The sequence below is a fragment of the Podarcis filfolensis genome (genome assembly GCF_964270895.1).
Source record: "Podarcis filfolensis genome assembly, chromosome: 15".
Lineage (NCBI taxonomy): Eukaryota > Metazoa > Chordata > Lepidosauria > Squamata > Lacertidae > Podarcis > Podarcis filfolensis.
Genome location: NC_139618.1, coordinates 14,062,768 through 14,134,856, shown reverse-complemented (window position 1 = coordinate 14,134,856; position 72,089 = coordinate 14,062,768). Strand labels below are relative to the sequence as shown.

The 72,089-nt window shown below is 46.7% G+C and overlaps 1 protein-coding gene across 1 annotated transcript; it reads left to right on the top strand.

Annotated features, from left to right (window-relative positions):
* The first annotated feature begins 27,293 nt into the window (after nt 1–27,293).
* LOC310750853 (uncharacterized protein) lies at nt 27,294–29,905 on the top strand. The gene is made up of 2 exons (XM_083589268.1): nt 27,294–27,407; nt 29,249–29,905. The coding sequence occupies exons 1-2, from the start codon at nt 27,402–27,404 to the stop codon at nt 29,858–29,860; spliced, it is 618 nt and encodes a 205-aa protein (XP_083445394.1). The 5' UTR covers nt 27,294–27,401; the 3' UTR covers nt 29,861–29,905.
* Nucleotides 29,906–72,089: the final 42,184 nt, after the last annotated feature.

Sequence of the window (72,089 nt, the reverse complement as noted above, 5' to 3'; positions counted from 1 at the left end):
AACAGAACTACAGTGTCCCGATCAAGGGAAGTCATTTTGTTGTTGTTGTTTAGTCGTTTAGTCGTGTCCGACTCTGACCCCATGGACCAGAGCACGCCAGGCACTCCTGTCTTCCACTGCCTCCCACAGTTTGGTCAAACTCATGCTGGTAGCTTCGAGAACACTGTCCAACCATCTCGTCCTCTGTCCTCCCCTTCTCCTTGTGCCCTCAATCTTTCCCAGCATCAGGGTCTTTCCCAGGGAGTCTTCTCTTCTCATGAGGTGGCCAAAGTATTGGAGCCTCAGCTTCACGATCTGTCCTTCCAGTGAGCACTCAGGGCTGATTTCCTTAAGAATGGATAGGTTTGATCTTCTAGCAGTCCATGCTCAAGAGTCTCCTCCAGCACCGTAATTCAAAAGCCTCAATTCTTCGGTGATCAGACTCTCCTTCTTTGGAAGTTTATAAGCAGAGGCTGGAAGGCCATCCCACAGATGTTTTTCTTGTCATTTGAAATCATTGGCTCAGGTCCTAGAAGAAGAAGAAGAAGAGTTTGGATTTGATATCCTCCCTTTCACTCCCTGTAAGGAGTCTCAAAGCGGCTAACATTCTCCTTTCCCTTCCTCCCCCACAACAAACACTCTGTGAGGTGAGTGGGGCTGAGAGACTTCAAAGAAGTGTGACTGGCCCAAGGTCACGCAGCAGCTGCATGTGGAGGAGCGGAGACGCGAACCTGGTTCACCAGATTACGAGTCTACTGCTCTTAACCACTACACTACACTGGCTCTACCCACCAGAGCAGCAGAAAACAAGCTTGCTCCATCTTCCATGTGACAGCCCATAAGGCATGTTGAGGCTGTCATATAGATAATTTTATTTGTATGCCGCTTTTCCATAGTTCAAATTGGGCTCAAAGAGCTTACAGTATGGAAAAAATCCATAATTGCGACATAAACAATAAATAAAACATCAAAAAATACACAACCGAATGGCTCAATCTCCACATAAATCATAGGATCTAAGATGAAGATACAAAAATAATAATATCAATAACAGCAAAAAAAAACCCCTGCCATCAAATCCCCCTAAACAATACCGCAGCCCAGGGCCGGATTTAGTTTTGATGAGGCCCTAAGCTACTGAAGGTAATGGGGCCCTTTATATGTCCAGCTGTCCTTTGTCAACAACAAATTGTCGCCGTTTTTTGTGTTGAATATATGCTGTATGGTAATTTATGGACCTAATAGGTATCTAACCAGTGATATTTTAGGGAGCAGGCTAGCAGGCGGGGCCCATTACTTACTTCATAGGAGCCTACACAACACAAAACACTGTTGCTGTATGTAGGTTTTTTTTTTATCTTATATTTTAGAAATGTACATCCAGGTTTTTTCTATCTAAAATTTTTGGGGCCCCCAAGAGAGTGGGACCCTAAGCCAGGCATGGCCAAGCAAACTTGACCCTCCAGCTGTTTTGGGACTACAGTTCCCATCATCCCTGACCACTGGTCCTGTTAGCTAGGGATGATGGGAGTTGTAGTCCCAAAACAGCTGGAGGGCTAAGTTTTGCCATGACTTTTCAGCAGCCTTAGTTTTTGTAGCTGCAGTCGGCCAGTCAGTCAAGGCCCTATCCTCACAGGTCAAGCAGAAAAGGCCCACAAGACAGGGAGCTGGACTTCCAGGAGTCACAGCCAAGATGGTCTCTTGCCTCATATCACCTCTCAGTCACCTCCAAGCTAGATCTACCCAACTCCCACACCTGGGTGGAGGGACGTCTGTGGCACTCCCCAGATGTTGCTGGTCTCCAGCTCCCTTCATCTCTGAGCACTGGCCATACACGCCAACACTCCCTTTGTTTTGCTTTTTTGAGTAGGCCGGATCCCCTCAGCGTTCAGAGGGCACTCGGCTCTGCCTCCTGGCTCCTCGTGACATCACACTTGCAACGGGCCCCTTCAATCAACTTGCAAAGATGGTGCCTTTGGCATTGGTTGCCTGTTGGGGATGATGAGAGAAGGGCTCCAGTCCAGTACAATGAAATTAAATCTTCCCAGTGTTCTGTTCTCCCCCTCCCTCCCTGCCCCTCCCCCACCTCATAACCTTCCTATGAACCAGGTAGGCGTGCTTTCGACAATGCATGCCGAAAAGATGTAATGCAAAGCAATACCTGCCCTGCAAAATAATTGAAAACAAATTGAAATTGATTTCACTTGATCTGCTCATTTGCCACCCCTCTCCCCAAATTCATTTCCCCCCCTTTATAGTCATTTACAGTATGAAAAATGAATAAAACAAATGGGGCTCATTTGCTCTTTTCCCCATTTGTCTTTTAAATGGACACATATCCCTATTTGAGACTAGGAAGGTTGATCCAAGCATCAGTTTCTTCCCCTGCAGCCTCTAGCCAATCTTAAATGAAGGAAATATTGCAACAAAAAACAAAGCAAAAAACCTTTTGCTAGCAGTTCCTAAACTTTTTGGGCTGCCACCCCCTTGGTTCCATAAACCCAACCCCATTGCCCCCTGCACTATAAAAGGCATTATTTAAAATAGTGGTTTGCACAACCCACTAACGAATATTGTTGTTGTTGTTTAGTCATTTAGTTGTGTCCGACTCTTCGTGACCCCATGGACCAGAGCACGCCAGGCACTCCTGTCTTCCACTGCCTCCCGCAGTTTGGTCAAACTCATGCTGGTAGCTTCGAGAACACTGTCCAACCATTTTGTCCTCTGTGGTCCCCTTCTCCTTGTGCCCTCCATCTTGCCCAACTTCAGGGTCTTTTCCAGGGAGTCTTCTCTTCTCATGAGGTGGCCAAAGTATTGGAGCCTCAGCTTCAGGATATGTCATTCTAATGAGCACTCAGGGCTGATTTCCTTCAGAATGGAGAGGTTTGATCTTCTTGCAGTCCATGGGACTCTCAAGAGTCTCCTCCAGCACCATAATTCAAAAGCATCAATTCTTCGGCGATCAGTCTTCTTTATGGTCCAGCTCTCACTCCCATATATCACTACTGGGAAACTGCTTAACTTGATCCAATGATACCGGCTTTTCAAAGTCTGATGGTCATTTACACATCAAATGTCCCCCTGCCACCCCCCTGCCTCTTAGCTCCTGCCTAGGTAATCCACCCCACCCTCCAGGGGGCGCTATGACCCACTATGGGAACAATTGCTTTCCACTTTCTGTGCTTCCTCTCCAGTTGAGTATCCCATTAAGTTGGGGAAACTCAAAGCAACACTCAGAATACTCCAGTGTTTCGATAGCTTTAGATGACCCTTCTGCATATGGATTACTCAACACACAATTCTCCATGGGCAGACACCCCCCCCATGCAGACTGGACTAGCCTGCCCAAAGATCTTTTGAACTGACCCTCTTATTATAAGGTATGTATGTCTTAACCCTTCTCACTGGAAGGACAGATCCTGAAGCTGCGACTCCAATACTTTGACCACCTCATGAGAAGAGAAGACTCCCTGGAAAAGACCCTGATGTTGGGAAAGATGGAGGGCACAAGGAGAAGGGGACGACAGAGGACGAGATGGTTGGATGGTGTTCTCGAAGCTACCAGCATGAGTTTGACCAAACTGCGAGAGGCAGTGGAAGACAGGAGTGCCTGACGTGCTCTGGTCCATGGGGTCACGAAGAGTCGGACACGACTAAACGACTAAACAACAACAAACGTCTTCACCCACATGTGTATCCAGAAGTCACTCATCTTCCTACACTCACTGCCAAGAGGTTTAGGATCTTTTGCTAGATTTGTAAATTGTGTTTGTTATGGGCATGGCCCATGCAGAGCGGGTGGAGTGGGTAGCCGGGTATACTTACCTCAGGCCTTGGAGGGCTAAGCTGGCTGGAGGTCACTACCAGGGGCCTGCTGGACTTACCCTGTCATGCCAGGGACTTAATGGGCATCTGATTGGCCGCTGTGAGAAGAAGATGCTGGACTAGATGGGCCATTGGCCTGATCCAGCAGGTTCTTTGGTTCCTACATTCTTTAGACCTTGTTTCAGTGGGTCTTCTTTGAGTATGTCTAACATTGGACATCACTCTGTATAAACTGGAAGTCAAAACTGAAATAATCAAATCTCCAAAGCTTATATCTTTCTTATTATCACTACTGACTTTGATGGGGGCACTGAATACACATTTCTGAAGAGTGCATTAATAGAACTGATATCTGTTAGAATGAGAAGGAAGCCCGAGAAGGGACTAAATCAGAAGAAAAATTAGCAGAAGATGGGGAGATGAAAGGATTCTTTTTTTTCCTCAGAGAAAGCTGAATGTTAGGCTTGCCTACAGCGGAAGTGAAATTGAGTTTCACTCTCCGTTGAGATATCGGATTTCAGAATCCTAACTCAGTTTGGATTTCAAAGCAGCAAAAATTTGAGAAAAAAATTCTCGGGGGCCTCTTAACTTAAATCTAAATACAATTTATTATTTTTTTTCACAGGGGAGAGAAGGCCCAAATCAAATAGTACGAGTCATAGAGTACAGTTAGACACGGGAGTTGAGGATTCACAACCATATCATCTTCCTCCTCCTCTTCTTCTTCTTCTTCTTCTTCTTCCATTTTAAAAAAAGCAGTCAGGGGTGATCTGGACCACAATGGGTTGTTGAGGAAAATGGGAACAGCTGCTGAGGAAAGGAAGGTGCCAAACAGTGGGGCAGAAGGAGGCTCTATAGTTAGGTAGTTTAGCTAGAGAAAAGAAGACTGAAAGTTGATAGTTATTTCCAAGTATCTGAAGGACTGTCACTTGGAAGATGAGATAAGCTTGTTTTCTGCTGTTCCAAGAGACCCAAACCAATGGATACAAATGACAAGTAAGGAGCGTCTGACTAAACATTAGAAAGAACTTTCTGATGGTGAGAACTGTTTGACAGTGGAATGGACGACCTCGGAAGGTGGTGGATTCTCCTTCATGGGAAAGCTTGGATGGATAGCCATCTGTCAGGGTTGGTTCTGACCTTTAAAGCCCTAAATGGCCTCAGCCCGGTATACCTGAAGGAGCGTCTCCACCCCCATCCTTCAGCCCAGACACTGAGCTCCAGCACCGAGGGCCTTCTGGCAGTTCCCTCACTGCAAGAAGTGAGGTTAAAGGGAACCAGGCAGAGGGTCTTCTCGGCAGTGGCACCTGCCCTGTGGAATGACCTCCCATCAGATGTCAAGGAAATAAACAACTATCTGACTTTTAGAAAACATCTGAAGGCAGCCCTGTTTTTAATGTTTGATGTTTCATCATGTTTTTAATATTCTGTTGGGAGTGACCCAGAGTGGCTGGGGAGGCCCGGCCAGATGGGTGGGGTATAAGTAAATAATAATAATAATAATAATAATAATAATAATAATAATAATAATACCAAGGCTTGTTTTGCTGGGATCCCGCATTGCAGGGGGGTTGGACTACTTGAGCCTTGGGGTCCCTTCCAATTCTACAATTCTATGAGGCAGCAGCGGAAGGGAGAGGGTGAAGGGGGCACCATTTTATGGCTCACCTCAGGCAGCAAATTGACTTAGGCTGGCCCAGTTGCCTAAAGCACCCTGGATAACGAGAGCCAGTCTTGGGTGGCAGGGACAAGTCATCGCCGAAAAGCAATTTTGGGCAGTGTCTGTGTGATAAACCAAATGTGTAGACTAACCCTTCAGGAGCAGAACCCGTTGCCACCTTAACTTCCGTATCGATTCTGCTGAGGCCAGCAGATTTGCACAGCTCATAAACTGCATGATTACATTTATAGCCGTGTTCCTATTAAGTGAGAGGCGCGGCGGAGATTAATCTCGTGTGTCCCTTCCAGCAAGGAGGTGGGGAAACCAATGTCAGAGGCAGGATCCTAAATCTCCCGGAGCTAATAAAGTCCCCGACTTTCACAAGAGAGAGAGGGTGCAGGGGAAATAGAATGGGTCCATAAGAAAACAAAATTCATTTTGCCACAATGGCTGGGTTGTGGAAATGTGGAAAAATATTGGGGTTTTTCTAAATGAAGAATGTCATGGGTCTGTCTATCAAGTGAGCAGATTTCTGCCTTATCATTTTGCCTGAGGGAAGAGTATGATAACAAGAGAGCCTATGCGGTGTAGTGGTTAGAGCATAGGACTAGGACCTGGGAGAGTTGAGGATCCCCTCGCTTGGGTATGAAGCTCACTGGGTGACCTTGTGCCAGTCACAGCAGCTTTCAGCCTAGCCTACCTCAAAGGGTTGTTGTGGGGATTAAGTGAGGAGTACCATTTACACCGGGACGCAGGTGGTGCTGTGGGTTAAACCACAGAGACTAGGACTTGCCGATCAGAAGGTCGGCGGTTTGAATCCCTGCGACAGGGTGAGCTCCCGTTGCTCGGTCCCTGCTCCTGCCAACCTAGCAGTTTGAAAGCATGGCAAAGTGCAAGTAGATAAATAGGTACCTCTCCGGCGGGAAGGTAAACGGTGTTTCCGTGCGCTGCTCTGGTTCGCCAGAAGCAGCTTAGTCATGCTGGCCACATGACCCGGAAGCTGTACGCCGGCTCCCTCAGCCAATAAAGTGAGATGAGCGCCGCAACCCCAGAGTCGTCCGTGACTGGACCTAATGGTCAGGGGTCACTTTACCTTTACCATTTACACCAGCTTGAGCTCCTTGGAAAAAAAGGTGAGATATCAATGCAGGTATTCGAATTCTACATGGCGACTAGCCATGATGACTGTGCTCTAGCCTCTATAGTCAGAGGCAGCAATGCTGCTGAATACCAGTTGCTAGAAGCCACAGGAGAGGGAGAGTGTTTTGGGGTTGTTTTTTTTGCTTAGTCCTGCTTTCTGGTTTCCCATGGTCATCTGGTTGGCCACTGTGAGAACAGAATGCTGGATTAGAGGGGGCCCCTTTGGCCTGGTCCAGCAGGCTCTTCTTATGCTTTCATGGAAACTTGCCCATAAGGCAATGAGGTTCCCTGGGGGGTGGAGAGAAGTTCTTTCAACTCTTGTCTAGGCTCGCAGGAGAAAGGAGACCTTGAAAATGATCCTGCCCAGGAAACGTTCCAGAGCTCTCCATCTTCCTTCTGCCTGTTAATAAACCTCAGAGTAGTCATGGCAACTAGAAAAAGCCAAGGAGGGGGACTTTGCCAAGGTAGAAGAATGAAGGAGGCAGCCAGACGAGGGTGACCCCCAATCCTGCCTTCTAAGGCTGTCAATCAATACAATATTAATTTGAGACCAAAAGGATTAGGCAGTTGTGTGTCTGGGATCAGCGAGCAGCCTCGGCTGACAAGTGTAGGAATGAGTTCAAGGTTCGTGCAGAAATGGTTTAGATCTCTCTCCTGGCTGCCTTGAGAAGCCTCCCTCCCCACCTGAGGATTAAGAAGTGCTTCGTTCCATCACGCATCAGGCATGCCCCATCTCCAGCCATTTCCCTGCCTGCAGTTAGAAGTGTAGAATTGGAAGGCACCCAAAGGCCATCCAGTCCAGCCCCCCTGCGAGGCAGAAGTCACAGCTAAAGAATCCCTGCCAGATGGCCATCCGTCGGCAACCCCCCCCCCCCCCGCAGTCTGAGACCACTTCAGATATTTGCAGAGAGGAGAAGAGAGTTGAAATGTCCTCAAAGACATTTTTGAAGATAATTCTGAGGAACACCTGAGGCTGCGTCGGAACACACCTTCTGACACAGTCAGCCCCTTTGTCAGGCTTCGGGGAATCAGATCCCTCCCCTGGTGGCAGTAATTAAGCAGATCAAATGAAAGGAGCGTTCTTACCAGATAAGTTATTTAATAATCACAGCGAGAGACAAAGGAAGGCATAGCACGCTAAAAATTGCCTTGCTCCCAGTAAAGGTTCACCCCCTCCGTCCCCATTAATCTACATTACTCCTACATCAGGTCATCTGAGCTTGTTGCCGTTGTGCTTTCTGTTCCATCACTTTCCAAGCCCATCTAGTCTTAGGGGAAGGGGGGCTATCAGGAATGCTGTCCAAGGACACTGAATCAGCCATATGTCTCTCTCTCTCTCCTAGTGTATGCTCTTCTAGCTGCTCCTCACCCAGTATTTCCCAGCTTTTCCCCTCTGGACTATGCCCTTCTGCAAACCACTGTTCTAAATCAATACGGTCCTCCTGCCCTTGGGAAGGTTCATAAAAACGGGGGGCTCCCACCATTCCTCCTCAGTCCAGTCCCTGACACCCATCAAGCTTGGTATTGTCTACACTGTCTGGCAGCAGCTCTTCAGACGTTTCAGGCAGTGTGGTGAGGGGCAGTGTTTGACTCACTGGCATTCCACTCTGGAACTCACTTCCACAAGAAAGTAAAGATGACCATCAACTTGCATGGCTTTAAAAGAAGGTGAGGCATATTCATAGATATTGGGATGCTTCCCACTCTGTTCAGCTTCACCTTCACTCATATATATATATATATATATATATATATATATATATATATATACACACACAGTATAGCCACATACCATCAAGCCAAGTGCAGAAACATTCATTACCACTGTGTTCCTCGCAAGGGCTGGTTGCTGCAGCTAAGTCCTGAAGGGCTCATTAATCAAAAGGCAATTAATTCTCCATCACAGGGGCAAAAAAAAGCACAAATACCCATCATTTTATAAGGCTCCATTTTTTTTCACAGGTGAGGAAAAATTCTCTGATTCATGCAGAAAAAATGCATGATTAAACACTTCATTAGCATCCCACAAAGGGGAAGCTGTGGCCTGGGTTGCGTAATTCCGTTGCCACAGAGATGTGCAGAGCAAGGTGGCCAGCATCTTGGGGCAAACTGTGGAGGAAGAGAAGTCTGAACGTAGAAAGAAGCAATGCCCAGTGCCTCTACTGGGGAAGGGCTGCAGCTTAGTGATAGAGCACCTGCCTTGCATGAAGAAGGTCCAGAACCCAACGCCATCTCCAGGGAAGGTTGAGAGAGACCCATCACGAGGGCTGGAGACTTGCTTTATTTTGACAGGAACGACCATAGCTCAATGGTAGAGCATCTACTTTGCACTCCAGAAGCCATGGGTTCAATCCCTGTTAGCATCTCTGGGTAGTCAGTGTGGTGTAGTGGTTAAGAGCGGTGGACTTGTAATCTGGTGAACCGGGTTCGCTTCCCTGCTCCTCCACATGCAGCTGCTGGGTGACCTTGGGCCAGTCACACTTCTTTGAAGTCTCTCAGCCTCACTCTCCTCACAGAGTGTTTGTTGTGAGGGAGGAAGGGAAAAGGAGAATGTTAACCGCTTTGAGACTCCTTAAGGTAGTGATAAAGCGGGATATCAAATCCAAACTACTCCTCCTCCTCTTCTAGAGCTGGGGGGAGTTCCCTGCCTGAAACCCAGGAGAGACTCTGACAGTCAGTGTAGACAACACTGAACTAGACAGACCAATGACCTGACTTAGTAGAAGGCAGCTTATGTCTAATTCACACACTGTAGAGGTATTTTGGGATGGGGGTGGGGTCCATAAGACAGGGAGCAAGCTTTGGGCATAGATCCCACCCCCCACCCCAGGGGTCATCTCCAGTTAAATTATATCTCATCAGAGCTAGGAAAAAGCACCGGGAGCTGCTGCCAGTGAGAGGAGGTAACTCTGGACTCCACATAAAGTCCACTTCCTGCGTTTCCAAGCGTCTAGTTCATAAAGTAGCAGAGGAAACTGCATCCTCACTTCTGGCTGCAAAGACTTTGGAGGCTGGAAGCTAAGCCGGGATGAGCTTGATCTCCTGCCGTCTTTCCCCAACAGCATCAACAGGAATCAAGCCAAGTCAAATATCCTCTAAAGTACAGGTGGGTAACTGCAGACAAAGGGGGCAACATGTGGCCCTTGGCATCCTTTTATATGGCCCCCAATACCTCCTGAAGCTGCTCCATCGGTTCCCGTTCAGAACAGAGACCAGGCAGTTTGAAAACCTCTCCATTTGGGGGTGAGGAGGCGCGTTTTGGAAGCAGCAGTAAAAGAGGCAGAAGGAGATTTGAATACTACTCTTCTCAAAGCGGGCTTCAGATTTCCCCAAGTCGTCTGCAGATCTCCCCCCATGTGAAATCCCAGGGACCTGACGGTACTGCCTCTCAGAGTTTTGTTCTGCTTCTTTTTTCCTGCATAGAATTCAAACGTGCCCAGATATTTGCTAGAGCTAGACTAATTAAGGTGCCCTTACAACCCCGATGGATTAAAACGAGGAGTGTTTCTGCTTCAGATTTCTTTTGGGGTGTTTCTCCCCCTTCCCAAATGAGCTCAACTTCAGATGCACAGATGTGGCTGGCCTGGAGGGCCCCTCTCTCCAAATCCGTGGCGACTCTGCCCTCGCAGCCACCCAGCCGAAGGTTGGCACGTCTAATAATGCATTAGTCACTGTCAAGTTTCCCAGGGGGCAATGTGCCTGAAGAACTTTGCAGACGGAGCCCTGCCAATGGCGTTGGGGCTTTCAGATGCTGCAGCTGTTGAGCCAGATGCTCTGCCCTGTGGCTGACGCACTGTATAATGTTGCCCATGTACTGCAAAGATTTCACACCGGAAAGCCGATTCCCCAGTCTATTTACACTTATTGATCGCGGAACTGTCCATAGCGGTGCTCGCTGACCTGGAACACGGATAGAGAGGCTGTCAGGCAGCCTCAGGGATGCAGGAAGGGGGCGGGGGGTGATGGATAGGGGGTGAAAGCAAGAGACAGAGGGGGCTTCCTCCATCCTTTTTTCACACTCAGAGCAGCCCAAGAGGTGTCAATTGGCGAGGAAGTCATCAGAGTGAAATCGCTGAGCGCAAGGAGGCAGCTGACGAGGCGAAAAAAGCCCTTGATATAAGTTGGCGAGCAGGTCAGAAGGAGACGTGGGTGGCAGCTGATTCCACTTTTGATTGGAGCAGGGCGAGGCGGGGACTTGTTGCTCTCCAGATGTTGGAATCCAGCTGCTGGCATCTCTGACCATCACTGTGTGCGGCTGTGGTCACCTCACCTCAACAAGGATATTGTAGAGCTGGAAAAAGGTTCAGACAAGGGCAAGCAGAACGATCAAGGGGGTGATGGCACAACTCCCCTATGAAAGGGGGCAGTGTCTGGGGCTTTGAAGTTTGGGGGGGGGGAGCCAAGGAAGAGGCAACCTTTGCAAGGCGAAGCGGTGTATCCCAAACTTGGAACTACAGTTCCCATCATCCCTGACCACTGGTCTTGCTAGCTAGGGATGATGGGAGTTGGAGTCCAAAAACAGCTGCAGACCCAAGTTTGGGAAACGCTGGAGGGAAAAGGCTTTCCTCTTTCTCTCATAGTACTACTGGAGCAGCACGGCCATCCAATGAAGCTTAACGTGGGAAGAATCAGGACAGGGACTGACAAATGCAATTCAGTGTAAACATGTGTAATGTGATGCATGTTGTCACCCAAAAAAAATTCCTTCTTTCACGTAGAGGCATACCTTAGAGATATTGTGGGTTCAGTTCCAAACAATGAAGTGTATATCTCAATAAAGCAAGACACCTACAGTCAGAGGCAGAAAATGCTTCTGAAAACCAGTTGTGTTCTTAAATCTGATAGCATGGGCTTTCTGAACCCTGCAGCCTCTTCCTATGAAACTACAGCAAGGAACCTCTCAGTTCCAAAACCTTGTTGGCTCATGCTGGTAGGATGAAAACTGTGTGTGTGGCTTTTAGCTCTTTTTGAAAACCGTTAACCTTTCCCCTTTAATTTCTTCTTTGCATTTCCTTGGCCTCAAGACTGGCACACCTCTTTTCCCATTCCAGGGCACATGGTTAGTGAAAGAGGGGCTTTGGTGGGTCCAAAGTCTCTCCTTCTCTGCCTGTGAGGTGCCTCTGGAATACCCCTGTTTTCCTCTCTCTTCTCAGTCATCTGGAAAACTGCTGTTCATGGTTGATTTATCGCCTTGGAATCTTCATAGTTCAACCTTCCAGTGATCAAACAAATAAATGCTATCCCAAATGCTCGGCCCACTCCATTCATCATGGGATATTAAGTGAAAATAATTGTGGATTATTAAAGCAATTACCAGATAATCATTGCCACTCACAAAACTCCATTAATCTTTATTTGGGCCTCTTGGAGTTCACATCCTTCAAGGCCAGTTCAGCTAATTTGGCTTCTTAGAGAGATACAAGTTGCTCTGTTGCTTGCACAGGGGGTGCAAGGAGGGTGTTTTGGAATGCAGGGTGCCACCAGAGACAACAATCTGGGGGGGGCAATTGCAAGGGACCTGGATCACCCACTCCACTGCTGCAGTGGCTAAACTCAGCATCCCTCCAACCTGTGGGTCTGTTCCTGTTCTCTTGGGGCTCAAACCCCCCACTCAGCCTCAAATCTCACTGAGTGGTCTTGGGCCAGTTATTGTCTCTCAACCTGACCTACCTCACAGCGGGAATCGCAAACACTGCCTTGAGCTGCTTGAAAGACAGGTGGAATCAAAACCTAATAACAAATGAGCAAATTTGACTGGATGAGGTCTTCTACCTCTGAGTTCTGCTTTGGGGGAAAGAACCGCACAGTGTTCCTTCCTTCCTTTCTTTCTTTTACAGTGTTTTGATCCATGTTGCATGCTAACAAGCAGAAGAATACAGCAGATTCTCCCTGTCCAGGGGTCAGATTTATAAGTTCAAGGCTGGAGTACTGCAATGCACTCTATGTGGGGCTTCCCTTGCACTTCATCCAGAGGCTGCAGTTAGTGCAGAATGCTACAGCACAATTGCTGACAGGCCTTTCCAGTATGTAACACCTGTGCTCAGAGATCTGCACTGGTTGCTGCCTTTCTACCGGGTGTTCAAGGTGTTACTATCGGTATATAAAGCCCTTAACAGCTTGGGACAAGTTTACCTGACAGATTGCTATACTCCATATTTGCCCACTTCCATCTGTGGAACTGGCACTGTCTCAGGTGCCACACTTGTAAGAAACTGATATTTTAGTATTGACATCAGGCAGGCACCTTCACTGTTGGTTTCTGAATGTCTGATGTAGATTTTCAATGTCGTTGTTCTGTATGGGACAATGACAATAAAGATTATCGTATCGTATCATACTTATTTTTTGGCACATGCTAAAAAAATTTTTGTTTAGCCAAGCCTACCTGGAATGCTGTTGCACATTTTAATTTGTTTTCATTTTATCTCTGGTTTTAATTCTTTAATGTTTAAAATTGTGCTTGTTGATTATTTCATCAATACTTTTATTATTTTCTTCTTTTTGTAAACAGCATTGGGGGGTTTTTAACAATCAAGTGGTGTATAGATTTAATGAAATAAATAGCAAGCAAGTGTCCCTCGGACTAGATGTGAAGAGCAGTAAAATGCAGTGCAGAACAATCATCTCTGCATCATTAAAGGGATGGAATGGGTGCCTGGGGACCATCCACTCACCTCCAGATTCAGGGTCTTAAACGTCTGGTCTTTTGTTTTGTCTGGTGGCAGCTAGGAGCGGAGACTATGATGAGTCCCAAAACAGAAAGTCCAGTGCACACTGTGAAACTTGCTCCCAAAGGAGGCAGAAATGGCCACCAGCTTAGATGGCTCTTCAAGAAGATTGGACAGATCCATGGATGGCAAGGCTATTGATGGTTACTAGCCATGGAGGCAGTAATGTTTCTGAATACTAGTTGCTGGAAGCCACAGGAGAGGCAAGGGCTCTTGTAATTGGCTCTCTCTTGTGTGTTTCCCACAGGCAACTGGCTGCCGACTGTGAAAACAGGATACTGGACTAGATGGGCCATTGACTTGATCCAGCACAGACTTATCTCCTTGTATTTTTACATCTGATAGCATGAGCTTTTTGAAGCCTACTTGAAAGGAGGGAGCAAGCTGATGTATCCTGTAGAATTAAGGCCTTGTTGAGGCTCCAGGAGGGGTAGCTATAAAGCTCTATGATTTTATGCTTTCCTGCCTAGTTGTTGCTCAAGACAACATGGTCTTGTGCTGGCCAGCTCCCCAGCTGCTTCAGCAACATCTCATGCTGGCCAGCTCCTTTCCCTGGTGGACAGCTCCCCAGTCTCTGTAATATCATGGGGAATCCAAGCCACAGAGCAGCAGTGAAGGGGACAGACCTTTAATGTAAAGACTAGAGGGAGGAAGATGGGAAAATGTAGGGAACCTCCTTCCCCACCACATCCCCTCTAAGAACCTTCCCTCCTCCCTTTTCTTTTCTATGGAAACAATGGAGATTTTAGGGAACGCTGCCAAAAGCGCCGTATGCAATATTTTTAAAGACAGCATGGCATGCATCTTAAAACAATGCTTTACTTTTTAAAAAATGAGTCGTATTGAGATTTTTTTTTTTTAATGAAAGGCAATTAGGGAGTGCATCCAAGCTGACTTTAAAAGAAGGTTGGACAAATTCATGGAGGAGGTTTCTAAGCAGAGGTTGGGTGGCCATCTGTCATGGATGCTTTAGCTGACATTCCTGCATCCCAGGGGCTTGGACCAGATGTCCCTTGGGATGCCAACCATACATTTTTATGATTCTATGATAAGACTAGGAGTGGCTACAAGCAATTATGGCTGTGCTCTGCCTCCACAGTTGAAGTCATTAATGCTTCTGAATACAAGTTGCTGGAAACCACAGGAGGAGAGAGGGCTCTTGTGGCCAGGTCTTGCTTGCAGGTTTCCCATTGGGACATCTGGTTGGCCCCTGTGAGAACAGGATGCTGGACTAGATGGGCCACTGGCCTGATCCAGCAAACACTTTTTGTGTTCTTACTCCTTAGGACAGTTACACCATCTTAAAGGGATCCAGAGAGAAAGGAGTTCTGGAATCTTATCTTGTATACTGTATTTGTTAAACTCTGTCAAAATAAACATTTCACGTTACTGGAGTGAAGAGATCTCCATCTTGCATGCAGAACTGCTCTTGGGAGAACTTAGCAGTGATATCAAAACTTGCTAATTGTGTCCACCTCCGTGGAGGCAAAGAAGACAACCCACAATGTTTTAACCCTTTGCGAATACTGTATGTGTTTGAAATGACAAATAATATGACAGGAGTGTTGACAGATTTGCGCTCCTCTCTCCAAACTGATACCTTGTAAATATTAGCATGCAAATGTTATTGCACTTGGGTATCTGATTGTATTATGTTAGCTGTTGAAGTACGCATTTTCATAAAATGTGACACAGAAATGAAAGTATCAAAGAGCTGATGCATCCCCAATGAAAACCCATTCCTTCCTATCTGTGCTGTTTGGGACCCACACCATCTGTCCCCCACCCCCACACACTAGAAATGAATATTGTAAACACCTCAGGGCAGAGATCTGTCTTAATATTGCTGTAGTCTGAATACTGCTGCCTGCTCTGTCGCATTCTATCGCTGATACTGATTTCAATTTTTGCTTTATGCTGAGTTTATTGTTATTTATAAGGGAAGGAGTGAAGGAAACAAGATAAATACTACAACAACAACACTGGAAAGCTGTGGCTCAATGGTAGAGCAGCTGCTTTTTATGCAGAATATCCCAGGTTTGATCCCCAGCACTTCCACACAGGGCTGGGGAAAACACACTGGTGAGATGCTGCTGGTCACACTAGGCTTAAGGCAGTTTCCTTTCTAGCCTTGCTCCTGACATGCAGCTTTCAGCCAGCCTTAAGAACACAAGAAGAGCCTACTGGATCAATGGCCCCATCTAGGCCAGCATCCTGTTCTCACAGTGGCCAACCACGTGCCCCAGTGGGAAACCCACAAGAGGGACCCAAGCACAAGAACCCTCTCCCCTCCTGTGGTTTCCACCAGCTGGCATTCAGAAGCATTAATGACTCCAGCTGTGGAATCAGAGCATAGCTATTGTGACTAGTAGCCATCAATGGCCCTCTCCTTCTTGAATTTGCCAAATCCTCTTCTAAAGCTGTACAAGTTGGTGGCCATCACTGCGTCCTTGTGATGGCCTGGGACTTGGGCTCGGACTCAGAACCAGAGGAGACTCAGTCTGCACCAGATCCTTTGCATCAGGCATCATCTGAACCAAGTCTGGGGCCTGGTCCTGAAGAGTCCCAGTCTGCACAGGTTCCCCTGCAACAAACACCAGCTGGGCCAGAGCCTGCCCTGGCTCCAGATGCGGGGATTACCTCGTGACCTTCAGCTGGGCCATCACTTACAGCTGTTCCACTACCGGTTGGGTCAGGGGAGGCTGAGGCAGCCCCTGGGTCTAGTAACCCACCGATGTCTCCTGAGCTGCAGACACTAAGGTCTGAGAGGAGAGACCTGAGTACTCGCAGGAGGAGTACTCACCTTCGGGTGAAACAGGGAGGTGAGTCACTGGGGGATCAGGACTGGTCATTACCCCGACAAAGATAAAAGTCTGTCGGACCCCACCCCAGGTTGCGGGAGCAACATTGCTGTATGCCAGCTCCTGCCTGAGATCCTGTACCTGTCCTTGCCTGGTTTCCTGTCTCGTGTCCTGCCTTGACCCTGTCGGACTGACTCCTAGCGGAACCTTCGGATTCTGGACTGGTCCTGGACTGCATTTCACGGGTTACCCCCGGGCCCAGCACACTCCTGTAGGAGGAAGTTCCATAGTTTAACAATGCACTGCATGAATACCGTATTTTTTGCTCTATAAGACGCACCAGACCACAAGACACACCTAGTTTTTGGAGGAGGAAAACAAGAAAAAAAATATTCTGAATCCCAGAAGCCAGAACCCAGCAAGAGGGATCGCTGCGCAGTGAAAGCAGCAATCCCTCTTGCTGTTCTGGCTTCTGGGATAGCTGAGCAGCCTGCATTCGCTCCATGGGATGCACACACATTTCCCCTTACTTTTTAGGAGGGAAAAAGTGAGTCTTATAGAGCAAAAAATACGGTAAGTCCTTTTATATATTTGACCTGAATCTTCCAACATTCAGCTTCTCTGGATGCCCATGAGTTCTAATATTATGAGAAAGGGAGAAAAAAATTTCCTCTATCCACTTTCTCCGTGCAATGCAAAATTTTACAAACTTCTACCATGTCACCTCTTAGTGGACAGTGGAAGCAGAAAATAGCCATTATGGCTATTAGCCATTGATAGCCTCCTCCCATGAAATGAGAAGTTTCAGAAGAGGCATCCTCCTGTCTCCCACGCACAAGAGGAAAAGCCTCTTCCAAGACAGTGCTTTGCAGACAATGGTTTTTCCACGTTTTTTTACACCCAGTAATCAATGGCAGGTTACAGCATTATTAATAAATCTCCCCTCAAGTGCCAACATTTATCTCTGCCCTTAAAGCTAATCATCTCCCCCCACTAACCAACTCCCCCCTCCCCGCCCAGTCTCTGTCAAGGTCCTTCTCCATGACCTCCATCTGTAATTCAATTCCATCCTCTTATATCCTGCTGGGTTGTTTTGGTGGATGCTGTTTGCTTTGCTCGGCTCTGGTGGGCAGAATTGAATTCCACCTGCCGTTACCCCTGTGAATTACACGCTTCTCGATACATCACCCTCAGAGGCCTGCTGTGTTTTTGAAGGTTGTAAACCACAGCAAGCAATTAATAAGAGAGAGATATGCACGTTGCCGCACCCCCTTCTTCTCATAAGCCTCTGGATCTGTCCCAGGCTGAGTTATGGTGGGGCAGGTAGCAATTTATCAAAGACAAGGAAGAGGCCTGGATTAAAGGAGATAAGAATGATAAAAAGGGCCTGGTTGCCCGATCAGACCAAAGGCCCATCTGATGCAGGATCATGTTCTCACAATGGCTGACCTGCGGGACACACACAGCCAGGATTCAAGCACAACAGCCCTCTCCCCTCTTGTGGTTTCTAGCAACTGGTATTCCGAAGCATTGCCACCTCCAGCTGTGGAGACAGCCCATAGCCTCCATGATGGTTAGTAGCCACTGATAGCCCTCTCCTCCTCCATGAATTTGTCCTGTCCTCTTTTAAAGCCATTCAAGTCAGTGGCCATCACCGCCTCCTGAATCTTTGATCTGCTCTGCATCTCCCAACGTTCAGCTTCATTGGATGTCCGCTAGTTATAGTGTTTAGAGAGAGGGAGGAAGACTTTTCTCTATCCACTTTGTCTATGCCAGACATCATTTTACAAATATATATTTCATTTTATAAACTTCTATCTACTTTCTATTTAAAGCCATCTAGATTGGTGGCCATCATTACATCTCAAGGGAGTGAATTCCATATCTTTTGTATTAATTTTTTTTATTGTAGCATTGGAAAGTCCCCCGGAGTCATCTAGTCCAACCCCCTGCCATGCAGGAATGACAGCTCAAGAATCCCTGGCAGATGGCCACCCAACCTCTGCTTAAAAACCTCAAAGGAAGGAGAGTCCACCACCTTCCAATGCTCTCTGTTCCACTGTTGAATGGCTGCCACTGCCAGGAAGTTGTTCTCAATGTTCAATCAGAATCTCATTTCTTGTTATTTGAATCCATTGGTTCAGGTCCTACCCCCTGGAGCAGCAGAAAACAAGTTCGTTCCATCTTCCATATGACAGCCCTTCATATATTTGAAGATGGCTGTCATATCACCTCTCAGTCTTCTCTTCTCCAGGCTAAACATACCCAACTCTCTCATCTCAGCTCTAGCCTCCTGAACCATTGTTGGTGGTGGTAGCAATATCTTATAGTTCAGCTTTCACTGACCTGGTGCTACAAGTCCCATCAGCCTCAGCTAGCATAGCCAGTGGACATGGCCAATAATGGGAGCTGTAGTTCAAAATGTGTAGAGGGCAGCAGTTTGATATAGTCTTCAGTAGTCTATTAATTGCCCTTGAGGCCTATCAAGGTACCATGGGCAGTGTCATATGAAGCTCCACTCTGGTCTACACTCTGCGATTTAGCTAAGCGAATGTAATTACTTTACAACAAAGATGGCAAACTCAATAAGGCTAAGTGTAGGTTACACAGACAGCTCCTTGCTAGCACTTAAGGCATATGACTCAGACCTCCTGGTGGTAACAATCTTCTATGTTTGATGAGCTACAAGGTTCAGGCTTTCTTCTCAACACATCCCACAGAAGTCGTCTCATCTTTTATTTCTTAGCTCACTTGCAGTCCAGGAGGGCTCATAACAGATACCCGTTTGAAGCCTCTCTGTTGGGGGGCATTGCTCTCGAGCGAACACAACTGTCTGCCTGACTCGTTTACAGAAGGAAGGTTGACTTTTCTGTGTGTCTGCTTGTGGGCAGGTGTGCGTGGGGAAGATTTGATATGATTTGGAGCTGTCTGTGGTGTTGCAAAGACTATGCAGGTCACCCTCTTGAGAGACTCCATTTCTCTTTCTCAACTTCACACCCTTCCCTCCATTCAGCGGTGTAATGGTGCAATACTCAGATCTTCCTCTCTCAAAGAAGGAGACTAGGGCTCTTAGAGGTCAGGGAGGCTTGGATCAGCAACCACCACATATTTCTAACCTGAACTCCTTTGAGAGGAAGGATATAATACAATTTGATAATGATATATGGACACAACCCACAGGCATATTATTTGCCACTGTGAGAATGGAATGCTGGACCAGATGAGACATTGACCTAATCCAGCAGGCACTTCTTATTTTCTTATCCCTGACTGTGCTGAATGTGGTTGATGGGAGTTTAACAGCATGTGGAGGGCCACTGGGGTATTTTTTTTTCTAACGCAAGCAAGCATGCAAGCAAACAAGCAAACAAACTTGCTTATTGTTATCTTTGTGGGTAAAAATATTCCCTCCAGGAAAACAATGAAATTGCCTTTTACTGAGTCATATCATTAGTCTGTCCAGTTTGTATTATATCACATTGACTGACCCAGTGTCCTCTGAGTTTTCCAGCAGGGGACATTCCCAACCCCACTTGCAGATGGCCTTCAGGATCGAACCTGAGACCTTCTGCAGGGAAAACAGATGCTCTGCCACTGAACTTCAGCCCCTTCTCCTAATAAGTCCCTCTCCATCACTGGTACGTTGCCTTGGAATGCATTCCAGCTCCATTTAAGAGAAGCAAACCACTTCTAACTAGATGACATAGTATCGGTAATATTATCCTCCTAATTTGATTTCCTATACAAGCAGCTGGGCTAATGTACCACCACCTTTAGGCTCTCATAATGGGCCTTCCCTGTAGACCGAGATGATGAGCACTTAGAAACAGCATCTAGTTTAATTAGAGTAAAACCTGATGCTCTCTCCTCCCCACTCCCTTTTGGCCAACTGGAGCAGAAACTCTTTTTGATATTCACTAGCTAGCCCTTGTCTAATAGGCTAAGCCCTTGTGTGTGTGTGTGTGTGTGTGTGTGTGTGTGTGTGTGTGAACTCCCCAAAAGCCATCTTGGCCTCCCCTCATTCCAAATGACTGATAAGGGTGGATGCTGACAGCTGGCTTGGCAGATTGATGGTGAGGCAATGTCGCCCTCCACCTTGAGGTCACAGGTTTGAATCCAGCCCTGCGCTGACCGTGATGTGAAATCACTACTCCACAACAGCTGCCTTATGGCCCATCCCGGGTCTCAAGCCAGTTCCTCATGGACAGGTGTCTGTCGCTCAGATGAATGCTTTTGTATTTTGCACTGATGTCCCTCGCTGGCAGTCTCTGTAGAAAAGTGTGGGACTGAATGTCAATCAAGCAGCCCTCCTTCTCTCTCTCTCCCCCTCCCAACAGGAGTTGACCATATAAGTCAGGGGAGCTGCTTGGCATGGTGGACATGGCCAAACGTGGGCAGGGCTAGCTAGGAAGTGTGGGCACTGGTGCATATGGCTCTCAGCTTTTGTACGTTACATTCCATGCCAGCAGCACAATATTTTTTTTATCTATTCCATGTATACCTTGCTTTACAACCCAATATATCTCAAAGCGGTTGACATTCACTGCAAGCACGATAAAGCCATGTCAAATGATTCGCATAACGAAAACATTTTAAAATATCCATATTCATAAACATAATATAAAACAAAATTGGAGAGCACTGCTAGGCAGTAAGGACATAATGGCATAAGAAAAGCCTGCTGTCTTGGGCCAATGATCCATCTAGTCCTGATCCTGTCCTCGCAGTGAGAACAGTGTTAGGAGACCCCCGTTCTCCTCCCAGAGCTACAATTCCCAGAGTTCTCTGTGAAGAGGGATTGGTTGCTAAGCCACTCTGGGAATTGTAGCACTGGGAGCGGAATGGGGGGGGGGCGTCTCCTAAGAACTCTCAGCACCCTTAATAAGGTAAAAGTACAAGGATTCCTTGGGGGAAGCCATGGCTGCTTCAAGTGGTATCCTAGCGGTTTAACTGTATGGTGTGAATGTGGGACATACATACCCTCCAAGTGTCCTGATTTTCCAGGGACAGCCCCGAAATTATGAAAGCCATGCTGGCTTCTGATTTGATCACGGAATGCCCCTGTTAACCCCACCAGTGCTTCTGCCACTGTCCCAAGTGGCGGCAGTAGCAGTAGCAGCAGCGAGGGAGACCTTGTTGCCTCTCCATGGCCACCACTCCCAGCCTCTACCCTTCAGCAGCTCATAACGGCTACTGAAGAGTGGGCAAGGAGGAGGAGAGTCTGCCATTGCTGAAGCCCACCTGTGCTGGCTCTGAGGGGCATGCAGAGGGCAGGGGCTTTCTCAGGATGGTGGAGGGTGTGTGAGCTGTATCCTGTTGGTGTAGCGGTGGGGCTATTCATCCTTATTCTGATGGGGAATGGGGTGTTGAGAAGGGTCAGTTGGTGTGTGTGTGTGAGAGAGACAGAGAGAGAGAGAAAGAGAGAGAGAGAGAGAGAGAAAGAGAGAGAGAGAGGTGTCCCTATTTTCAACTGAGGAATGTTGGAGGGTATAGACGTATATCCTTCACTCAGAGCAAACTGAAGGCCCTAGAGTCTCTCACCACTCAGAGATTGGGGTTCGCACAACCAGTGCCAGATTTACCTATAAGCTAAACAAGCTAGAGCTTAGGGCCCCATTCTCTTGGGGCCCCAAAAAAATTTAAAGGAAAAAAACCACTGGATGTACATTTCCAAAATATAAGATAAAAAACAAATAAAACCTACATACAGCAACAGTCTTTTGTGCTGTATAGGCTCCTATGATGTAAATAATGGGCCCCACCTGCTAGTCTTCTTCCTAAAATATCACTGGTTTGCTCATTTCTATATATAGGGTGCCTACATTCTGCATGTGCAAATGGCTTTAGATACCTATTAGGCCCATAAATTATCATATAGCATATATTCAACACAAAAAAGTGGCAATTTGTTGTTGACAGCTGGACATATAAAAGGCCCCATTACCTTCTGCAGCTTAGGGCCTCATCAAACCTAAATCCGGCCCTGCGCACAACAGTATTTTTTTGGCTTGGAAACAAAATCACATGGGCTGCTGTAGCCAATCAGATGGCCCAGGTGTGTGGGCATATGAGTCGGTGCGTGTGTGAAGGCCAAAGAAGGATGGAGACACCACCAGGAAGCTGCAGGAGGAGGGTGGGGGTGGGGGGAAGGAATGGAACAAAATGGCATTGAGCAGCATTTTAAAAACACACGCGGCACAAATATTCAACGGGGGGAGCATATTTTCCATCTGCATCTAATGCACTAATACCGAGAGAACGTCAAAGTTAGCGAGTATTTGCTGCAACCCCATCGAGGACACGGATCTCGTTCTCGCTTCCCCTCTGTTGCCTTTCAAGATGAAAGGCTGCAGCGCATCCCCTGCTTACCAGACCTCAGATAAGCCACAGGCTCCTCTGTTGAGGTTGTGATTTTTCTGGCTGTTGCTTCCTGCCTTTTACTTTGCTTAATGAACTCAAGGCTCCAGACTCAGCCTAGGACATTAATATAACATAAAGGCGCAGGGAACACACGGCGTCCTTGTGCTGGGATGCAGGAGAGGGCAAGAAGGGAGGGGAGCAGGGCTGAGGCACTTGCCAAGAAGCTATGAGGCCATCGGGACTCAAAACCCAGAGCAAGTGGAGCCAGCCAACCCTTCTTTGTTTAACCCCCCCACCTCTTATTTCCTTTTGCCACCCTCTCAGACAGGGGTGATCAAGGGCTGCATAGTGCCCTTGGCCTAACTGCATCTGGGCAGGAAAGAAAGGGGGAAAGGGGTGTCAGAAAGGGAGAGAGAAGAGAAATAGGGGAGACAGAGAGAGAACCTGTAGAGGAGAGAGAGAGAGCAGGCAGGCAGAGAGGAGGACAGGTGAGCCTCCACAGGGAGACATTTCCAGAGGCAGGGGCTCTGAAAATGCCTGTTCTCACATTGCTTCATTTCCCCCCTAGCCCCCCGCCCAGTGGCAAGCCATGCAAGGTAGCTGGAGAATTGAACTATTCCCAAGTACCACTTGTTTTTTCACTAAAGCTAGGATAAATTGCTTGCGGTCCACTGTACTGGATGGCCAGTTTAAAGGTACCGGTACTCCTTGCAATGAACGACTCTGTCCTTGTGGATATAGAATCATTGCCTCATGTGCTTCTTCTCTGTAATTTCTATAAAGGCAACCGAATCAGATTGGCAGCTACTCTCAAAATTTCCAGGTAGGACTTCTGAATGCTATCAGGCCTACCTTTTGGCAGATTCAAACAGATTATTAACAGAAATTGTGGCCAGATTTCTCCCTCTGGCTGCAAGAATATAAAAGGTATTCTCTCCCGATTAAACCTATTCTGTCCTGCCACTGCTACCATTTTTAATCTAGTTACATTATTTACTTTAATTTCTATCTTACATCTAGCATCCATATTTTAAGGCAGCATGGTGCACAGCTTAGTTTAGCCCTCTCCTCCATGAATTTGATTATCTTAAAGGTAAAGAGACCCCTGACCATTAGGTCCAGTCGTGACTGACTCTGGGGTTGCGGTGCTCGTCTCGCTTTATTGGCCGAGGGAGCCGGCATACAGCTTCCAGGTCATGTGGCCAGCATGACTAAGCCGCTTCTGGTGAACCAGAGCAGCGCACGGAAATGCCTTTTACCTTCCCGCTGGAGCGGTACCTATTTATCTACTTGCACTTTGACGTGCTTTCGAATTGCTAGGTTGGCAGGAGCAGAGACCAAGCAACAGGAGCTCACCCCGTCGTGGGGATTCGAACCGCCGACCTTCTGATCAGCAAGTCCTAGGCTCTTTGGTTTAACTCACAGTGCCACCTGTGTCCCTTAGTTTGATTATCTTAGGGTTGCCATATTTCAAACTGAAAATCCAGACAGAAAAGTTTTTGAGCTATTTTTAAGGAAAATTGCCAAAAGCGACACTGCCGGCATGGACATTTTAGCAATTTTCACCTGGACACCGCTTATGACTGCAGTATTCTGTATATGTTGGGGAAATTCTGGACATATGGCAACCCTAAATTATTTTTTCAAGACACCTAGGTTGGTGGCCCTCACTGCCTCTTGCGGGAGTGAGTTCCATAATTTCATTGCTGCATGAAGAACTCCTTTCTTTTTCTTCTGTCCTGAATCTTCAAACATTCAGCTTTGTTGGATGTCCACAAATTCCAGTGTGATAAGACAGGGAGAAAAGTTTCTCTGTGCCACACATCATTTCCTAAATTTCCATTGTGCTGCCTCTTATTCTCCTTATCTCTAAACCGAACTCCCCAACCCAAACTCTGCACCCTTTCTCCACAGGGGAGCTATTCCCTCCCTTTGATCATTTGGTTGCCATTTTCCGAACCTTTCCAAACTCTGCAATATCCTTTTTGATGTGAGGCGACTGAAATGGTACACAGTATTCCAAGTGTGGCTGTGTCGTGGCCCCGTCCAAATCCCATTGCCGAGCAAGCAGGGGCAGAGAGAAGAACACACACACAAAGTCAGACAGTCCAGAGCTCAGGGAATCCAGATGATTACAGCACCAACGGTCCATTCCAGAGGTCAGGGAATCTAGATGATCACAGGGCCAAGGTAGGTTTAGGAACCACAGACATTGTTTCCAGCATCTAACTGCTGCTGAGAGCTCTGTTTAAGAAGCCTGAAGCCTGCTGGTTATCACCAGTGCCAGCTAGTTCTCATCAGTGTCTTCTCCTCTGTTTCCTTGAAGGCTGATCACCTGCAGGTGGAATCATTCCCCCTTCTCCCTCTTCAGGCTTCTGTTCAGTAGGTGAAGCTGACTTCTGGCCCATGACAGGCTGCAACCTAGGCACGACATTATGATTCCAGCAGTTTTTTCTTTGGTTCCTTTCCTGATGATCGTTCTGCATGGAACAGTCCTTGGAGAAATCTGGAAGTATGTTCTCACTTCATGCGCTGAGGCCTGGCCTCATTGTTCCCCCACGTGAACTGTGAGGGTTACCCTAAATTCACTCAGCACATCCCTTGGTTTGACCATTGCAGAGGGAGATGCATCATGAATGGCTTTAGAAAATGTGTCGACCGAGACGACCCTCTGGCTTCCGCAGAATGCAGGGGGATGAGAAAGGAGGGTGTTCTGCGAGACAGAAACCTGGATTGTAGAATACAAAACTTTGAATAAAGAGCTCTATTTGTAGCCCTCCTTGGAGGCTGCAGCCACAAAGAACTGGATGCATGTAGCAATGTGTCTTGCCTGAATGATAGGCAGACAGCGAGGAACAAAGTGCTGGCGGGCAGCCCTGGTTGCAAGAAATGTGTAGCTATCTGCAAAGCCTCAGCTCCCTGCTGCACGATTCTGTGCCAAAACCATTCCAAACACAGCAGAGCCTCATTCAGGGGATTCATAGGATCACAGAATAACAGAGTTGCAGAGTTGGAAGGGACCTCAAGGGTCCTCTAGTCCAACCCCTTGCAATGCAGGAATTGCAGCTAAAGAATCCCAGGCCAGATAACCACCCAACCTTTGCTTAAGATCCACTAGTGGAGGAGAATCTACCATCTTCTGAGGTAGCCCATTGCACTGTTAAACGGCTGTTACCACCAAAAAGTTCTTCCTATGCTTTAGTTGGAATCTCCAACAGAAAACAAGCTTCCTCCATCTTCCATGTGACAACTCATCAGCATTGTATTTATTTGCTGCATTTATAAGCCAACTTTTTCTCAAAGGAGCTCAAAGGGGCATACATGGTTACCCCCCCTTGTATAAACTCCACAACAGCCCTGTGAGGTGGGTTAGGCTGAGAGGTAGCGTCTGGTCCCCAAGGTCACCCAGGGAGCTTCATGGCTGAGTGGGGATTCAAACCATGGTCTTCCAGGTCCTAGTCCAACACTCTCACCCTATAAAATGGAGGAATTATTGCAAATTATTGCAAAAGGTGGGGGAAGCGATTTGCATTTGTCAGAGACCTCTGTACATGCTCCAGACATAAAGTAGTCTCCCAAGGAACATAGGAAGCTGCACCCTCCCCCTCCCACGCAGTTCAAGAGTTCTTAATGTTGTAGTAATGTTCCTCGTGGAAGGGGGCAGCAGCTTCCTTTGTTCCTTGAGGGACTATTTTTTACCCACAAATGTAATGAAAGCCTGTGACAGGCCAGCTCCATCAGGCCTCCTCTCCCTCACCTGTCATCTGGAGGCAGCCAGAGAAGAGGAGCGGAGGGGGAAGAGCTTGCTGGATCAGGCCAAAGGCCCATCTAGTCCAACATCCTGTTCTCACAGTGGACAACCAGATGCCCCAAAACCCACAAGCAGGAACTGAGCCCAAGAGCCCTCTCTCCTCCTGCCATTTCCAGCAACTGGTATTCAGAAGCATAGCTGCCTCCCAGCTGTGGAGGCAGAGCAGAGTCATCATGGTTTGTAGTGGAGCCACTGATAGTCTTCTCCTCCATGAATTTGTTGAATCTTCTTAAGCCATCTTGGTTGGTGGCCTTCACCGCCTTCTGTAGGAATGAGTTCCATAGCTTATGTGCTGCAGGAAGAAGTATGAGTTAGTTTTAGGGCGGGGGAGCATCCCCAGTTGCCTCCTGAGATGCGTTTAGTCTCCCATCAGCCCCATCCATCATGACAAATGGTGACCAATGCTGAGAGCTACCGCTGGAGAGAGACAGGGTAGTGAACCTTCATGTTCTAAGCCACACCTACAAAAGCATTGGCATGACCTGTTAGGATATTCCATTCCACCTTAAGAACAGACATGTGCATTGTTGCATGTCACATGTCTGTTTACACCCCAGCACAGCTTGCTGGGAACTTCTGTTTGTGTATAGCTTTTGCTTTTGCTGTCTTGCTTTGGACACAAAGGAGATCAGACATGTTTTCCTTTTGTCCTGATGTATGCTGAATAAACTGCTTGTAAATATGCTCAACACAGCCTCTCCTGCCACTTCTGTTGCGAAGTGTTTTCTCTGCTGAGTAGTGTGCTCTAGCTTCTGAAGCTTCTGAAGTTTGGGTCGCAGATTCATGCTGATCCAAGGAATGGAGTTTGCCTGGCACACCGGCCGGTGGTTTGGAGCCAGCTGGGGGCCTGCCAATTGCCCCCGTTTCCTTGGTTGCATGTTTACATGACCCACCTCCTATTTCTGCTTCCTCTCCTTCCCATTTTCTTGCTCTCAGTTTGGGCCTCTGTGATTGGTAGGTCACCCCCAGCCCAGGCGACTTCACAATAGTGAAGTCTCGGGTAACTCCTGCCAAAGAAACCCCAGCCCAGTGAGAACTGCACAGCCACCTTGAAAGGGGGATAATCCTGTGCAGGACTGAATAGAAAGCAGTCTGAGATGTTGGTAAGGTCCCAAGGCAGATCCACTTAGCTGCTTCCAGTTCAAGGATTCCAAACCCAATTTCCTTTGGTTTCTATCATGTCTCTAGCCATCACCCTCAGTCACCCCCCAAGAAGCTCCAACTATTCTTATCAATGGTTCTCCTCCTCCCCATTTTATCTTTACAACAACCCTGTGAGATAGGTTAGGTAGTGTGTGATTGGTCCAAAGTCATCCAATGAGCTTCATGGCCAAGTGGGGATTTGAACCCTGGTCACCCAGGTCCTAGCCTGACACTCTTAACCACTATGCCACCCTGGCTTTCTTAAGCCAGGAGTAGTCAACACAGTGCCTTCCAACTATTTTTGGACTCCAATCAGCCCCAGCCAGCATGGCCTATGCTCAGGGATGATGGAAAGTCACAGTTTAACTACATCTGGAGGACAGCCAGGTTGCTGGAAGGTGTTTTGGCTTCATATGGAAAGCAGTCCACAGCTGGAGGCAGTGATGCTTCTGAATACCAGTTGCTGGAAACCACAGGAAGGGAGAGGGCTCTTGTGCTTGAATCCTGCTTGCTGGTTTCCCAGGCATCTGGTTGGCCCCTGTGAGAACAGGATGCTGGATGAGATACCCAGCAGACTCTTTTTATGTGTTTATGGTAGAGGAAAATCTATCAGTGCTTAAAATTTCATAAAACCTCTTTCACGTTTATGCACACCCTTCTTATCCCCTAAACCAAAAACTATGGGTGAGTGGGGGGAAAGGGAGAGCGAAAATGACTTCCCTAAAATTTCTTCCTGTTATTTGTGAGTGGGCAAGCAGGGGGTATATTTTGGCAAATATTCTTCAGGGCCATATTGAACTTCTCTTAACAGTTTGTGGGGGGGGGGTGGAAAAGGGAAATGCTTAAAGGGGGAGAAAATCCTCACACACTTTGCAAGGAAGGTTCTGCAGCCTCTTGAATAATCGTGGCTGCCCTTTTCAATATCTTTCCCAGCTCTTTGACATCCAGCTTGAGAGACTGGGTGACCAGAACAGGACACTGTGTCCCCAGCATGGCTGTGCCTTAGATTTATATAATGACGCTGATGCTTGCAATTTTATTTTCAATCACTTTCCTAATAATTCCTAGCATAGAACATTCAATTTCTTATGTCTGTAGCATACTGAGTATGCATACTTGAAGGTATCTTTCTTGGGTAGTTACAGACAACTCCATAGAATCAAAAAAATGGTAGAGTTGGAAGGGGGTTCCCCAAGAGTCATCTAGTCCAACCCTCTGCAATGCAGGAATCACAGCTAAAGTATCCCTAACAGGTGGCCATCCAACCTCTGCTTAAATACCTCCAGTGAAGGAGAGCCCACCTGCTTCCCAGGTAGTCCGCTCTGCTGCCAAACATCTCTTACCATCTGCATGCAAGGCTGATGCTCTGAGCTGTGGTCCTTCCCCTATATCAAGACATCGCTGGGGAGAAAATAAGGTTGAGGACAACAGAACGAAAAAGCAATAAGGGGAGAGGATATTTCATTTTGCTCCCTGCATACAATGCAAGTAGTTTAGCTGTAATAAGGCCATACTTTCAATCCTAAAGAACATAAAAACTGAGAAATGAACCCTGCTGGATCAGACCAATGGCCCATCTAGTCCAGCATCAGAAGAACATAAGGAGAGTGTGCTGGATCAAGCCAATGGCCCATCTAGTCCAACATCCTATCCTCACAGGGGCCAACTAGATGCAAGCAGGATATGAGCACCAAAGCACTCTCCCCGCTTGTGATGCCCAGAAACTAGTATTCAGAGGCATGCTGTCTCCAACAGTGAAGGCAGAGTCATTGCCTCCCTAAATTGTGTGGTCTCTTTGCAGGGGAAAACAGCTGCCATGCCAATGCCTGCCCCTCAGAGACAGCGGCAGGATGTCTTCTACTGCCCATCTGGGTACCAGTCTGAGTACACGCTCTTTCACACCAGCCGAGTCATCAAATATGTCTTTTTGGATGGGAGTCAGAACATTGTCCCAGCTGCTGCTGCAGCAGCAGCTGCAATACACACTTCTCCAGCCTTGGAGTCTCAAGTGAGCTACCTGGAGTCAACTAAGGGCTACTATTACCCACTCATCATTCCTGACCACAGCCTAGCCAGTTCTTACTGGTCCCCCGACCTGGAGAGACTCCCCATCTTTGTCACTCTCTCCAAGAGCCAGGAGAAGCTGAGCGGTGGCTGGGGGCGCCCACTCATCTCCCGGGACCGGCTGCCTATCTTCCGGCAGTTGTGCGGAGAATTGTCTGGGTTGGCAGTCCACAGCCGTGAGAACCTAATGGTACCCAAAGCTGCGAAGGAGGAGATGGAGAAGCCTGAGGACCTTGAGGCAGTGGGACTTGGCAATCTGCTGGACGGCGAGGATGGGGAGGAGAAGGAAGGGGAGTCTGGCAGTTGCATGATCCAAACTTCTCCTAGGGAAAGGGAAACTCAACTCTAAGGGGCTTCTCTCTGAATTCACAATATAATCTGTGATGCCAAAAGACCAGTGGGTTTTCTTTTTTCTTCTACGGTTTTCTAGCTGAAAGTCCTGGGGGATAACCAGCTTCATATAACCAACATACTTAATTCTAATAAATGCAAGAAGGGGTTAATACCACAGAGTAAGCTCTCCTGACACTCACCTTGGGAGGGACTAGGTTATCAAGCCTTTGTTCTCCTCTAGTCTAGCTGAGCAACTCAGTGTGTAAAGAAGTTTGAGCTGGTTCCTCCAGCTCAACCGCATGGCTTTCACAAGCCACTCTTGAGTTCCTACGCCAATAATCTAGGAACTTTCACCTTAGCTTTGTAACTAAGCTAAGCTTTACTGCCTGTGCAACTATTCTGAAGCACACGGATCTGATTTTTGGAGAGTTTGTAAGTAAATTGTTTTTTAACTTACCAAATGTATGGTATTTTCCTACGCTGGGAGAAGAGGGAAATTTTGGAAAGACACTTTTTTAAGGGGACATTTTGGAACTCACTTTAAAGGGCATATTTTAAATGTCTAAAAACCTATCTTTTCATGCTTTACATTGCTGCATATTTTGTGTTTTTAAATCTCTAATGTGGTTCCCTCACCAAGGAGTACTTGCCCCAAACCTGGATCTTGGCATTCAGGGGTGTTTGTGTGCGTGTTGCCTAAGAAGTTCCCTGTGTTGCTTGGGAGTTCTTAGAAATCAAAATGTATTTATAAATTAACAGTGTAATTTGTTAGCTTCTACACACCCACATGGCACCCAATTATATCTAAATAAAATGGAGAAACTTCCTCCTCAATCTCAGGAACTACCACGCCAGACTTGGTTATGATATCTTCAGAAATGTCCCAGTTGGCCCCTTTTAGAATTGTTCAATCTGCCATCTTGATTCAAAACTGCATATGTTAGTTTCCAAACATAGACAAAACCCGGCTCCTCTATCTTGGGAAGTTGGCGTCTTATCTTCTCCCCTCCCCACCCCACCTCTCTCTCTTAAATTGTTTGCATAATACCAATTAGATTGGGAGCTATTATGGCAAAGAACAGTGCCTCCCCCCCCCCAGGGGCTACTCAAGGCACGCAGTACCAGCACCTCTTTTTGTTGTTGTTAAAAAGTGTGGCACTTACTGTAACAAGTTCATGGCGAGTACTGCCACCTATTTTTCTAGGGGGAAAAGCACTGGCAAGGAACATTCCGTTCTGCCCATCTTCTGCATTGCATTATCAAGATCATAACAGGGAAGCAAATGGCAACACAGGCGATCTAATCCACATTCCTTTAATTTTCCATTGGATGCCTGCCTGTCTGTTTGAACAGGGACATTTTGGTGCTTGAGACAGGAAATCAAAACGACATCACTAGAGTTGGGCTGGGCAGCTAATTTCATCCCATTTCAGGCTCACTGACGCTCAAGTCACTGGTCTGTTACCATGCTGTTGCATCCCATTCCATTGCATGCTGTCCTGTTGTATGCATTTTGGGTACACGGTTTGCACAAAATGAGCATTCGGACTTCCTGTTGCTTTTCGAGGCACCCATTACTGAAATGCGTGTTTTGTAGGCACCCCATACTTATTGCAATACAGTGGTACCTCAGGTTACAGACGCTTCAGGTTACAGACACTTCAGGTTACAGACTCCGCTAACCCAGAAATAGTACCTCGGTTTAAGAACTTTGCTTCAGGATGAGAACAAAAATCATGTGGCGGTGGTGCAGCAGCAGCAGCGGGAGACCCCATTAGTTAAAGTGGTGCTTCAGGTTAAGAACAGTTTCAGGTTAAGAATGGACCTTCAGAACAAATTAAGTTCTTAACCAGATGTACCACTCTAATAGTGACACTGCACTCTGCGGCTTTCACAAGTACCTGTACGTCCTGGAAACCCCACAATGCTCTCAACTGATGCACAACTAGGGTGAGGGAAACCTGGCTTGACAGCAGTACAGTGGTACTTTGGGTTACAGACGCTTCAGGTTACAGACTCCGCTAACCCAGAAATAGTACCTCGGGTTAAGAACTTTGCTTCAGGATGAGAACAGAAATCATGTGGCGACTGCAGGAGGCTCCATTAGCTAAAGTGGTACCTCAGGTTAAGAACAGTTTCAGGTTAAGTACGGACCTCCGGAACGAATTAAGTTCTTAACCAGAGGTACCACTTTATTTCTTTGAGGCCTCGCTTTCTGCATGGAACTCCCAGAGACTCTACAAACCCTTTGCTGATGCTGCGAGCCCATCTCCCTCGACTCACCACACGGGGGGGGGGGAGGGGGAGAAAACCCACCCACCTCTCCCTCAAACCACTGGTTTATTAAAAGCAGCCCATCCCAGGAAACCTTTGCATGGCATTCATTAACTAATTAACTGTGCTGACTGTCTCCATATTTATCTGTGCCCCCTTGACGACCTACATTGAAAAGCTGCATCAGGCTTCGTGTCAGGCACCCTTGGTGGAAAAATGCAGACACCAGTGACTGAGATCCTTGTGGGCTTTGAGCCAGGAGAGGTGCTGGGGCACAGAGCAAGGAGGAGGTGTGGAAAGATGAGAGAGAAACTAGAAGCAATTACAGAGGCTTTTCATTACATCCACAATATTATGCTGTGGTGCAAAAGAGGCTAATCTTCCCCGCCCACCCGGCCTGGCGACCCACCTTAATGGAAACCATTTTAAATATTTCAACAATTTACATGAAAAGGGAACTTTTGCAGAGAATATCATCTCCCCTTCTCTAGGTAGCTGCCCCCGCCCACCTACACATCCTTCAAGTGCCATGACAACTCCCATTATCTCTTAATGAAGTGAGCATCTTATTGGCGGTCAGTGAGCATTCCCTCCCCATTCAACACCCCCCCCTCCTGCTCATACATTCTTCCCCACAAGGTTAATAAGAAGCTGTGAGCTAAAAATATTGTGGTAGACAGCAAAGGAAGGTGGGAAGAATGGGGGAATGGGGGAAGGTGGGGGAAATCTATTCTTTTATTTTCAAGCTTTTCCTCAACCTTTCCAGAAATATACCTCTCCCCCTGTCTCTCTCTCTCTCTCTCTCTCTCTCTCTCTCTCTCTCTGTGTGTGTGTGTGTATCAAAGTGGATTTATTAACTTTATTAGCAGAATCATAGAACGGTAGCATTGGAAGGGAACCCAAAGGTCATCTGCACTTTCTGTGCCATTCATGAAGGGCAGAGGGAATAGGAACCTCTTTTTATTAAAGACTGCTGTATGGGACAGCTGCATTTTCCTGCGGTTCAGGGGTTTGAACTGGATAAGCCTCAGAGTCCCTCTCCAGTTCTATGATTCTATTATTCTACAGTCAGCCTACACTGTCGTTCTGGGTTTGATTCCTGCCCCTGTTTTAAAAGGATAATGTTTTAGAGAGTTGTGGTTATATCAAAAGCTCCAAACAAGAGAAAAAGGATTAGTTTATGCACCACGAGCAAAGGCTGAAACGGAAGGTGTTCACACACAACCCTCTTCTGTACACTTTGCTGTCTCCCTGGAAGCTAAAAATAGAGCGAGGCTCTTTGCTTTGAGTTACAAGACATTTACCTCTTCGGGTCATGCCCGTGGACTGTCTGCGTCTATGTGAGTCCACAAGGGTACATTTCCATTTCATGTTCCTCTGTCGAAGAATGGCTCCCTGCTATTTAACTCTTCTCTTGACCCCTTTTATCTTGCCTCGAAGCTTCCGGAAAATTCCAACCGGAGAAATGTCAGGGCTGCAGCAGGCCCAACGCTGACATGTTTTCTCTCGAGTGAAAATGACAAGAAGAACTGTGACTCTTTGGAATTGAATGAGAAGGGGAAACAGCCTGGAAGACTGAGGTCAGGTAGGCCAGCTCCAGAGCATGAGCAGAGCGCAAACCAGGGATTTATCAATGGCATGTTCATTTGCTTGTTCGATACAATTATTCACATTCTGCCTATTTTATTTGGCACGGAAAACTCTGAAACAGACATTTAAACGCATCCACGTGAAAATACTGATAAGGTGGTCTGAAAGTTGCAAACTGCCAATTGGCCGGCCAATTGGTGCGAAGGGAGGATAGAACTTTTTTTTATGTATGCCACAACAGCAGCAAGAATACTCATCGCAAAGTATTGGAAGACACAAGATCTACCCGCCCGGGAAGAATGGCACACGAAAGTGATGGAATACATGGAATTGGCTGAGATGACTGGCAGAATCCGGGACCAAGGAGAAGAGTCGGTGGAAGAAGAGTGGAAAAAATTTAAAGTATATCTTCAAAAATATTGTAAAATTAAGGATTGTTAGAAAGATGTTGGAAAAAGAAAATTATATGGCTTTGGTAGAAATGATATAAAGGATTAAGTAAAAATGAATTGACGAAAGAGTGAATTTAAAACTACAATATATTAAATCAAATTATTAAGATAAAAACAAGGTTGGAAGGATTTGCTGAAATAACAATTTGAATTAGAATACAAAAATGGGAGGTGTGAGGAGGTCAAGGAAATAAGTAAAGGAAGAAAGTTATGTAAAGGTTTAATCTGGTTTTTTTTGTTTTTTTTGTTTTTTTCCCTCTTTTTTTAAAATGATTGTACTTTTTCTGTCTTTTTTACTTTTTTTCTTTTTTCTCTTTGTAATCTTCAAAATTCTGAATAAATATTATCTAAAAAAAAAAATGAAAGTTGCAAACTGCCTCCAAAGAGCCAGTGTGGTGTAGTGGTTAAGAGTGGTAGACTTGTAATCTGGTGAACCGGGTTCGCGTCTCCGCTCCTCCACATGCAGCTGCTGGGTGACCTTGGGCTAGTCACACTTCTCTGAAGTCTCTCAGCCCCACTCACCTCACAGAGTGTTTGTTGTGGGGGAGGAAGGGAAAGGAGACTGTTAGCCGCTTTGAGACTCCTTTGGGTAGTGATAAAGTGGGATATCAAATCCAAACTCCTCCTCCTCCTCCTCCTCCTCCTCCTCCTCCTCCTCCTCTTCTTCTTCTCCATCTCCCCCACCATTTCTTTTTTCCTTTCCCACCTCAGAAATAGGTTAGCACTGAGAGAACAGAGGTTTGGACTTCCAGGGAGGAAAATGGTGGACTGGACCTCTTCTGTTGACAGCTCATCGACAGAGATACCATATTGGTGATTAATGATAGCCAAGCTATCTCCCCCCCCCCCATTTTTTAAAAATTAATTTTCACAAAATTATAAACAAACAAACAAGTAAACAAACAAACAAACATAAATCATAACCTTATGAAAATTACACTTATTAGCATTGTTCATTGACTTCCTCGCTTCCCCTTGGTTGAATTTCAATGCATATCCTTTTAACGGTTTTCCAAATGGTGATTAATGATAGCCAAGCTATCTTGGTTAACAGATTCGCTATGGAAAAACAGAGGGAACAAAGGATCAGCCTCTGATTCACTGGGGGGACGGGACGCTTTCCATGCCAGGAAACTGAGAAGCTTTGGGGAACCCAGACAGGGATGAGCAACTTAGAGGAGATGAACCATTGTCTTGCTCAAACACCACATAACAGCCCTGTTGGTGAGCCCTCAGGGAATAAGGTCAGCAAAGTCTCCCTTTCTTTAATTACTTTTGAGCCAGTGTGGTGTAGTTGTTAAGAGCGGTAGTCTCGTAATCTGGGGAACCGGGTTCACGTCTCTGCTCCTCCACATGCAGCTGCTGGGTGACCTTGGGCCAGTCACACTTCTTTGAAGTCTCTCAGCCCCACTCCCCTCACAGAGTGTTTGTTGTGGGGGAGGAAGGGAAAGGAGAATGTTAGCCGCTTTGAGACTCCTGAAGGGGAGTGAAAGGCGGGATATCAAATCCAAACTCTTCTTCTTCTTCTTATAAATCATGACTGAGGTGATCTGTCTGCAGGTTGAAATTTACATCTGGCGTATGAGCTGACTTCTGGCTTAAGAAGAGACAATTATTAAAAGACTGAAAGCAAAATGGAAAGCATATTTTAATTGTTTGCAAGCGATAAAAAGTTTTTAAATGACTAAGGGGTGTTAGAAACCTTCATTTTATTTTATTTTTATTTTTATTTTTAAAATTAAATTTCTGGCTCCTCCAGGAAAGTGCTGTCTTCATATTCTTTTCTCTTTGTCACTGTGGGAAAAGAATGCAGTTTGATAAGGAATGCTTTGTAGACCTTAAGGTGGCAATGGGAGACTGAAGCTCTTAAGGTAGCGATTGTGAAGACCTTAAGGGCGGGGGGGGGGGGGTTGAGTTGTTACCGGTAATTAGGCGTAGAACATTCAGTATGGCAAGAATGCTTGACATCCCATTGTCACAGAGAGATTGGCACATGATGTAATGTTCTCTCTCTCTCTTTAAAAAAAATTATTTATACTTTTCAGATATATACGGTACATTTCATATGTTTTACATTCATTTTGACATTTTAAAACTTGACTTCCTTCCCCCCTTTCTGCAGTTCCTTAAATTTATTTTTAATATCTTCTGCATATCCAAATTAATGTACTCATTTATTTGTCTTCTTTATATTTATACACTTATATACCTGCAGGCTATTACAATAATCCTGCCAGTGTTTTTATCTGTTTACAATTTATCTGTAAATATTCAGTGAACCATTTCCATTCTTTTGTAAAAAGTTTGTTATCTTGATTTCTTATTCTGTCAGTAAGTTTTGCCATTTCTGCACATCCCATAAGTTTTTATATCTGTTCTTCCTTTGCTGGGACTTCTTCTTTCCATTTTTGGGCAAGTAACATTCTTGCCTCTGCAGTCACGTGCATGAGTAAATTTCTATACAATTTAGCTAGTTCTATCCCTATAATTAAGGGACGCGGGTGGCGCTGTGGGTTAAACCACAGAGCCTAGGACTTGCCGATCAGAAGCTCGGTGATTTGAATCCCCGTGACGGGATGAGCTCCCGTTGCTCGGTCCCTGCTCCTGCCAACCTAGCAGTTCGAAAGCACATCAAAGTGCAAGTAGATAAATAGGTACCGCTCCGGTGGGAAGGTAAATGGCGTTTCCATGCGCTGCTCTGGTTCGCCAGAAGCGGCTTAGTCATGCTGGCCACATGACCCGGAAGCTGTACGCTGGCTCCCTCGGCCTATAGAGCGAGATGAGCACCGCAACCCCAGAGTCGGTCACGAGTGGACCTAATGGTCAGGGGTCCCTTTACCTTTACCTTATCCCTATAATTCCCAGGAATAATATTCTCGAATCTGCCCCAGTGACTCAACCCAGGAGCATCCTAACTCACACTTCCAAAGATCTCTTTTTACTTGAGAATGCGGTTTGTTTTCACTCTAGTTGACATCCTACTCCACCCTCTCCCCTCATTCCACCCTTCTGAAAGTTTCTTCTCTAGGAAATTGCCATGTTTTCTCTACAGGATTTGACACATACCTACTCCTTCTATCATGAATATTTCACAACTTATGATCTCCTCTCTCTTTATATTTCCATTCTGCCAACCTCTCTTGCCAGCACATCCATGAAAGAAGACTCAAGACACCTTACTGTGGTGGTGGGAGCTCATATTTATTCAAATATAGCCAAACTAAAATATAATTCCCTAATACAGGAGGAATCATACACATGTTTGCAGGCATCACCTGTGGCCCTGCAGCAAAGGATTGGAAGCAATATTTCCTCCTTGCTATGAGAACCTGGAGTGTGTGAACCTGGCAAGTGCCCCATGGTCCCCAGGGTCAGAGGTCACGTCATTGCGCCTGACAGGCCTAAAGGACACCCCCAAGGAACCCAACACTAAGGTAGTGTAGGACAACCAAAAAAGTGCCCTCAACCCAATAATTCATCAGGTATTTATCCCATCAAATCTTAACTTGCATTTCCTGCTGGAACTGAAAGCCAACTCAGGCAATCAGCAATGCCAAGAACAGGACTCCCTGCAGCATGGATTAGGCAAAAAAGGAGTCCCGAGGCAAATTAAGGGCTCCCCTAAAAATTCCTACTTAGGCCCCAAACAGGCCACTAGCAAAGCCCAGGGGGAGAGAGAAGGAAGAAGGGCAATGCAAAGAGAGAAGAGAGGAGAGTTTGGGGTGGAGTCTGGCCTCCTCTTCACCCGGATTGGCCTGATAACCTATCTGGCCATAGGCACCAACTCTATCAGACCCTCCAAGTATCCCTATTTTCCAGGGATGTCCCTGATTTAGAGAAGCCATCCCGGTTTCTGATTTGAACCCGGAATGTCCCACTTTTCCTTAGGATGTCCCTATTTTCATTGGAGAAATGTTGGAGGGTATGGAGTTATCTGGCCCCTGAGCTGTCCGAAAGCAATCCTCTATGGGGATTTAAAAAAAAAAAAAAGTTTAATGTTTTGTTATGTTTTGATATATGTTGGAAGCTGCCCAGAGTGGCTGGGGCAACCCAGTAAGATATGTGGGGGTACAAATAGTAAAATTGTCGTTATGGAATGGGACGTCCCTATTTTCATTGGAGAAATGTTGGAGGGTATGCTGTATAGGGCTGAATTATCTTCAGCCTCCCCCCATGTCTGTTGGGATGGAGCTGAGCCCACCCCCATCTTGAGGGGGCAGAGGAGGCTGAGCCCTTCCTTGCCCCCCCACCTGCTCCCTCCCCCCCCCCACTTTGTCCACTGTCTTCTGCCATCTTGGAAGATGTTGTGTGGCCTGGCCTAGCCTGGCTGGAGGTCGCCCTGCCTGGGCAGTATCAGGAGACAACTTACAGACACTTGGGAGGTCTGTGACAGTCACGGCATGTGTGATGTCATGACGTGCGTGATGTCACACATCACATGTGTGATATCACGCACATGCAGCGGCTCCCCTCAATGTTGTGCACCTCTGGCCCCTCCTTGACTCTTCCCCAGAGCAAAACCATTCTGAGTCTTCTTCCCAAAGGAGCTGGGTTGTGGGAAATTCACCCCCACCTGCGTGTGGGAACAGCATTGCCAGAATCCATTTGTTTTTTATCTTTCTCTTCTTCTTCTTCTTCTTCTTCTTCTTCTTCTTCTTCTTCTTCTCCTTCTCCTCCTCCTCCTCCTCCTCCTCCTCCTCCTCCTCCTCCTCTTAAAGGTGACTCCCAGTGTAGCTTCTCAGGCCTAAAGTAAACAACGTTACAACTTGGCAATGCTGAAGATGGAATATTGTGTGACACGTCGAAGGGCTTTGTGCAGAGTGCTTGCACAAAGTCATGTCTGCGTTGCAGAGCCGCGTGTCAAAAAGCCATAACCTCGTTCTCAGTGTTCACAATTTTAATATCATAGCAGGTTTAAGAACAATGTGTTTTAAAAATAAAAAAAACCCTGAACATCTGTCAAGAGTACAGTAGACAGCCTCCCTGCCTTCCCACGCTTACAAAAAGAAGTCCAAGTCAATTGTTTTAATTTGCTGTAAGCTTTGTTGGAGAATGTGTGACCCAGAAGCAGGCTCAAACTATTTTAAATACATACATACGTACCAGTCTAATGAGAGCTGGGTTCTGGTCTTTTCCTCAAAAAGACCATTGTTGGGTTGTAGAAGGTACAGAAAAGGTTGCCATGGTTGGTTTAGAGAACAGGCGAGTTAAGAGGTTGACCATAGTGAGGATAGGAGTTAAGAGGCGATGTGATAGAATTTTACAAAATTAGAATTTTACAAAATTATCCATGGCATGGTGAAAGCGGGTTGAAAAGTGTTCCTCCCTTCTCATTGTTCTCATAACTAGAACTCACAGGGAACCCACAAAGCTGAATCTTGGCCTCCTGCTCCATCTAGCTAAAAAATTATTACTTATTTACTTTACATTTCTATCACACCTTTTCTCCCCAAGCAGCTCAAGGCAGTGTGCACATCTCTTTCTTTCCTCATTTAATCCCCACGACAAACACTAGGCTTTAGTGGGGAGATTTGAACCCCGGTCTTCTACACTGGTAGTGTCCACACTGACTGGCAGAGGCTTTGAGAACAGGAATCTTGTTTCCCAGCCTGACCTGGGGATGTCAGGACTTGAACCCGGAGCCTCCTGAATGCCGTTCCAGCCTTCTTCCTCTGAGCTATGCCACTTCCCCTGGTGCCATACAAAAGCGTGCAGGGGGTTGGGGAAGGAAACACAGCCCCCAATGAAACGATGCCATGAGATCGACTTAGACCCATCCTCTCATCCTGAGAGCTTTTGCAAGATCGCGGGGGAAGGGAGGGTCTCCGCCTGCCCAGCAGCACTCCGCCGGGTTTATTCAGCCTCGCCGCTATTTTCGCAACCATTACCAGGCAGCACTCTCAGCCCGGAGAGCTAATGGTGTAATCGCCACCACGCCGTGCGGCTGTGTGGGAGCCGAGCGCCATCAATCCCATTCAGGCAATGCGAGCCTTTGATTAAAGGTCGCGGGGTTAACTCTCTCCCATTCACTGGGCCACGGTTGGGGAGGCGAGAGATGAGGGGGGAAGGAAGGGTGTGGGTCTGGATTGCCTTCGCTCGAGCACATAGCACTTCTATTAAGCGCCATTGCCCCCTTCACCCCCATAGAGCTCCGCCAGCCACGGCGATGCCTGGGAGCAAACGAGCTCGGAAAGGCGAAGTCAAGCAGGTTAACGGCGGCGCAGGCAAAATTCAATGAGGCAAGATTTCCTCGGCTCGGTCCTCCACGGGGCCTCCTCTTCGCTGTGCCCTTTGGAGCGCCCCCTCCTCCTCCTCTCCTCTCTCTGGAAATGGGCTACAGAAGAATCCAGCGGCTTTGCAGCAGCCAAGAAAAAATGGATGGGACATCTCGCATGTCAGGCAGAAGGCTAGGCTAAAGCCCCGTCTGAAGGGAGCATTTTTACCACCTCAGAAAGAACTGAGAGTACACTTATTTTAGAAGTGTGGGAAGGAGGGCAAGGAGGCACTACATAGTATATCCTTTTTTTATTAGATAATTGAATACGTTAAGGCAGGGATGTGGAAACTGTTGGGTGTCGTAATCCAACAACATCTGGAGGTCCACAGCTTCCTCGTTCTTGTGTTAGAGCTCTGTGCATTCCTCATGTTAGTTGTTTAAGTACTTTGGAATATATGTGCAATTTTAATACAGTCATACCTCAGGTTGAATGTGCTTCAGGTTGAGCGCTTTTGGGTTGCGCTCTGCAGCAACCCGGAAGTAATGGAGCACGTTACTTCCAGGTTTCGCCGCTCGCGCATGCGCAGACGCTCAAAATGATGCCACACGCATGTGCGGAAGCGGCAAAACGTGACCCGTGCATGCGCAGATGCGCCGTCGTGTCTTACATTCCATTCAGGATGCGAACAGGGCTCTGGAACGGATCCCGTTCGTATCCCAAGGTTCCACTGTATATATTTTTCTCCAGTCCACTTGAGTCGCTTGCTTGTCTTGCTGCTCTGTTGATTTGTATTAGGAATCCACTGTGCCGATCCTCCGGGCCCTTTTTTATTTATAAAAAAAGCTCAACAACTGCATGCATCCCCCCCGAAAAAAGCTCAAAAACTTTGGACCCCCCCCAAAAGTTCAATAACTGTGGGCACCCCCCAAAAAAGCTCTGAACAACTTTGGGAACTCAAAATTTGGCAGGAAGTCCTTGGGGGGGGGGTGACAAAAAAAATTATCCACACCGGGTACCACCTGACCTTGCGACGCCACTATTGCTTGGTTATCTATCTGTAGCAGATGGAAGGGGTCTACAGAGCCATCGCAACAGACGCACACACCTTCCTTCCTACTCCAGTGTCAAGGGCTGAGTGGGCAGCTGTGATGTCATCATGTGTGCACACAGACAGGATGGGCTGGACCCACCAAGAGGGAGCAATTCCAAAGCCAGGCAGCCGAACCTTCACAGAGTCGATTTCACAGAGGTATCTTACAGAGAAACACACCACGTTCTACAAATCCAGGATGGAGCACCACAGGGGCTCCCTAATGGAGCATTGATATGATCTGCTTTCTTCGTTTCTCAGTTCTCCAACCGTTCTGGAATGAACTGCTAACACAGCCTTCGGAGACACCATTCCCCACATGTTGCTCAGCAAAGGCTGCTTGGCCGTGTGCCTTCTTGGAAGTGCTATTCTTCCACGGAGCTCCATCTACAGTAGGCGGCCTGCTGGGTCACAGACAGGTGTGGCATGTGCACCGCTGAGAGCTAAGAGGTCCCCTACCTAGCTCTTCATCACAGTAAAATAGCCAAGAGGTGTGGGGTCTTCTACTGGGCTGTGGGTTGCTAGTGACACCCAGTGGCTTTAGATAGGCTGCATGAGGAAGGGCCCTGCACTCTTTGATCTGGGAGATGAGATTTGCAGGGAAGGGAAATATTCTCCCTGTGTGGAAGAGCAGCATAGGATGAGGTGAAAAAGGCTTTCCATAGCAGCTAGCTAGGCAGGCAGGAAGGCAGGCAGGCAGATGGAAACCACAGGACGGGGAGAGGGCTCTTGTGCTCGGGTCCTGTTGAAGGTTTTCCAGAAGAGGCATCTGGTTGGCCACTGTGAATGCTGGACTAGATGGGCCACTGTCCTGATCCAGGAGGCTCTTATGTGAACATCTAGGCATGCAGGTGGAAGAATGGTTAGCTGGTTGGATGGATGGACAAACCGACAGGCAACTGCTTTATGCTGCAATGTTTAAAAGCCCTGTAGAATCTGCCACAAACAACATCTGTCCAAGGATCCTGGCCCTAACAGTGCCCAGCCAGATCCCTTTGGAAACCCCAGAAGCAGGCCCAGAAACAGCTATTTAAGGCTACAACATCATGACATTGCATGTTAGCTCTGCTGCCTGACATCCACTGGTAGACCTGTCCTCCGTGAATTTTAAATCCATTTATGCCAGTGGCCATCGTACCAATGAACTGCGTTCATTAATAATTATGCACTGAGTGACAAAGTCCTGCTTTTTGGCTGCCCTGAATCCACTGTCCATCAGTTTCATTAGGGGATCCCAATTGCTAATGCATTAGTGAGGGTGAAATATATGTCTCTGTGTTCTATGGTCCATGCATAACTTTATTCAATTCTACATTTCCCCACTTAGACATATTTTCTAAGCATCAAAAGCCACAGGCACTTTAGTTATTCCATGTAAAGGGAGAGGAACATTGGTTCATCAGGCCCAGAGCTGGGGAAGCTGTGGCCCTTCCTTGTAGGTTTTGAATGGCCATCTGTCATGGATGCTTTAGCTGAGATTCCTGTATTGCAGGGGGTTGGACTAGATGACTCTTAAGGTCCCTTCAAACACTACAGTTCTAAGATTCTATGATTCTTTGTTGTTGTTGGATTCCCAAAAGACATCAACTCTGACCACTTGTGCATTAAAGGTGGCATGATATGCCTGTGAGAGTGGAAAGAGGAAAGTTTTTCTCCCTCTCTCATAACACTGAATGACATCCAATGAAGCTGAATGTTGGAAGATTCAGTACATAGAGAAGACAATCCTTCTTCAAGCAGGTAAAAGGTAAAGGTAAACAATCCCTGGACAGTTAAGTCCAGACAAAGGCGACTATGGGGTTGCGGTGCTCATCTCGCTTTCAGGCCAAGGGAGCCGGTGTTTGTCCACAGACAGCTTTCCGGGTCATGTGGCCAGCATGACTAGAATGCTTCTGGTGCAATGGGACACTGTGACAGAAACCAGAGCTCATGGAAACGCCGTTTACCTTCCCACCGCAGCGGTACCTATTTATCTACTCACGCTGGCATGCTTTCGAACTGCTAGGTTGGCAGGAGCTGGGGCAGAGCAACGGGGGGGGGGGGTTTGAACCGCCGTCCTTCTGATCAGCCTTCTGATCGGCAAGCCCAAGAGGCTCAGTGGTTTAGACCACAGCTCCACCCGTGTCCTCCTTCAAGCAGCACATAGTTAAGCTATGGAGCTCACTCCCAAAGGAGGCAGTGATAGTCACCACCTTGGATGGCTTTAAAAGAGGATCCAACCATTCATGGATGAGAAGGCTACCAATGACTACCAGCCACAATGCCAATGTTCTACCTCCCCAGTTGGAGGCAGCATGCTTCTGAATACCAGTTGCTGGAAATTACAAGTGGGGAGAGTTACTGTCCCACTCAAATCCTGCTTGCGGGCTTCCCACTGAAGCATCTCATTGAGCACTATGAAAACAAGGTGGTGGACTTGTTCCACCTGGAAGATTTTGAGCACAGGTTGGAGAGCCCTCTCTCTCAGAGATTCCTTAGCTGTGATTAGTGCACAGGTTGGACTAGAGGTCCCTTGCTATCACTTCCAAGTCCACAATTCTGTGATTCCATGATGCTGGTCTAGATAGGCCTTTAGTCTGATCCACCAAAGCACTTCTTACGTTCTTATATTCTGATCTGGGCCCAGGAAACCTGATCTACACCTAGGGAGCTGTGGGCCCCTGGGGTGGGTGGGGAATATGACCTTCTAATTTGTTTCCATTTCAAATGCCTCATGTGCACTTAATGACATACAAACAGAGGCAGGCGAAGCAAGCAGCCTGGCTGTTAGCATCGACACTTTTATCATTAATATTATGGCCAGGGACAGCTTATCAATTTCTGCTCAATGCCACAAAGTAGAGTGTCAATTCCTCTGGCCTGAGGGCCACGGAGCACTTCGGCACCTTTCCCCTTGCATTAAATGTTGATGGACAAGAGAAGCTGTTGTCTATACTATCCATCTCCTGCTGTTGATATTAAAAGCAGGGGGAGTTTGTTCTGCTACTCCTGGTGTGTGGGGTATTATCATACCCTCCAGCATTTCTCCAATGAAAATAGGGACACCCTATTCCATACCCTCCAAAAATTTTCTGATGAAAATAGGGAAGTCCTAAGGAAAAATGGGACATATCAGTATCAAATAAAAAACCAGGACAGCTTCTGTAAATCCGGGACTAACCCAGGAAAATAAGTACACTTAGAGGGTCTATATCAGGCATAGGCCAACCCGGCTCTCCAGATGTTTTGAGACTATAATTCCCATCATGCCCGACCACTGGTCCTGTTAGCTAGGGATGATGGGAGTTGTAGTCCCAAAATATCTGGAGGGCCGTGTTGGCCTATGCCTGGTCTATATTATCCCATAAGGGCAAAGGACCATTGCACTTCCTAGGAGTGAAGAGGTCTCTTAGCACACCTAAATGGTCAACTCACCAAGGCTTAGTCCTGGTCTGTAAGAACTTTACATAAGAGCATAAGCAGTAGCCTGCTGGGTCAGGCCAAAGGCCCACCGAGTCCAGCATCCTGTCCTCACAGTGGGCAACAGATGCCTGTGCGAAACCCATAAGCAGGATGCGAGCACAAGAGCATTCTCCCCTCCTGTGGTCTCTAGCAGCTGGTACTCAGAAGCATTTCAGCCTCCAGGCTTGGAAGCAGAGCAGAGCCATTGTGGTTAGCAGCCTTTTGTAGCCTTCTCCTCCCTGAAACCACCACCATCATCTTCCCCCTCCTTTTCTTTTTCTTTCTCCCTCTGTCAAGAGCCACATTCTAGGGGGCAATGTGCTGGGTGCTATATGCTACTTTGGGAGGATGACCAGAGCCAGTGGTGGTAGGATCAGAGCCATAAATGGGTGTGGTCACACTTTTTCTACCTCTTTCTGCCACCTGCTTTCCCCCTCCCCTCTTCTCTCTTTGCAAACTCCTCCTCTCTTTCTCTTTTTCTGACTCCCTCTTCTACCCACCCCCAGGGGTTTGAACCAGCAGCTTATTGAGGGCTTCCCCCCCTTCTTCCATCCCTCCATCCATTTCACCAATGTCATGTCTTCATCATCACAATGTCTTTTCTCCTCCTGACCTCCTCCTCTCCCTCTGGACTTTCCCTGTCCTTATGACGTCACACTGAGGGTCACACAGATGCCCCTTGAGCTGCAAGTCTCCCACCCCTGAGATAAACTCTGACACCCCAGAATCAAGAAGACCAGGAATCTGTGCATTTCCCCCTATTTAATTACCGGGGAGAAATCCAGATTCCGCACCAGATTTCACATGGAATTAATTCTGCACATGCCGGACAGCGGAAGACAAACTGCCTCGGTTTTAGTATCCTGTATTTATCTGTTGTCATGCCAAAGCAAGGAAAGATAATAACAGCTTCTTCTCTCCCCCCCCCGCCCCCCTGAATGGATGGCAGCAACAACGATGGTGGCGCATTAACAGAGAGAATCCTTGAGCCAATCTGATTAAGGTTTTCAAACAGGAGAAGCATTGCGTTTAAATGTGAGAATTTGCATTTCCAATCGCTGCCATAATGAGAGGCCACAGGCAGCCTGATATAACAATCTCTCTGGCTGAGAGTCCCGACTACAAAGCAGGGAGAACAGCAAAGAGCCTCTTCAGGCAGGAATAATTCTTAGGATGTGCCAGAGCCATTCTTTATTTCCTCCGCCCCGCTCCCCTCCTCCTCCACCTCTCTCTCTCTCTTTCTTGCGCTACTCATCTCCGCAAAGCCATTTGAACACTTGTAAATTTGTTTTAGGATTAGATTAATAGGTTTCGTGATTTGTAAACCACCACCATGACATCATGAAGCCACGGAAGGCCTTCCCAACTCAATCGAGAGGTTTAGGAAGAAATTGCTTTCTTAATAAGCTTGGAACAGGCTGTAATCGTAAGAAGAGAAGAGCCTCTCGGGTAGATCAGGCCAAAGGCAGTAACAGCAGCCTTCTCTCACAGGGGCCAAGCAGATGCTTCTTCTGGGAAGCCCACAAACAGGACCCAAGTGCAACAAAACTCTCCCTTTCCTGTGGTTTCCAGCAAATGCAGTTCAGAAGAGAGCCAGCGTGGTGTAGTGGTTAAGAGCGGTGGACTCGTAATCTGGTGAACTGGGTTCGCTTCCCCGCTCCTCCACATGCAGTTGCTGGGTGACCTTGAGCTAGTCACACTTCTCTGAAGTCTCTCAGCCCCACTCACCTCACAGAGTGTTTGTTGTGGGGGCAGAAGGGAAAGGAGAATGTTAGCCGCTTTGAGACTCCTTCGGGTAGTGATAAAGCGGGATATCAAATCCAAATTGCTGCTAGCAGAGCCTAGATGTTGTGGCTAGTAGCCATTGATAGCCTCCTCCTCCTCCGTGAATTAGTCCAATCCTCTTTTGAGGCTATCCAAGTTGGTTCCCATCACTGCCTCCTGCAGAATTGAGTCCCATTGTTCAGTGATGCACTGCTTGAAGAAGGACTTCTGAAAGGATGCCAAGAAGACAGCAACCGTTAGATCATAAGAAGAGTCTCTCAGCTGGATCAGGCCATAGGAGGTTCATCTAGTCCAGCATCCTGTTCTCACACACGATGTCCCAGTTCCCTTTGTGGAATATCTCCACCCAGGCTCTGGGAAGAGTTGGAGTGGCTCACCAGAGCTGGATGCTCCCATCACCTGGAGAAGGGATGAAGAGACAGGGTACAAAACAGCAGAGAGTCTTGTGGTACCTTAAAGGCTGGCAGTGCAATCCTAACCATCTCTGCTCAGAAGCAAATCCTACTGAATTAAGAAGACAAGAACATGTAAGGCCTTACACAGCTTAGAGGTTTTTGAAATATTAAGCTTGTGGTCTCCTAAGAAAGTGCAAATTTAGGTGGGTCCCACCCATATAAACCACCCTCCAAATAAATAGCCACCCACCCTGCTCAGGAAGCTGTCTGGAGATTACCCCCCACTCCGCAAAAACTTTCATGGATTGTTAATGTATTTAAATGCTGGGGATTTTCGTTTTGATGCTTCCTTGTCTGTGTGCTTCACGATATGCTAATTAAGAGCAGTGCATCCTTCCAATCCCAAAGCAGGCCGGTTGCATTGAAAAGAACTGATGGGGAGACCCTATCTATGACGTGGGTTGCAGGCATTCTTGCCCAACTCTTATCAGGGTCTGATAAATGATACGCTGAATAGAGTTAAATAGACTTATTCCCGGGGTGGCTGGAGACTCATCACAGCGGCTTCATGAGAGAATTTAATTACCGATCTGACTTCCGGACACGAGTTAAATTGGTTAAGGATTCCTGTTTTTTACTTCTCCTTTTTAAAATCCACTTGGGGACTTCTCATTCTTTCAGTACTCACCCACCCAATTTGTATTTCTCTTGCAACTGCTTCTTGGAGTATAATTGGGGAGACCAGGTGTTTGGGCTCGTTTAAATGGGGGGGATGGATGACATCCTGGCGAGCCTCCACAAATTTTGACACAGCAGCAGAGTGTGATAAGTTTGCCAGGGGTCCAATTACCTTCCAGCTGTTTTTAAATGGTGTCCCTGGATTGCAAAAAATAGAGGGGGAGAAACAATGTGAAACATTTGGAAGCATAGGAGCCAACTGCTAGGGGCCAAGGTCCCTTTGCCTCCATTAAAATATTTTGGGGGGCTCCCAAAGTTGCTGGGTATTGCTATTCAAATAGTGTGCCTGCACCATGTCTTGTGATCAGTTACGTGGGCAGGGCTTACCTGCCCCCCCCCCAATACAGTGGTACCTCGGGTTAAGTACTTAATTCATTCCGGAGGTCCGTTCTTAACCTGAAACTGTTCTTAACCTGAAGCACCACTTTAGCTAATGGGGCCTCCTGCTGCCGCCGGAGCACGATTTCTGTTCTCATCCTGAAGCAAAGTTCTTACCCTGAGGTGCTATTTCTGGGTTAGCAGAGTCTGTAACCTGAAGCGTATGTAACCTGAAGCGTATGTAACCCGAGGTACCACTGTATTTCATTCAAGTTAGCACCTGTCAAGGAGCTGTCAGGAGACAGCTCCACAGGGCGGGAAAGAATGTGAGGCATGAAATGCAACTAGCTTTTATTCACAGAAAGTAACAACACACCAGAGTACCCTGGTTCACCTCATTCAGCTTGAGAAGGTGCTGAAACTGGCCCTGCCCTTCCCCTCTAACGGCTCATTCTGGATCCCTCCCAAGCAGAGGAAACTGTGATGAGGAGGTGGGCTCCTCCTCTGAGCAAAGTGCAGGACTCTCCTTGTGCGGGATGTCAGAGGGGGAGGAGAGTCAGCAGGACTGAGTTTCTGGAGTCCTGGGACTCAGAAGACGTCCTGCCATTGCAGTTCTCACCTGATAGAGCAGGAACTGGCTTCAGAACTGCACAATGGCCCTTTAAGAGCACTGATAACTCTTCAGAGGGGATGGGGCTAACAGCAGGACCAGGGCAGTCTCAAGAAGGCCTCTGAACTCTGAAGAGGTACCATATTTTTTGCTCTATAAGACTCACTTTTTCCCTCCTAAAAAGTAAGGGGAAATGTGTGTGCGTCTTATGGAGCGAATGCAGGCTGCACAGCTATCGCAGAAGCCAGAACAGCAAGAGGGATCGCTGCTTTCACTGCGCAGCGATCCCTCTTGCTGTTCTGGCTTCTGAGATTCAGAATATTTTTTTTCTTGTTTTCCTCCTCCAAAAACTAGGTGCGTCTTGTGGTGTGGTGCGTCTTATAGAGCGAAAAATACGGTGACTGCTCTCCTTGTGTGCAGGGAGCAACATCATCCACAATGCTCTGTCCAGGGTGCTAATCTTGCCTTGCCTTGCATGCTGTATGGGTAATTGCCCCTCTTTCCCTTGAATACCGCTGGACGCCAGTGTAACAAGAATTAGTATTCTTGAATTCCCACACTGTATCTTTCTGATTATATGGCAGGAGACTGCTGGCAAGTGATGCACGAGACGAAACCTCTAAGAACAAAGTTTGTAATTTTCAAAGGAAGAAAAAGTCTTAAGAGGATTCCATAGCAAATCAAGAAATGTATATTCGCTCGGGGTGGTCTATCTCCTTCCCTGCAACCATAAAGTGAGAGGGACCCACTAGGTTTGCATTTATTTTGGATTTATTTGCTGATTCCGTTTCATCTTCTTCCATCCCCTCAAGGCCCACACTTCCAAAAAGGCCAAAGGCTGGGGGTGGGGTGGGAGGGTGGGGTTGAGTTGAGTTGCAAGGAGCTAGTGGCCGGGGAGAGATAGGACTGAAGTGGCTAATCCAGGCCCCATATTTGCTGATCTTCAGAACTTGAGCAAAGCTGTGAAACTGGAGCTGATCTGCAAATCCTGGACCCCAGGCAGTTCTGCAATGTAACTGAGAGCAAGGAGAAATCAATTTGTGAGATATCAGCCAGTGGGAAAAGTAGAAGTGAAAGGGATACACTGCTGGGTACACCAATTGTGCCCACCCGCCGCGGCTCCCCTTTCTTCCAAAAATTTGCAAGGAAAAAACTACAGGATCTTTCTGTGTGTGAATGAGTGTGTGTGAGAGACACACACACAGAGAGATAGTTGCTCTCTCAGTTATTGGAAGGAACTTTTTGAAAGGAATTGCTTTCCCTTCCAGCTCCCTTGTGGAGAATAAAGACTTATGTGGTGTTTCTTCATAGAATCCTAGAGTTGGAAGGGATCCAAAGGGTCATCTAGTCCAACACTCTGCAAGGCAGGGATCAAAATCAATTTTTTTCTTTGTTTCATAAAATGTATAAACTCACAAAAGCTTAAAGTATTTTTTTAAAAAGAACAGTTAAAAACAACTATCTAAAACATGTAAAAAAAAATTTTGCTACAAAATAAAAACAGATTGAAACACATATCAGCATTCCAGTTATTCCAGCTGGTTTTTAGCTGACATTTTTAATATGGAGTTTAATATGGATTCCTCAACTGTCATTGCTGGATCACATCAGCAGGTAGGTGGAAAGTTCAGTCCTGCTGGTGGACAGGCTAGGGGAGCAGACCCTTCCCCCCACCACATGGGTCTTCTTTGACAGGTGAGCAGTACCGCCCACCTGTCAGTCACCCAGCACCAGATGATTGACATGTACAGGACAGCCCACCTGTCAAAGATGGCCTGTTGGGTGAGCCAAAAAGGTTCCTCACTTCTGCCTTTTGAGGTGGCCCAAGGGTTGCAGAACTTCTGCTGCTTCGTTTATCACACACATTGTAAAGAAATAGTACAAGTCCCCCATGTATTGAAGGGCCATGGCTCAGTGGTTGAGCATTTGCTCTGCATGCTGAAGGTTCAATCCCCAGCCTTTCCAGATAGAGCAGGAAAACAGCCCCTCCCTGAAACCATTGAGAGTTGCTGCCAGTCAGTGTGGGCAATGCTAAGCAAGATGGAGCAATTGGCTGACTCAGAATAAGACAGTTTCCCCGTGTTACAATAATGGGACTTTAATAAGTGTTAAGCGATGCATGTCATGGCCAAAAAAAATCTTAATTTCATATCTACCCTCATGGGGTCTGAGCTAGGGGTGACAAGACCTCACAGTAGATAGTTTGATGAAGATGTTGACCCAGTGTGTGACAGCTGTGAAAAAGGCAAATTCCATGCTAAGCAACATTAGGAGAAGAACTGATGGAGGGGATGGAGTGAAGAAAGGTTGCCACATTTGGGTCTTTTTAGTTTAGAGAAAAGGTGAGTAAGAGGTGACATGGTAGTTTTTAAAATGATGCATGGGCACAGAAAAGGTGGATAGAGAAAGTTTTCCTCTCTTATAACACTAGAACTCATGTGCTGAATGTTGGAAGATTCAGGACAGGTAGACAATAAAGTTCTTCACACAGCGCACAGTTAAACTTTGGAACTTCCTCCCACAGGAGGCAGGGATGGCCACCAACTTGGAGAGCTTTAAAAGTGGATTAGACCAATTCAGCAACCACTGGCCATGAATGGCTATGCTCTGTCTCCATTGCAGGAAGCAGGAAGGTTTCTGACTACCCATTGATGGGAACCACAACAGGGCAGAGTGTTCAGTTCCTGCTTGCAGGTTTCCCATTAGAGCAGTGGTTCTCAACCTGTGGGTCCCCAGATGTTGTTGGACTACAACTCCCATCATCCCTGAGCACTGGGCTTGCTAGCTAGGGATGATGGGAGTTGTAGTCCAACAAATCCTGATTAGAGCATCTGGCTGGCCATTGCGAGAACAGGATGCTGGACTACATGGGCCCTCGGCCTGATCCAGCAGGCTGTTATTCTGCTCATATGTCCTTGATGACATGCCTTCATTCTCAGGGGAATATCGGCTGGAATTCACCCAGTGCAAACCACCCCTTGTTTCTGGGCAGGTTTCAGCCTCTCAGCACCCTCCATTAACTGAGTGCTGAGTGCACCCATCGTGAAATATGTTTTATAATTTACAGGCGGTGCAAGTGATTCCTTTCAAAGAGAATCTAATATTGTATTGGCAACATTTTTGTGTGTGTTTCTGCCTTAGGCATGGAAGTGCCAACGTTCTGCTGCCATTGCACAGGAGGAGGGGAGGGGAGGCTCCACTTCTGCACTGCCTGGTCCCCGGGAGGCAAAACCGCCCAGCTGTCACTGCCAGCATGACAGAGTCCCCTCCCTTTCCCATTCCTGTAAGAGGCTGATCAGACTTAAGTACATTGTCTTGGGGGAAGAGCTGAGGCCTGTCACTTTCCATGCTTTAATCTCCTCCTCCCGACATTCCTTAACATGTTCCGTGTCATCTGCCATCTCTGTTGCCACCTAATAAATGTTTAAACTCTCGTTAGGAGAGGACTGAAGGCTGGGAGGAAACAGCGTGGAACAGGATGACAAGTTGGGCTCGTCTTGCCAGCACAGACTGGGGAGAGTGGCAGGCTGGCTTTACTTTCCGACAGCTGCCATGGAAGGCTTCTCTTCTGCCAGGGGCAGCCAATATGTTGCCCTCTAGATGCTGGCGGATACCAACTCCCAATAGTCAATACTGATGGGATGATGGGAGGCGAAGCCCTTCAACATCTGGCAGGAACCATATCAGTAGACTCCAGCTCCCAGCAGCCAGCATCAGCAGTCAAGAATGATGGGAGGTGAGGTCCACCAATGTCTGAAGGGCACCATGTGGGCTACCTCTGTCCTACGCCAAGAGCCAGAGCTTAACAGTAGGTTCTCTTGCTCCGCACACTGGTGCCCCTAGTGGTGAAGCAAAGCATTGGAAGAAAGGGCAGCGTTTCTAAAGAAAGTTACGAAACAAAAGCACAGTCATCTCTAAGACTCTGGCACCTGGCAGGCTAATGATGCTTAATCATTGCTGCTAAGCATTCGGAGGAAAGGAATGTCAGCCACACACTCCTGGGACTTGGTAGCAGGTGATGCAGGAGCCCCAATCCACATTGGCCTGGGCCCAGGAAATCCCACTGGTATTTCTGGTAAGAAGTGTAGGAGGGAGAGGGGGGTAGGGGAAGACCATATGAGAGCTCTCTCCCACTGGCCTTCTTCACAAAGAGCAGAATTAAACTATGGCACCACATGAGGCAGTGATGGCCATCAACCTAGATGGCTTTCATAGAGGATTAGACAAATTCGTGGAGAAGAGGGCTATTGTGGCTACAAGCCATGTTGGCTATGTTCTGCCTCCACTTGGAGGCAGTAATGCTTCTGAATACCATTTGCTGTGAACTGCAGGAAGAGGAGAGGGCTCTTGTGCTCAGGTCTTGCTTGTGGGTTTCCCATTGGGACATCTGGTTAGCCACAGTGAGAAAAGGATGCTGGACTTGATTGGCCATTGGCCTGATCCAGCAGACTTTCCTTACATTCTTATCAGTACAGCTTTTTTTTTTTAAGGGTTATATGAGTTCCAAATGGAACCCAAGCCAGACCAGCTGATATTTCAGCATAATCTTCAAGGAACCCCACAAAGATCAGTATGGAAGTTAGCAGAGCATAGGGCACAGTGGCAAAGTCATCTCTGTCCAAAAGGCTGGTGAACCAGCTGCTCGGCCCATATAACAGGAATATATGATGCCACCTTCTCCCGTGTCAGTCCATCTAACCTTCTGGCACCAGCTCTGACCTGTGGCAAGTCTCCAGAGTCTCACACAATGGAGACTCTCTCAGAACTCCCAGCTGAGGTTCCTTTTTTTCAAGGGGGGGGGGGAGCGGCAGACATTGAGATGCCAGGAACTGAAACCAGGATTTTCTTGCTTTCCCCAAGATCAAAATCTAATTAGCATGTAAATGTGCTTAGCATTTTTACAGCTTACCTTAATTGCCAGATTTGTTAGTGAGGAGCTTTAATTAATGTGAAACTGAGCTCATCAAGCCCAAGTCGAGAGATCAGATGTCAGAATGGGAGGAGGAGAGAGGGAAGGTGTTTGTAAAATCCTGAGCCTCCTTTTCGCGCTGAGCCAATCCAAGGCTCTGGCACATCCTCACTCCTCTGCATGTTAAATACGCTCTGGGGGTGGGAGTCTATTGTTTACTTTATTGAAATAATTTCTATTCTGATGAGAGAGAGAGAATTCCATGCCATTCTAATCTCCAAGCGGTGAGAGACTCCAGAGGAAGAGGATCCTGCACTTACCTAGGTTAGGTTTCCTTGGAATGAAGGTCAGTGGAGACTGTGGTGTCCTTAGGCTATATGGTTTTATTTGCATACCTATGCACCATGAATAGCATTAGCATTGCACCCCCTAAACTTGTTCCCCTTATAGCAGTGTTTCTCAACCTGTGGGTCCCCAGATGTTGCTGGACTACAACTCCTAGCCAGCATGACCAGTGGTCAGGGATGATGGGAGTTGTAGTCCAACAACATCTGGGGACCCACAGGTTGAGAACCACTGCCCTATAGGTTTCTAAAGGAATGTCCAAAGTCCAGCACAGAGCAAACATTGCTCTCTCTCTCCAGCAGCTAATTTCCAGCTGAAACACACACAACCCTGTCTGTTGTTCTTCTACCTAGGATCATGTAGCTTCCATCCAGCAAAGAGGCATGGGAGAGATGCCCAGCACACCACACCAGTCAGACCTGGACCACAGGTGTGAGGGATAAGTTCTACACTGACTTGCAGCAGCTCCCCAGGATTTCAGGAGGGGAAACGATCTGGAGGTGCTGGGGGTTGGAGCTGGTCCCTTCTGTATCCTGCGTAATCCCTCTGCCACTTTGCTACGGACCTTCCCCCATCAGCCCTGGCTTTCCGCTGTAAGGCTGGACAGCCACAGGTGTGTGAGAGCTACATGGGGAAGAAATGGGGGGGGGGTATTAAAACTCCCTGCTCTAGCAAGGACCGGGGGGAATGACGCAGGGATCACTCTGCACCTTGTAGTTCTGACAAGCGGGACAAGTGATGACAGAGCACCCAGCTCTGCTCATGTCGTCAGGGGACACCTCGCCATCTCTCTCTTCCACCTGTCATTGGGAACCATTTGGTGACAAGGAGAGGAACTCACCCATGTGCTGAAAAGGGCAACTAGGAGCGAGAGATGAGATACAAGGGCTGTGACCCAGGTTGAGTGCTTATGCATGTCTGCCTTCATTTTGAGGGGAAAGACATGCAGGCACATGAGTGTGTGTGTGTGTGTGTGTGTGTGTGTGTAATTTCAATTGACAGCCATCAGAAGGCTGGCAAGTAAAACAACACTTTGTGCATCTGTGTTTTGACTAGTAGAAAGATCATAGAATCATAGAATTGTAGTTGGAAAGGACCCCCCCCCTCCACTCAGGACTTATCCTAGCCTTCTGATTGTAAACTGTTTGAACTGGTTTTAATATTGCATTTTTACATAGTTGCAACCTTCCCAGAGGCCTCATGATGAAGGTCAGAGAAGAAATCTAGTAATAATAATAGATTGCCTCCAAATAAGTTCTCCTCAGAGTAGACTCACTTAAAAACAATAGACCTAAGTTAACCTTCTCCATGGATGTCAGTGGGTCTGCTCTGAGAACGACCTCTAACATTAGATGTAACCAATTATTTATTCAATAAAATGCATAGCTCTCTTAATCATAAATTTAAAAAATTACAGTGATGATGATTTGTTGCATCTTTATCCCACCTGTTTCTCCCAAGAGCTTGTGGTGGCACACATAGTTGTCCTTCTCCTGATGTAATGCCCACAAGAACCCTGCGAGGTAGGCTAGGCTGAGAGGCAATGACTGGCCCAAGGTCCCCCAGTGAGCTTCATGGTCAGGTGGACATTTGAACCCTGGTGTCTCCTAGGTCCTCATCCAATATGCTCAGCACTATAACCATAATTCAAATAATTGATGCTTTTGAATTATGGTGCTGGAGGAGACTCTTGAGAGTCCCATGGACTGCAAGAAGATCAAACCTATCCATTCTGAAGGAAATCAGCCCTGAGTGCTCACTGGAAGGATAGATCCTGAAACTGAGGCTCCAATACTTTGGCCACCTCATGAGAAGAGAAGACTCTCTGGAAAAGACCCTGACATAGCTGTCAACGTTTCCCTTTTTTGAAAGGGAAATCCCCTTATTCTGAATAGGATTCCTTGCAAGAAAAGGGAAAAGTCGACAGCTATGGACCCTGATGTTGGGAAAGATGGAGAGCACAAGGAGAAGGGGACGACAGAGGACGAGATGGTTGGACGGTATTCTCAAAGCTACCAACATGAGTTTGACCAAACTGCGAGAGGCAGTGGAAGACAGGAGTGCCTGGCGTGCTCTGGTCCAGGGGGTCACAAAGAGTCGGACACAACTAAACAACAACAACTACAACACAGCACTAATAAGCCAGAGGTGTAGGAAGGGGGGCATAGGGGGTGGGCAGCCCCAGGTGCGACTCTGGGAGGGGTGACAAGATGGCCCCTGCCTCCCCCCAGCTGTAGAACAGCCGAGGGTCCAACTAATATCAACCAAAGCAAGTGGGATACTCCTTGTCCCTGTCTTCACCTGACTCCAGTTAATGCTGTTTGTGTGTGTATCAACACTTGCACATGAGATGGCTCTTAGATGACTTCTAAAAATAAGTAAGACAAGACAAAGACATGGATGATGGATCTATCAATGACAATGAGCCATGACAGTTAAATGGAATCTCTATGTACAGAGAAGGAAAAGCATACCTCTGAAGAATACCAGCAATTGGGGACCAACAACTAGAGTCTTAAGTTTCTTCATGCCCTGCCTGTGAACCTCCTAGAGGAATCTGGCTGCCCGCGGTGGAAGCAGAATGCTGAGACAGATGGAACTTCCCTTTGACCCACAGGACAAATCAGCTGAAGTTCCCTCCAGTCTTTGCTGCCAGAAAGGCAAGAGCTCAACTCTGTCTCTGTCCTGACCAGATGGTGATACTGTTGGTGGGTGGTTCATTTGCTCTGGGTTGCGGTAGCTTTGCAGCCCTGTTTGCCTGCCCACATCTCCATCTTTAGGTTCCTTCCTCTTCATCTCACCTGGACCGCTCACCTGAGCTGCTAGCCTACCCACATCTCCAATCTCTCAATTTGTCCTCCTTGCATCGCCTGTACCAGCAGCCTGCTCACTTGCCTATGTCTCCATCCTGCAGTTCCTTCCTCCTCACCTCTCATCTTGCCTGGGCCAACCAACCACCCAACAGCCCCGCAGCGCATTGCACTGTAGTTCATAGCACCACCTGTCTGTGGCCAACTGAACTGCAGCATGACAACATCCTTACAATTGTATATATTAGAGCAGCGGTTCTCAAACTTTTCTTCCAATGGGACACACTTTCAGAATAAAGATTGCCTCATAGCACATTGGATTTTTTATTGATAGGAAATACATTGGAAAACAAAAATAAACAGCTCCTAGCAGGGCTTGATTTATAACATAGAACAGAACTACTTTATAATATGATCATGGGGCATCCAGAAAGTATAAAACAATGCAGCTACATAAAAACATGAATCATTCCCAAAATTAATTATAAACAAGCCTCTTACATATGTACCCTAAATTTGCATACAAACCTTTTTCATATATATATATATATATATATATATATATATATATATATATTAAATGCACATATATATACACACACACACAGAGAGAGAGTGTTAACAATTACAGTGGTACCTCGGGTTACATACGCTTCAGGTTACATACGCTTCAGGTTACAGACTCCGCTAACCCAGAAATAGTACCTCGGGTTAAGAACTTTGCTTCAGGATGAGAACAGAAATCGTGCTCCGGCAGCGCGGCAACAGTGGGAGGCCCCATTAGCTAAAGTGGTGCTTCAGGTTAAGAACGGACCTCCAGAACGAATTAAGTACTTAACCTGAGGTACCACTGTACAATTTTTAACCTACTGTATTTTGTAGGAATGAGTTCCAAATTTCATTATACTTGTCAATGCAAAGTCTACAAACTCAATGAAAGCTGTGAGGTTGCTTTTGCCGGGTAATCTCATTTATATTAGGTCTAATGTGAGACAAACAAACTCTCATCTCCTCATCAACACAAAGAAACCTTTCTCTTTTCTGAGCTTTCATATTTGTCAGAGTTGAAGAACTGTAGAAAAATGGCCAATGCCCACACTCTGCTCGAATGGTGATTCTGGATCACAACTAGAATTGCCCTCAGTATCACTTGACGCTCTTCATAGGAGGCAACTCCTGGGGGCCAAGGTCCATTTGGGCCCCCCAATAAAATATTTGAGGGGGCAGCCCCTCAGCTTATGGGCATTGCCATTCAAATGGTGTGTGTGCACTGTGTCTTGTGATTGATTATGTGGGGTGGGACTTACTTGCCCCCTCCCCAATATTTTATTCAAGTTGGCACTAGTTTGATTACTATACTATACTATACTACACTGAAATGTTTAAATGTTTCTTTGATTGTCCTTGAATTTTCCCACCACATTTGCCACCCTCTCCTGCCACACCAGTGTGGCATGTGACGCAGTGAGAACCACTGTATTAGAGAGGAACAGATCTCCTGGTCTCTATGGAAGCAGTCAGCTGCTACCAGAAAACTGTCTGAAGATCTGGACTCTACATTTCTAAGGAATGTTGAAAATTTGAAGAGGGCTCCAATTAAGCCTGCACATCTTAACCACAGCTTAGTCTGAGTCCTCCCCCCCCTTTTATTGAGAAAGAGGTCAAGGGGGTCACTGAATTACAGCATCTAAGAACTTTGAGCTGATGTCGGAGAGCTCTCCAATCTAGCAGAGGTCTAAAATAAGGTTGATGAGAAAAAGACCAAAGGCAAGGGAGTTAAAACATAGAAAATTAAGAATATCACTGGTCCCGCTCCTGGTCTTGACCAGACCAGCTAGGTTGGCAAAAGCTTTGATGGGTACAAGCCATTTTTCTTTACTCATGTCAGCAAAATAAAAGGGGGGGGGACAGATTTCAAAGTCCTCCATTGTCATGTACAGCTTATCTCTCAAGCAGCCTTTTCTGCTAGAGAGGAACAGAGGAATGCCCCTGAGCACACTCTCTAATCCTTGGCAAATAAGGAGATTTTCAATTTGCTTGCTTTGAAAGGTCTCAGAGGATGAAGTTGTCAAGAAAATAAGCATTTACATAGTGAGTTCCATGGGAGTTTCCCCAACTTCACTGGGAAACTGGACTTCAGAGGTCAAGAAGATACACTCCGAAAGAAATCCTTCTGAGTGCCATGGGGCTTGTCCCTAAATAAGTATGCAACAAGGCATACAAAGTGAAGAACCATGCTTCACTTTGCACCAATACCATTTAGCAAACGTTTGTTTCCTGCTGGAAGACTTGCTTGCCTGCTCCACAGAAAACCTGCAGCCGGCTGGAAAAAATGAGCTGCATTAAGGCATCACAAGCTTCCTACATTGGTGCCGGCTGATGGGGAAACCCAAGGGCCTCATTCCCTTCAGAACAACCTTCCAGAGGCCACAGGCCACTGGTGCAGGAAAATTCCGCACAAAAATGCCCATGAATTTTCAATGATACCGTAATTGGTAAATTTATGTAAAAACGTGTAGAGCTGAACTTAAGATTTGGACAATGAGAAACTGAGGGAAAAAATGACATAATTGCCCACTCCTTAATTTGGTCCAGATTTCCACTTGGACCTGTCCATTCTCAAGGCTAGGTCCTGGAATGCTTGAAGAAGGAAAGCATCAAGAGTGCATCTGGACACATGCAGAGTGCCCCCATCTCCACTTAATCTTGGACTACGAAAGGAAGCCAAACAATCAAATGGGCTTGAATCTTGGGAGACCTCTTGGGGAAGAGAAGAGCATTCCCTGGACACTTTTGAAAAAGCCTTAATCTTCTTACTTTGTCATCATTTGGAGACTTTTCCACACTTGCTTTCAACAAGGTTAATTAAGCTCCCCACCGCCATTGCACCTACACCTTAGTCAAGCTAGCTCCCTGCTCTCCAGGGTGCAGACAGGAAAGCAATTATCCCCATAGTTACTTGGCAATTAATTATGGCTTTTAAAGGGCTTTGGGAGACACCTCAGTCTGTTTGATCCTGTTAAGTACTCCATTAAATACCCAACAAGGAATAAGATATTTTGAGACCTTGCTCCTCTCCTACCTGATATTGACATTCTCACTCTTTCACGTGGCAGCAATTTATTTGTCATAAGGAGGCCCAGGGGTGGAGGAAGGGGAGAAAGCTGGAATGAAACACCTGCAGGAATCCAAATTAGATGAGATTTTTGGATTCTGAGAGAGAGAGAGAGAGAGAGAGAGAGAGAGAGAGAGAGAGAGAGAGAGAAGTAAGATCAGGATCTGAATAGGTATAACTGGAAATTTATTGGGTAACAGATAAAGAGGTATTATGCCAAACTCAAAAGAAGCACAGTTTAAGGACAGGAAACTTGAGGCCCTCCAGATATACATAGAATCATAGATTTATAGAGTTGGAAGGAACCCCCAAGGGTAATCTAATCTAACTCTAGATGTAGGAATCACAGCTAAAGAATCCCTGACAGATGGTCACACAACATCTCAGACCTCCAAGTGTCCCTATTTTCCAGGGACAGTCCCTCATTTACAGAAGCCATCCCTGTTTCTCATTTGATCCAGGAATGTCCCACTTTTCCTTAGGAAGTCCCTATTTTCATCGGAGAAATGTTGGAGGATATGTAGTTATGTGACCTCTAAGCCAATGAGATACAACCTTTAGAAGACAACTGAAGGCAGCACTGTATAGGGAAGTTCTTTAATGTTTAATGCTTTATTGTTTTTATATGTGTTGGAAGCTGCCCTAAGTGGCTGAGGCAACCCTGGCAGATGGGCAGGGTATAAATAATAAAATTGTTGTTGTTGTTGTTGTGAAATAGGATGTCCCTGTTTTCATCAGAGAAATGTTGGAGGGTATGACACCTGCTTTAAAATCTCCAACGAAGGAGAGTCCACTGCCTTCTAAAGGATCCCATTCCACTGTCCAACAACTCTTACTCTCAGAAGGGTCTTCCTAATATTTAGTCAGAATCTCCTTTCTTGTTATTCAAATCCATTTATTCGGGTCCTCCCCTCTGGAACAGCAGAAAATAAATTTGCCGCATCTTCCACGGGACAGACCATTAGATATTTCAGTATGGGATTCCTATCACCTCTCAGTCTTCTTGTTTGTTTTTATATTTGATTTGTTTGTATACTTTACAAAAAGTAATAATAATAAATGAAACATCTGGCTAAGCGACAAAAATCAATTAAAAACAATTACTTATAATAGGGATGCTTCCAAAATGCAGCATCCCCCAGATTACTCCAAACAGCTGCTACTTGCAATTGAAATCCTCCACTTGCTCGTATTTCTCATTTCCATTTTCCCCCCGGACCGCAAGACAGGGGCAGTGAACCACTGATTTTAGTTCCTTCTTTCCTCATCATTCATGACTTTCCTCCTCCTGAACAGCACTCTTTTTTATTTTTAAAAAGTATTACTAGACCAGAGTTTTGGACAATGCCCACCCAAAGAAACTTGCAAGAGTAAAATAAATTGCAACTATTAAAAAAAAATCAATGATATTCCACCTCAGAGGAGCTACAATTCCCAGAGTTCCCTGTGAAGAGGCATTGGTTGTAAAACCACTCAGGGAGTTGTAGCTCTGGGGGTTTCCTAACAACTCTTCCCCCACTTAGCAAACTACAGCTCCCATAACTCCCATTGCTGTTTGAAGTGGTATCATAGTGCTTTAAATGGATGAGCTGAAAATGTCCTAAGATTGGAAAGACAAGATACCGAGGTCAACAGACTTGTATCCAAGATGATTTTGTGTGTGTGGTCCTTTATTGAACGATAGATGGGAGTGTGTTAATCAGAGAAACATCACAGAGTAAGAATCTCAATGGGCAACCGTGCACCCATTTCAACTAATGTTTCACAAAAAAAAAAATTATTGGTGTGCCTGTGAGATTGCCATACCCCCAATTGAAGTGGAGGGGGAAATTTGTCACTCCCTTCACCCCCCAAAAGAAGAGAAGAAGTGGTATGGTCTGGGGTGGAGTGTGGTGTAGCACATGGAGCAAAATTGCATACCCCACAAGCGTCATGGGAAAAATGGGACCTCCTGATTTCTTGCATGAGAGCACGGCAGTCATTTTGGGTGTGTGATTTCAAGCCAAGCTGTTGCCTGGAAGAAAACACTTTGTGGGGGGGGCAGAGATCTCATACGGCTCCCCAAAATGTGCATTTCAGGGCACCATGTGAGCACAGACCCAGAAATGCATGTGTTTTAGACTCCAAGATCTCCTGCGGGTCACATGACTCATGCAGGAGCACGGGTCCCAGTTTGGGGACTCAATATGTTGGAGGTTATGCAGTTGGTCCATGGAGGAAGAGATTCTTCTCTACATTCTTCCCTCTTCCTTCATTTGGCTCCTGCCCTCCTGGCCCACACAGTGGGGGCTTTATTAAAGACTGAATAGGGTTTTTTTATGGGGGAGCCCCTAATGGACTCTTTTTTGCCGACTCCACTGTCAAGGCTGCAGTCAGATGCAGGTCAGAATGAAGAGACAGAGCCACTTGTCAGTGAAGTTAACCCTTTATGCAAGGAAACGGCATACAACTCAGCAAGCCTTCCCAGTAGGTCTTGCCCTTATAGAGCAGTTGCCAGAGATGAGGGTCCCTGCATCTCACCCCTCCGAAGGCTCCTCCTCTCCCAGATGTTTCCCAAGCAGTCTTAAACTGTTTCTACACGCCTCTGGTTTTTGTTCTGCCCTCCTGATTATCCTTCGCGATCTTGGAGACCAGGGGAGATGCTCCAATCTGTTACAGCTCAGTCAATAGACTGAGGGTCTATCTCAGGGTCGTGGGTTGCATTGATCAAAAAGATTCCTACATTATAACATTTTGGATTAGATGACACTTTGGGTCCCTTCCAACTCTACAGTTCTTTGATTCTACGAACCTGTTTCCAAAGTGATTTTCTCAATTCTTCTTTGGTGTGTTGGCAAATGGCAGATGGAAGAACTGATGGTACTTGAACGTTGATGCTGATGGGGGCAAGGAGAGAGGCTCGGGGAGAACATGCTACAGGACCCCTTCCAGAAAGGAAATAATTTCATGCAGACATTCCTATGATATGCTTTTGCTTGGTGGAAAATACTGTCACCTTCAGCACCATTTCGTTTGATCTAGGAGCTCCAAACTCATGAGCTAAACATTAGTTTTGAGCAGGGGGGGAAATATCCATGCACTTAGCATTTTCAGCTTCTCTACATTTTGTTCTTTATCTGCAGGCTTATTTATAACACCAGATACTCATTTTGCGAGATAGCCCTTGGATATGACTGATCCAATTTCCATTTGCTCCAGACTTCCAATTTCTGTTTTGCACTTAGATGGAAAGCAATCATTTTGATTGATAATGGCAAAAACAGGTATCTCCCAATATCCCACCGAAAAATCCTGAAAATGTAATAAAAATGAAGAGGAGAAGGCTCTACGGTCATGTCCAACACCCTCTGGCCCCGCCATGATCTTCTGGAGGCCCCCCTCTCTCATAACACTAGAACTCATGGGCATCTGATGGAGCTGATTGTTGGAAGATTCAGGACAGAGAAAACAAAAGACTTCATCAGGCAGCACATAGTTAAATTGGGGAATTCCCTCCTACGGGAGGCAGTGATGGCCACCAAACTTGATGGCTTTAAAAGTGGATTTGACAGATTCATGGAGGGGGAGGAGGAGACTATTGATAGCTACTAGCCACAATGACTATGCTCTGCCTATGTCAAGGTCCGGTTCACGGGTGATCGAAGTCCTGGCTGGGGACGTTGGGACTGGGGGCAAGATGACGGGGTGGGGGCAGGAACGGGAGTCCAGAAGCCAGGAGTCAGGAAGCCAAGAGTCCGAGGGTCAGGAAGCAAGGAGTCATGAAGTCAGGGGTCCGAGGATCATGAAGCAAGGAGTCAAGAAGTCAAGGGTCCGAAGATCAAGAAGCAGGGAGTCAAGAAGCTGAGGTTCAAGGATCAGGAAGCAAGAAGCCAAACACAGCAAGGCAGGAAGCGTGTTGCTGTGGCAAAGAGCCGAAGGGAAATGCTGGCCTTATATCCCTTCCCAGCTCTTGCCACCAGGTGCTGTGAGTTACCAAGCGGCCTCACCTGTGCAGCCACGCCTTGCCTCTTCAGAACAAACTTAGGAAGGCCCCAGTCCTGCAGAGTCCTATTGGTCACAGGGCCTGGCTCCTGCACACACATCTGACAGCCTATGCTTCTGAGTAGCAGTTACTGGAAACCACAAGAGGGGGGAATGTTCTTGTGTTCAAATCCTCCTTCTGGGTTTCCTACAGGCATTTGGTTGACCACTGTAAGAACCGGATTCTGGACCAGATGGGCCATTGGCCTGATCCAACAGGATTTTCTTATGTTCTTAGGTTGGAGAGCTGCAGCAGAAGCAAGAAAAGGAGAAGGGAGGGGGATGCGAGAAAAAAAGAAGAAGAAGGTATGAACTGGAAGAAAGCTTCAGTGATTGTTGCTGGTGTTTCTTGACCAGCCTCTGCTTCCCTAAGCATCTTTTCCCCCCCTTGGGAAGAAAGAGAAATGCTGTCTTTGTTATGCTAATGTCCTTCCCATCAGCACAAACAAAAAAAAGGGGGTCTCTCTGCAGACACACTCAAATTGTGGAGGATCCCTCAATAAAGGGACAAAAGCACTGAGTCAGCAAAAAAAGCCCACAATGCTCATTCTGGCGACTCAGCAAAGGTAGAAGCACAAATGCCGGCAACTACAATGCATGCATGGAAAGAGGAGTGGAGTTCAAAAAGCTGTGTGAAAGGGAAGAAAAATTGCACAGCTCATCATCCATTTGGATGGATGCAGAAGCGGATGCCGGTGGGTGATTCATTTGCGACCCGGTGACCAAATAAAGAGCCGGGTGCATTGAGCTGGGTTCAGCTGGGGCCACTTGATTGATTTCTGCGGGGTTTGCAGCCAAATCACAAATGCATGTTTTGCTAGACAAGCACAGGGCTAGTACACAGAGAATTATTAAACTTCCTAGAGAGGACTCTCTATGTGTGGCCATTTCCTTTGCCTCCTCTGCCCAGGAATTCTGTAACAAATAAGATAATTCCTTACACTTCCTTCCTCCTCTGAGTAGACTCCCTCTTTTCACCATGCTTCCAAGCTAAGCAGATGTGTGTCTGGGGGGCTCCAGACACACACGCCTATTTTAGGACAACCAATTTCTGCATACTATTTTGCTGTATTTGCTGCCTGCGTTGAAATGTAATTACACCTTTTTTGTTTGTTGTCTTACTAAAAAACGTGTGTTTCATTCTCTGCAATGGGGGTGAAGAGGGGAAAGTCAGCAAACTACCAATAAAATGGGATAGAAAGCTATAAGTGCTTTGTTCCTACACTTCAGTAAGCCGCAAAATGTAGAAGTGTTTTTGCTTTGCTAAAAAAGGCTCCACAGCCTGCTTACTTTTTATATTTCTCCCACATACCTGGGAAAGGAGGTTTAAATTTTAATTTACAGATTTAACCCTCAATCCATCTCCCACATATTTTCAAACTCTGTCACAGTGGTCAGCCAGATGCCTTTTGGGAAGGGGAAGCCCACAAGTGAGGCAGGAAATCAACAGGAAATCTCCTCACCTGCGATTCCCAACATCAAGGTTGACCATCTTCTCATCTAGCCACTAATTTATTAAACAGTGAGGGGCCCATCTCCAAGCATTCCTAAGCCACGACTGAGTTTGTACCTCCTCAAACAGGAGAGCATGGAAACATAAGAACACAAGAGGCGCCAGTTCAGCATCCTGTTCTCACAGTGGCCAACCAGATGCTTTTAGGAAACCCACAAGCAGAATTCAAGCAGGGCTGCCACCTTTGCTCTGAGGTGGGGCAGAGTGGGGCAGTTGGGGCCATTTTTTTTTTATCTGGTGCTGAAGTGACTTCAAAGCAATCCATTACTATCTATTGCAACCTAACAGGATGGCCCTTCTGGAATTTGTCACATGCACAAACCTGCACACACATACACATGAATTTGCAAATCTGTATGTGCTTGGCTAGTAAAGGTAAAGGGACCCCTGACCATTAGGTCCAGTCGCGGACGACTCTGGGGTTGCGGCGCTCATCTCGCTTTATTGGCCAAGGGAGCCAGCATACAGCTTCCGGGTCATGTGGCCAGCATGACTAAGCCACTTCTGGCGAACCAGAGCAGCGCACGGAAATGCCGTTTACCTTCCCGCCAGAAGGTAAACCTATTTATCTACTTGCACTTGACGTGCTTTCAAACTGCTTGGTGGGCAGAAGCAGCGACCAAGCAACGGGAGCTCACCCCATTGTGGGGATTCGAACTGCCAACCTTCTGATCGGCAAGTCCTAGGCTCTGTGGTTTAACCCACAGCACCACCCACTAAGTACACCCTTTCAAACATAAAGGACCCCTAACTTGGGAGAGGGAGGCAGGACCTGAAATACAGACAGGACCTTTATCAATGCAGGATGTAGCATTTTTACATTGAAATACAGGACAACCCTATACTATACAGGACAGGTGGCAATCCTATCTCTGCCTCCTGTCATTTCCAGTGACTAATACTCAGAATCATTGGTGCCTTGAACTGTGGAGTCAGAGCACAGTCATCATGGCAAGTAGCCATCAGGTAGCCCTCTGCTCTGTGAAGTGACTCTGCCCACAAAAGGGCTCTGTGCTTGGACACTGGGGCAACAGGATGCTGGACTAGATGAGCCTTTGTCCCTGTGTCTGGGCTCTTCTGTTCATTCTGTACTCCTGTCCCGTCTCTCCCTTAAGTTAGGAAGCAAAGCTGGAAGAGACGGCAGGTGCTCCTGGGAAATCCAGTGAGGATGCTCTCACTGGGGCCATCAATCTCCAATGTGGCATTATAGCACAAGGCATCCCGAAAGAGAAAATTGACATTGTGTTTTATGGCCCACCATTTAGACTCCCATAGATTAGATTTTATGAAATACGAATGCCGAGCTTTCAGCTGCTGCACTCTGTCAGATCTGGGGATCACTTAGACCAGCATTCAAGACTAACCCCGGACTTATCTGTTTGCAATGAGCCTTTCCTGGTGGTGACGGATGGGGTGTGAGAGTAGGGCGAGGGAAATTTACCCCACACTTGGACACGACCCAGGAAGGAAGCCATCGCTACCAACTGCCTGCTCACTGGCTCGTTCAGTTCACTGTATTCGTCACTTGCCACAGATAAAAGCCATGGGCCTGGTATTGCCCAGGGATGCTAAGTAACAAACAAAAATCAGTGCAGTTATGAAATCAGTGGTTAAAATCAGTGCAATGTTAAAAGGTTGGGTCTGCCATCTTGATTCAAAATGACACCCTATTGTAATCCGGTCCTGACACGTAGCTTGACCTGTAGAAGTAAGAAAAGCTTTATCTTAGGGGAGTTTTTAATGACTGATGTTTTAATATATTTTAAATATTTTGTTGGAAGCCACCCAGAGTGGCTAGCTTTCCCCAGATGGGCGGGGTATAAATAATAAATTATTACTGTTGTTGTTGTTGCAGCCTGAACAAGGTTCCCCCAGGGAACCACCTCCACTTATCCCAGGGAACCTCAAGCTCTCAAGTGCCTGCAGAGGAGCAATGGCAATGGAGAACAAGGCATTGAAATTTATCTCTTTACAGTTCTCCTTTCTTCTGGAAGAGAGTATAGCTTGGGAGCAGCAGTATCACCCGAAAGGCCTCAGTTGAGCTCTGGGATTTGCTGGAGCAACTTGTCTGCTTGGAGCTATCCAAGGTCCTGAAACTTCAGCTGAATTCAGGTGTCTATTGCAGCCCATGTAGGGTTGCTCCTGGTCAGGTCAAGGTATATTTACTCCCAGTGCTGTTAAATTAATTGCTAGGATTGAGCTGTAGTTCCTATTAAAAACCAATGGATCAAGTTAACTGTGTCTTGAATTCAAATCTCATCCTTTCCACCAGGACTTGGTGCTGATCAACTTTCACTGGATCAGGGCCAGAGTTCAGGGTCTAAAAATTCTTTCCACTGTATTCCCAAGAAACTAATTTCTGGCACACACAAAATGAGAGCCCCCTTCCCTAATTTCATATATTATGGTAATTATTGAAAATAGGCTACCCACTATAATAGATTAAAGTGAATGCTGCACAAGAAGTTTAATAAGACAATTAACGTCCGTAGGGTAAAGAAAACCATATGCTCGAATTAATATCCGTCCCACTTATCAGAACTATTTAATCTATGAACAGAATAGAATTCATTCAAAGCCAAATAAGGCAGAAAGATGAAAGAAAACTCCAAAAAGTCTAAGGAACAATAGGCCAGCCAGTTTCATTCTGGCTACACACAGGAAAGGCAGGAACCATTTGATGCATGGCTCAGATCTGACCCTTAAGACAGAGTTGGCATCGCTCAAAAATGACATTTCAGTTTCTCCCCTCCACATATGTGCTAAAACTTAGTTTGTGTCCTGATGTCATCATGTGTGTATTGCCACTGCAGTCCACAAGCAGCATAAATCTGGGACAAGGAACCTGTGGCGACTCCAACTCCCATGAGCCCCATCCAGCATGAGCCAATGGTCAAGGATGATGTGAATTGCAGTTCAACAACAGCAGCTCATGCAAATCTCACAAAGGGGTCATTCCCATCTCTGCCTAGAGACACTGGAGATTGAATCTGTGGTCCTCTGCATGCAAAGCAGGAGCTGCGCTTCTGAGTTACAGCTCTTTCCAGGAAAAATGATAACTTTATACAAAACAGGCCATTGGTCCAACTAACTCAATGTTGTCTGCACTGACTGGGAGTGGCTCTCCAGACCAAGTCTCTTTCCCTACCTAGAGAAGTTGGGGATTGAACCAGTGACCTTCTGAAGACATACTAGTTTGCTCTACCACTAACCCATTTCAATGAAGACGTACAGTATATCCCCTTCAGGCTCTCCCGGTAGCCTGGGATGCCTGTGTGTTAAACTTCCACTTTCCAAATGCCTAAATGACCTAGAAAAGTGTTAACTACTCTGAATACCCCCATAGGCTACGCTTGCTGTAGAAATGCAGAACTGTCACAACAGAAGGAAAAACAAAACACTCCTCTGTGTGTTCAGAGTTAGAACAAAATCTGCAAAAAGCAGGCTTATTACAAGTCACAACACACAATTAAAACTTCCTCTGAAATGTAAAACATCTATTAAATCTGAAAACACCAATTGCGGATATGTCATTAAGGAAAAGTTCGTCAACTGAAGAAGCTGTGCTGGTGCAACAGTGCCACACAGGTTTCGTTCTGCACAAACACGTAGCCGAGTTGTCAGAGTGCAATTCCCCTCACAAAGCCTGAGTTGTCAGGTGCATTTCAACTCGCTAGTCTTCCTCAACAGCAGAAATGAGAGGATTTCCCCAGGATCGGTTCTTTTAAGAATACCAGAAGAGCCCTGCTGGATCAGACCATTGATTAATTGAAGAAATCATTGAAGAAAGGGCTATTGATGGGTGTTCTCTGCCTCCACAGCTGCTTCTGAATATCAGTTGCTGGAAACTGCAGGAGGGGAGAGGGCTGTGGTGCTCAAATCCTGCTTGCTGGTTTCCCCCAGGAACTTGGTTAGCCACTGTGAGAAGAGGACTATTTGGGCCACTGGCCTGATCCAGAAGGCTCTTCTTACCTTCACATGTTCTTAGGGGGCTAGTTGTTCTGTGAGTAAAACAGAGGTGAGCTCTTGGCTTACCTCCCTTTGCACTCTCTCTCTCCAGCTGTGAACTTTCAAGGGCAGATGTCAAGACCAACCTTTTAAATGTCATTAGCGGTATCACAGCGCACAACCTGTTTATGCGCCTGCTATTTAATGGTGTAAAACAATCCATTTTACAGCAACGATTAGCCGGCTAATGGTCTGCCATCGTTCCTCATATCGGGGAAGTGACAGATGGATCTGACAGCATGATTAAGCCACTAAGGGTGTCATAAATTACCTCGGAGCCATCAAGAGTAGGGGCACGCCAAAGGAACAATCAAGGCTGGGCCCGGGCTTCGGTGTGATGGGACCCCATGCCAGTGGAGAAAAGGGGGGGGTGCCATGGGGGATAAAGAGCGGAAGACAGCTGCCTCAAAGCCTGTCATGACCCCCACCCCCACCCATGTCCAGTCCAGTCAGGCAGCAATACAGACACAAATTCAGACACTACAGACGGGTCAGCAAAGAAGTGCCACAAGTTCTGAGACTTCCAATGGAACTCAAGAGACCACGGAAAGTGAGCCTAGAGGGCAACAGACCTCAGAAGAACTTCACATACTTGTAGGGGCAAGGGCCAGGCCTTGCCCTGAGCCGGAGGAGCCCAGTGCTTCCCATAATACTTCATCAGTCCAATAGCATATGGATTATACCAAGTGAGAGGTTCTGTACATAAGAACATAAGAAGAGCCTGCTGGATCAGGCCCATAGACACTGACACCAGCTCCAGGGGGCTTGAGCACCCACCATTTTTTTGTGGTGGGTGCCCGGCCCGTGCCCTACCGCTGCTTGCTGCTGTCGCTTTGCCTCTGGCACTCCTGCGCCTGCACCTCTTCCTCTGCTGTAGGGACTCTGTCTGGGCCCATTGCAGCTGCAGATGTGCTTCTGGGGTGCATCGACAGCCCCAACGGGCCCAGACAGACACACCACAGTGGAGGTGCAGGTCCCAGTCCAGTTGCCAGAGCACACACATGCACTGCGCTGCACCATTATGATGCCATGGCGATGTGCACACTGGTCACCCACAGTCTGGGTTCCAAGTCGGCGCTGCTACCCATAGCCCATCTAGTCCAGCACCCTGTTCTAATACAGGCCAACCAGATGTCCCAAGGGGAGGCCTACAAGCAGCACCTTAGCAAAGGGGAGCACTATAATAATAATAATAATGCCCTCCCCAGCCGAAGTCGGGCTCAGAGCGGCTAACAACGGTAAAAGAAAACACTCTTGTGGCTTCCAGAAACTGGTATTCTGAAGCATTATTACCCTCCAACTGTGGAGGCAGAGAATTTGTCCAATTCTCCTTTAATGCCACGTAGGATGGTAGCCATCACTGCCTCCTGCAGCAGTGAGTTCCACAGTTTGGATATGCACTGCATGAAAAAGTACTTTCTTTTGTCTGCCCTGAATCTTCCAGCATTCAGCTTCATCATATGTCCATCATTTGTATTGTTAAGAGAGAGGGAGAAAAACGCCTCTCTATCCACTTTCTCCATGCTATACATCATTTTAGAAAGGTCTATCATGCCACCTCTTGTTCACCTTTTTGCTGAAGATTCCCAAATGCTGCAACCTTTATTCCTAGTGGAATCCATCTGTTCCCGTGATCATTTGGGTACACAGGGGAGTACATGGAGCACAAGGGCAGTGTCTGTCTTCAGCCAGAGGGGTGGCCCTTTAAGAATCCACAAGGGGGCGGAGCCTGGGAGATGGGTCTGGAGGCAGAGTCTTGAAAAGGGTACTTGCTTTGAACCTCTGCTGGATCAAGCCTCTCACTCTGAGCTGTCCATGGTCTTGAAGCTCATGACTTACGTTTCTCCATGAGAACTAGCACTAGAATGGAACAGGACATCACCTCAGCATTTTTAAAAAATATTTTAAAAAGTCTAGCCCTTTTAATTGTAAAAATAACTTGGAAATTTTCCTCCACCCACTCAAGCCCATAGGAGCCGTGGCAGCTTTGGACAGTCGCCCAGAAACATCTGGTTGCATAGATTTTTTCATTTATTACTTGTATTTAGTAAAATGTATGAACCAATTAATTTATTCTAAAAACCCCCCCTCTAAGTGGCTTACTTAAAATGGTATGAAATATTCATTAAAATAGCAGTTAAAACAGAGGGTTTTTTTAAAAATGAAGGAAGCATAATAAAATGATCCAAATAGAGATAAAATCTAGAGTTTTGAAAACAAATGTAAGTTGGTAATTTTACGTGTTTAGGTAGAAGTGATAGGAAAAGAGAAAGCAAACAAAAAACCCAAAAACACATCAAGAAAAATGATCAGAGGTGAGAAAATGAACATAACAAAATTACACGACTGCTTGCCTAAACACAAAAAAGTTTTAGCAGGCAGCTAAAGCTAAAGATTCTGGCCTAATATCAACAGAATATGCACATATATATTCTCCTGAAGTAGAGAAGGGCCTTCAGTGGACCTGCTAAAATCCATTCATACCCTCCACCAATCTGCCCACATTTCCATGGCAGTGAATAGTATGTAGAGCAAAGATGGGGAAAAGCTTTCTTAAGCCCGAGGGCCATGTTCTCACATGGGAAACTTTCTGGAGGCCACATGCCAGTGGTGG